The sequence below is a fragment of the Lactuca serriola genome, chromosome 1 (assembly GCF_051521515.1).
Source record: "Lactuca serriola cultivar US96UC23 chromosome 1, Lser_US96UC23_V15, whole genome shotgun sequence".
Lineage (NCBI taxonomy): Eukaryota > Viridiplantae > Streptophyta > Magnoliopsida > Asterales > Asteraceae > Lactuca > Lactuca serriola.
Genome location: NC_136408.1, coordinates 108,576,567 through 108,648,655, shown reverse-complemented (window position 1 = coordinate 108,648,655; position 72,089 = coordinate 108,576,567). Strand labels below are relative to the sequence as shown.

The window sequence follows — 72,089 nt, the reverse complement described above, 5'->3', positions numbered from 1 at the left end:
AGTCCCACATCCGAAGAGAAAGAGGACACGAAGACCTCGATGACTCCATTAACCGGTTGGGGATAAAAAAATGTACGAGGGGTCCCCGACCCGCCTCGCATGAAATGTAGACTTTACTAGCAATACCAAAGGACCCTTGGGGACCAGTAGTATACAAGCCATTGAAAGTCCTTTTACGTTGTGTTAGATCGGTAAAACCCAACACTTCGTAAGATAGAGGTCTTCGGGCCTTAAGATCAGGTCATTGGGCTAGCTAGGCCCAACAAACAAGATTTTACACTTTTGGGGCCCAAAGATGGTGCGTAGACGTCTGTGCACACTCGCATGTATATTGAATTCCCAAACGTTACTTGTATGAATCGTAGTGTCGTCGAGTTAGTAGTTTCGGATTTTCATTGGTTCGAGACCGAACCAATTCGTTTCACAACGATTTTGGTATTGTAGTGTATTGTATTTCGTCGATAGTCGCGGTACCATTGTTTGATCAAATTGCATGTATTGAATTAGCCTTGAAAGTTTTCCGTTTTCAGCCCCTCATTGTTTGTAAAATTTACTTTTTCAACCCTTTAGTTAAATACTTTCCGGTTTGGTCCTTAAATCAATTTTCTTGACATTTTAACACCAAAAATCATTGAAGTTGAGGTTTTTCAGCATATTTTTCAATGAAAACAGTTTAAGTCCCTGAAATTTCAGTTTTCTCGGTTATAACCCTTCTTTTTCGCAACTTTGACAATTTTGGCCCAAATTGTAAAATTTTTGCAACTTTGGTCCTTTTTAAATTTAAAAAGCATTTTAAACCTTTGAAAAGGACTTGGAACACTTATAGTCCACTGTTTTACAGAAAAATACAGTTTTGGCCCTTCAAAACAGAAAATCTCGCATAATGGGCCTCATTGGGCCGAAAATGTCATTTTTAGCCCATTAAGCTTGAAATTTATGTTTTTAATCCTCTAAATGAGTAAATTTCCAGAAATTGTTTTATTGAAACTGTTTTGGCATACCTCATCCATCAGAATTCGTGATATGTCAATTTGGGCCCTTAATTTTGTATTTTTCACATTTTAGGCCCAAAATTTGTGTTTTTAGCCCAAAGAAAATTGTTACTAAACCACTTAGCTATTTTTCTTGAAACACCTTGTATGTAGAAATATATTTAATGCTAAAATCATTCAACATAAGATATATCTCGGTTTTGAGGGGTTTTATGGCTAGATCCAACATTTTAGCACACAAAAGCATACATGTAAGCATGGAAATCATACAAGGCATACAAAACACATATAGATCTACACTTTCACTTGTATTCCCCCCCCCCCCACAAAACTCATAAAAACAGAAAATAGGGGGTATGAAGCTCACCTTGGTGTGTGATTTCGGTTTTTGAAGAAAAGATGGAAGAAAACTTGGTGATTTTTGGCCTTAGCACCCTTTTCTTGAAGATCTCGAGTTTGAGATGGTTCTAGGATGCAAGATCACGATTTTTACATAGATTAGGAAAGGATTTTGATAAAACAAAGAATTTAATTCATAGATCCAAGCATAGCCTTACCTTGGATGAAGAGTTGGTGGAAATATCCTCTTGAAAGCCTCCTAATTTTCGAGATTTTGAGTGGAGAGGGAGGGATGTTCTTGAGAGAGTTTGAGAGATTTTTGTGAGTGTGTGTGGGTGTATGGCCGAGAGTGAGAGAGATAGGAAGAAGAGATGTGATCTTTGAAGTGATATGCTCCTAGAAGTATGAGTTGTGCATGGAAACATGTTGGGTATTAATGAGGTGGCAAGCAAATAGTCAACTCTTCCATTTCTTCTTGGACTTGGGCCTTGGGCCGAGAATTTGAAAGGGAAAAGGAAGAATTTGGGCCTTTGCCCCTAAGCCCAATATTAGAGTTAATTTGGGTGAATTTTATCATAAAAGAATATAGTATGATTTTTCCATTTTTGTTGAACTAGTTTAGGGTATTCATGGATCAAAGCTTTTAATTCATTTCATTCTAGGCCCAATATGGCCCAAAATGTTGAAATAAATTAGTGTGGGTCCAATTAGAGTCCAATTAGGGTTCTAAGCCCATGATAGTCTAATTGGAAGCTTATTGGTCCATTTGGATCCAATAAGGGAGTCCTAGTCCAAAGTGGACTTAAACAAGGACTTCTAGGGTTTCCAATTGTTTGATGACTATTTGAAGTACTTGTATGATGTATTTGATTGAAGTTTTTGAAGTCACAATAATAGGTGTCAATCATGTTCTTAAGTTTTTGATTCACATTAGCTTGAATGTATATATTACATGACACAAAATTTCCAGTTGTGACATCATCCCCCCGTTAGAGGGAATTTCATCCCGAAATTCTGTTTGAAAGCTAGATTTGAGAATGCTAGAATAGGTGAGGGTACTTTTGCTTCATTTGATCTTCGCGTTCCCACGTGAATTCTGGCCCACGCTTTGCGTTCCACCGTACCTTCACGATCGGGATGCGACTTTGTTTAGTACGCTTCACCTCCCTGTCCATGATTTCGATTGGTTCTTCGACGAACAGGAGATTCTCATTGATTTCGATTTCGTCAAGAGGAATGACAAGGGTTTCATCTGATAGGAACTTCTTTAGATTAGAGACATGAAACACGGGGTGTACACCGTTTAGCTCCGCGGGTAGTTGTAGTCTGTATGCTACTGGGCCTATTCGGGCGACGATTTCGAAAGGTCCAATGTATCGCGGGTTTAGCTTTCCCCGTTTTCCGAAACATATAACCCCTTTCCAGGGTGAGACTTTCAACAGTACTCGATCACCGACCTGGAATTCTAAGAGCTTTCGCCGTTTATCGGCGTAGCTCTTTTGTCTGTCACGCGATGCTTGTAATCGGGCTCTGATCTGAACGATCTTTTCTGTGGTTTCGCGAATGGTCTCCGGTCCTGTTAGTGCCCTGTCTGACGTATGCGTTCTTGCTAGTTGGGTGTCACCTACTTCAGCCCAACATAACGGTGATCTACATTTACGCCCGTACAGTGCTTCGAAAGGAGCCACTTTGATGCTCGAATGGTAACTATTGTTATATGAGAATTCGATCAACGGTAGGTGGGTATCCCAAGACTTTCCAAAGTCTATCACACAAGCACGAAGCATGTCTTCAAGCGTTTGGATGGTTCGTTCACTTTGACCGTCCGTTTGTGGGTGATATGCGGTACTCATATCGAGATGAGTTCCCATTGCCTTGTGGAGTGATTGCCAAAAGCGCGATGTGAACCTACTGTCCCTATCCGAGATGATAGATTTTGGCACTCCATGGAGTCTTACGATTTCTCGTAGGTACAACCGCGTCAGTCTCTCCATCTTGTAGGATTCTTTGATTGACAGGAAATGGGCAGATTTCGTCAGTCGGTCGATTATTACCCATATGGTGTCCAGTCCGTCCGACGTCTTGGGCAGCTTGGTCACGAAATCCATAGAAATCCCCTCCCATTTCCACTCAGGGATTGCCGGTTGCTGTAACAATCCGGAAGGTTTCTGGTATTCCACCTTTACTTTGGCGCACGTAAGGCACTTACTAACATAGGTTGCGATTTCCGCCTTCATGTTAGGCCACCAATAGTGTTGTTTAATGTCCAAATACATCTTGTCCGAACCGGGATGAATGGAGTATCGTGTCTTGTGGGCTTCCTTCATAACGGTCTCCCTAAATCCTCCGATTTTTGGGACCCAAATACGGTTCATGAAGTAGTATACCCCATTCTCTTTTGCTTCTAGGTTCTTCTCCATCCCGCGCAATGCCTCGCTAGTTCTATTTTCCGCTTTCATAGCCTCTGACTGGGCTGATGCAATTTGAGTGGCCAGATGAGATTGAATGGTTATCGAGTGTGTTTTCGTACGGCAATTAGAGTACTCCTTCCGACTTAATGCATCAGCTACCACGTTGGCCTTGCCTGGATGGTACTTGATCTCGCATTCGTAGTCGTTTAGCAATTCCACCCATCTTCGTTGTCTCATGTTCAGCTCTTTCTGATTCAAGATGTGCTGGAGGCTCTTGTGGTCCGTGAAGATGGTGCACTTTGTACCGTACAGGTAGTGCCTCCAAATTTTCAGAGCGAAGACCACGGCTCCCAGTTCTAGGTCATGGGTCGTGTAATTTACTTCGTGTGTCTTTAGTTGGCAGGACGCATATGCTATCACTTTTCCACGTTGCATGAGAACGCAACCTAAACCCTGATTCGACGCGTCACAGTAGACTACAAAATCTTCCGTTCCTTCAGGTAGAGATAGTACAGGAGCGCTGCAGAGAGCTTGCTTCAAGGTTCGAAACGCAATCTCTTGTCGGTCTGTCCACTTGAATGGCATGCCCTTTTGCGTAAGCAAGGTAAGCGGCTTGGCGATCTTAGAGAAGTTTTGGATGAATCTCCTATAGTAGCCTGCTAGGCCTAAGAACTGACGAATTTCTGTGGGCGTAGTCGGAGTTGCCCATCCTTCCACAGCTTTGACCTTAGAGGGATCCACATGAATTCCATCTTGGCTAACTACGTGGCCTAGAAAATTCACGCTCCGTAGCCAGAACTCACACTTAGAGAGTTTGGCGTAAAGCTTTTCCGATCACAGCGTCTCTAGGACTTGTCGGAGATGTTGGCCATGCTCCTCTTTGCTTCGAGAATAGATGAGGATGTCATCGATAAACACAATGACGAAGTTGTCAAGGAACGGTCGACAGATTCGATTCATTAGGTCCATGAATGCGGCAGGCGCATTTGTTAGACCGAAGGGCATTACGACGAATTCATAATGTCCGTAGCGGGTTCAGAAAGCGGTTTTAGGAATATCCTCTTCTCGGACTTTGAGTTGGTGGTATCCGAACCTTAAATCTATTTTAGAAAAATAACTAGCTCCCTGGAGCTGGTCGAATAGATCATCGATTCGTGGGAGTGGGTAGCGGTTTTTAACAGTGAGTTTATTTAACTCTCTGTAATCGATGCACATTCTGAAAGATCCGTCCTTCTTTTTGACAAAGAGCACCGGAGCTCCCCATGGCGAGTAGCTAGGTCGGATAAATCCCTTGTCCAGAAGCTCACTGAGTTGGCTGGACAATTCCTGCATTTCAGCAGGAGCCAACCGATATGGTGATTTAGCGAGAGGAGTTGCTCCTGGAACGAGGTCGATTCGGAACTCAACCTGTCTCTCTGGGGGTACTCCTGGAAGATCTTCAGGAAACACGTCCGGAAATTCACACGCTACCGGAATATCTTGGATGTTAGTTTCTTCTTTGGTCTTGTCCACTATGTGAGCCAAGAACGCCAAATTGTTCTTTCGCAGATGTTTTTTTGCTTTGATGCACGAGATAAGACGAAGATTCGTGCTAGGTTTGTCTCCGTAAATTACTAGGGTTTCGTGATTCGGGAGACGAAGGCGAACGGCCTTCTCGTGGCACATAATCTCAGCATGGTGGGGGCTTAACCAATCCATGCCGATAATCACATCGAAACTCCTAATTGATACTGGCATTATGTTTATTCGAAAAACGTGTTGGTTGAGGGTTAGGGTACATCCGATGTAGATTTCCCTAGTGGATTCGGTTTTCCCATTGGCCATTTCCACCGTATAGGTTTCATTTAGCTTCTGGGGTTGTTGTTTCAATAAATGTTTAAACTTCTCGCTTACGAAACTTCGCTCCGCTCCGGTATCAAATAAGATGCATGCATAAGTGTGGTTTAGGAGAAACGTACCGGTCACAACTGCGGGGTCCTGAACTGCATCACTCTGACCCATAGTCAGCATTCTTCCTGCTCCCATGTTTCCTGGGTTGTTGTTAGGGCAATCTCGGCGGAAATGCCCCGTCCTTCCGCACCCGAAACAGGTGTGGCTAGGCCCTGCATTGTTGCCGCCGGCGTTGGTGTTGTTGGTATTGCGGTGGTTGTTGTTGTTGTTGTTCTGATTGTTTCCCTGACTCTGATTCTGGGGAGGATAAGTCCTGCAGGACCTTGCAGTGTGTCCCCTTCGGTTTCAACTGGTGCAATAGAACTCCCTACATTCTCCATGGTGATGGAAACCGCACTTGTTGCACTTGGGAAAATTACCGGAATAGGGTCTTGAAGCAGCTGAGGCTGGAGCATGTGGTGTGGCTGGAACCGGTGCGGTGACAGCGTTAACTGCCACTGTCTGCTGCTTTTTAGAGGCCTCGGGGCCCTGACGCCCCTTTCTCTTGTTGTTCCACCCTTTCTTACCATCACCCTCCTTTTTCTTCTCAGTCTCCACTGGCTTCTCGCCCTTTTTGTTGTTATGATCATATAGCCTCTTTGCCAATCTCTTCGCACTGTCAAACGTTTCAGGGTTCGCAGCTATCACATTCCCCTGAATGGGAGGTGTCAGTCCCCAGATGAATCGTTCGATCTTCTTTCCTTCTGATGTGATCATACCCGGGCACAACAGAGATAGTTCGCTAAATCTCGATATGTAGGCATCGATGTTCGCATTCTGCACAGTGAGGTTCCATAGCTCCTGCTCCATCTTTTGTATTTCGCCTCGGGGGCAGTACTCAGCCATTAACATTTCTTTCATTTCTGCCCAGGGGATAGAGTTGGCGACAGGGAGCGTCATAGCTTCCACGTGTCCGTTCCACCAAGTGAGTGCTTGGTCCACAAAAGTACAGGCCGCGAACTTCACCTTCATCTGCTCGGGGCAATCGCATATCTCGAATACCGACTCTACCTTCTCGATCCATCGCTTCAGAGTGATCACTCCTCCAGTGCCGTTGAAAGTTCATGGTTTAGCGTTTGTGAAGTCCTTGTAGGTGCACGTTTTAGTGGGTCCTTGATTCGTCCCGTTGTTCGAACTTCCGGATCCTTGCCCGTTACCTCCTCCGTTGTTCCCTCGGTGAAGTTGTGCCATAGCTGTCGTGACCGCAGCAGACACGGCTGCCTGGAAAGCAGTGGTGTCAACTTCGGGCGGGGTTGGTTCGGGATTTCCACGAGTAGCTCGGCGAGGCATCTTTCTGTCATGAAACGGAAAGATGTTGAGTGTACGTGGTTTCTGTGAGGTTGTGATCCTACTAACTAGGTGTATGGTACGAACCTAAACATTACTACCATCGAGCATACAATCATAACGTCTCAACACATAACAACTGGCAATATCATAGCAAAACACACAAAAGTTCATTAATATTATCCGCATGTAATACAAGAAAATTTGCTCGTAAGAGCATACATAAGTGACACTAATCCGACATCATAACGGCTCCATGAGTAGTGTAATCACTTAAACATAGAGTCGGAGTACATAACATAGTTCCTAATGACCTACTATGATAAGTCTATCCCTAACCGTGATGAGCTGCATCAGGAGGTGGTGCCGAAGATGTGGATGCTCCCTGAAGACGAGCCACCAAGCGTTCTGCGTCCTGAAGTCGAGACTCCCACCTTACCTGCCTCATGTGAAACTCCCGGAGGACGTCACGCGTCTCCTGTTCCGCACGCTCGACCCTAGTCCACAACTGGTGTACTTGATCAGCAGTGCCCTGAGCAAGGTCGCCGGTGTCCCGTAATCGTCTCACCATGACCGGTAGGGCTCGGTCGGCCGGTCCTCCGTCCCTCAAGTCAAAGAACTCACGTGACATGCCAAACGGGGGTCGCTGTCCCTGATGTCTGCTCCATCTCCAAAGATCAATGCCCCAAGGAGGGGTAGGTCCAGTGGGACCCACACGATAAGCAGGCACCCTGATCGGGTAAGGGGGGTTGATGACCTCGGACTCCGTGTCCGAATCACCCCCTTCGCTGTCATCGAGCCCTCTTCAAAATTCTCTTCGTCTTCTTCGGGGTCGGCAGGCTCGCCCTCGACTTCGGCCTTTGGTTCCCCGTCAGATTCCTCTTCGGGGTCTTCTTCAGGTTCCTCTTCAGGCTCTTCCTCCGGCTCCTCCTCCTCTAGCCACCCGTTGTTTCCCTGATTAGGGAAGTAGGGGTCTCCAGGGTGATGAAAGTCGGCCATGCTGTCTGCGCGAGTACGTAAATATGCTAACATTATTCCTAGGGTACTATGACTATCATACAGGCTAAGCGAACGTTCTCTTTTTGGTGATAAGGGTATAGTTTTAGGTTCCCTAGCTATCCCGATCTCATCAATACGTGTGTTAGTTTTACTTTGGAGGGAATGCAGTTGATCAGGCTACATTCACTCCTTGGTATCACTAAGAACAGTCCCGAATTAACCGAGATACCAGCATTATTGTGTTTGATTCGGCGTTAGGTCCTTATTTCTAATGCAAGCAAGTGTGTTTTATTTACTTGTTTTGTTCAGAGTTATGTTAGTCCCTCTTTTGGTTTATAGTTGCATATCAATGTGTGGCTCGACATGCTAGTTCACTATAAACAAGGCTCTGATACCAACCTGTCACACCCCCGAACCAGACGGCGGAAACGTCCGGGGGCTGTCGTGACTCAATTGAATACCATAACATTGAATATATATGAAACATAACAACATTCGTCACCATGCATTAATATAGTACAACCAGTAGCGTTTACATGAAATACATTGCTTAAACATTACATTCCCAAAAATAAATTGTTCGACTCGTACATAAATAAACTGCAGGCCACCACTGAATATTATTTCCTTTGTATCACTGGTTCCCTGAGAATACAAGTATTTTGAAAAACGTCAACATATAAAATGTTGGTGAGTTCATAAGCGGTATTTGAAGAAAAACAATGTTCGTATCGTTTGAAAACCACCAGAAAATCCGATATTTTCTGAAATGAAAAGCTTTCGAAAATGTTTGTGAAGATCCATAGGTATGCTTGTTTGTTTCTATACTTATAAAAATCATTCATTAAATTTGTGTGCGTTTCGAGTCCGTATGTATTGAAAAACCCTAGGAAAACCCGATGTTTTCCTAATCCTTTGAATTCCATGAAGTTACGTTGAAACCATTGCAAAAAGAGTAGTCTCATTCCCAGGCGACGTTGGATTATTTTTGAGCATGATTAATTGCTACAAACACGCATTACACAAACGACCAGTTTATAGCTATACTAACGATCCCGTAGGCGTCGTCCGTACTAATCACGTTATCCAACCGCCCTGACTACGTGTAGTCCCACATCCGAAGAGAAAGAGGACACGAAGACCTCGATGACTCCATTAACCGGTTGGGGATAAAAAAATGTACGAGGGGTCCCCGACCCGCCTCGCATGAAATGTAGACTTTACTAGCAATACCAAAGGACCCTTGGGGACCAGTAGTATACAAGCCATTGAAAGTCCTTTTACGTTGTGTTAGATCGGTAAAACCCAACACTTCGTAAGATAGAGGTCTTCGGGCCTTAAGATCAGGTCATTGGGCTAGCTAGGCCCAACAAACAAGATTTTACACTTTTGGGGCCCAAAGATGGTGCGTAGACGTCTGTGCACACTCGCATGTATATTGAATTCCCAAACGTTACTTGTATGAATCGTAGTGTCGTCGAGTTAGTAGTTTCGGATTTTCATTGGTTCGAGACCGAACCAATTCGTTTCACAACGATTTTGGTATTGTAGTGTATTGTATTTCGTCGATAGTCGCGGTACCATTGTTTGATCAAATTGCATGTATTGAATTAGCCTTGAAAGTTTTCCGTTTTCAGCCCCTCATTGTTTGTAAAATTTACTTTTTCAACCCTTTAGTTAAATACTTTCCGGTTTGGTCCTTAAATCAATTTTCTTGACATTTTAACACCAAAAATCATTGAAGTTGAGGTTTTTCAGCATATTTTTCAATGAAAACAGTTTAAGTCCCTGAAATTTCAGTTTTCTCGGTTATAACCCTTCTTTTTCGCAACTTTGACAATTTTGGCCCAAATTGTAAAATTTTTGCAACTTTGGTCCTTTTTAAATTTAAAAAGCATTTTAAACCTTTGAAAAGGACTTGGAACACTTATAGTCCACTTTTTTACAGAAAAATACAGTTTTGGCCCTTCAAAACAGAAAATCTCGCATAATGGGCCTCATTGGGCCGAAAATGTCATTTTTAGCCCATTAAGCTTGAAATTTATGTTTTTAATCCTCTAAATGAGTAAATTTCCAGAAATTGTTTTATTGAAACTGTTTTGGCATACCTCATCCATCAGAATTCGTGATATGTCAATTTGGGCCCTTAATTTTGTATTTTTCACATTTTAGGCCCAAAATTTGTGTTTTTAGCCCAAAGAAAATTGTTACTAAACCACTTAGCTATTTTTCTTGAAACACCTTGTATGTAGAAATATATTTAATGCTAAAATCATTCAACATAAGATATATCTCGGTTTTGAGGGGTTTTATGGCTAGATCCAACATTTTAGCACACAAAAGCATACATGTAAGCATGGAAATCATACAAGGCATACAAAACACATATAGATCTACACTTTCACTTGTATTCCCCCCCCCCCCCCACAAAACTCATAAAAATAGAAAATAGGGGGTATGAAGCTCACCTTGGTGTGTGATTTCGGTTTTTGAAGAAAAGATGGAAGAAAACTTGGTGATTTTTGGCCTTAGCACCCTTTTCTTGAAGATCTCGAGTTTGAGATGGTTCTAGGATGCAAGATCATGATTTTTACATAGATTAGGAAAGGATTTTGATAAAACAAAGAATTTAATTCATATATCCAAGCATAGCCTTACCTTGGATGAAGAGTTGGTGGAAATATCCTCTTGAAAGCCTCCTAATTTTCGAGATTTTGAGTGGAGAGGGAGGGATGTTCTTGAGAGAGTTTGAGAGATTTTTGTGAGTGTGTGTGGGTGTATGGCCGAGAGTGAGAGAGATAGGAAGAAGAGATGTGATCTTTGAAGTGATATGCTCCTAGAAGTATGAGTTGTGCATGGAAACATGTTGGGTATTAATGAGGTGGCAAGCAAATAGTCAACTCTTCCATTTCTTCTTGGACTTGGGCCTTGGGCCGAGAATTTGAAAGGGAAAAGGAAGACTTTGGGCCTTTGCCCCTAAGCCCAATATTAGAGTTAATTTGGGTGAATTTTATCATAAAAGAATATAATATGATTTTTCCATTTTTGTTGAACTAGTTTAGGGTATTCATGGATCAAAGCTTTTAATTCATTTCATTCTAGGCCCAATATGGCCCAAAATGTTGAAATAAATTAGTGTGGGTCCAATTAGAGCCCAATTAGGGTTCTAAGCCCATGATAGTCTAATTGGAAGCTTATTGGTCCATTTGGATCCAATAAGGGAGTCCTAGTCCAAAGTGGACTTAAACAAGGACTTCTAGGGTTTCCAATTGTTTGATGACTATTTGAAGTACTTGTATGATGTATTTGATTGAAGTTTTTGAAGTCCCAATCATAGGTGTCAATCATGTTCTTAAGTTTTTGATTCACATTAGCTTGAATGTATATATTACATGACACAAAATTTCCAGTTGTGACATCATCCCCCCGTTAGAGGGAATTTCATCCCGAAATTCTGTTTGAAAGCTAGATTTGAGAATGCTAGAATAGGTGAGGGTACTTTTGCTTCATTTGATCTTCGCGTTCCCACGTGAATTCTGGCCCACGCTTTGCGTTCCACCGTACCTTCACGATCGGGATGCGACTTTGTTTAGTACGCTTCACCTCCCTGTCCATGATTTCGATTGGTTCTTCGACGAACAGGAGATTCTCATTGATTTCGATTTCGTCAAGAGGAATGACAAGGGTTTCATCTGATAGGCACTTCTTTAGATTAGAGACATGAAACACGGGGTGTACACCGTTTAGCTCCGCGGGTAGTTGTAGTCTGTATGCTACTGGGCCTATTCGGGCAACGATTTCGAAAGGTCCAATGTATCGCGGGTTTAGCTTTCCCCGTTTTCCGAAACGTATAACCCCTTTCCAGGGTGAGACTTTCAACAGTACTCGATCACCGACCTGGAATTCTAAGAGCTTTCGCCGTTTATCGGCGTAGCTCTTTTGTCTGTCACGCGATGCTTGTAATCGGGCTCTGATCTGAACGATCTTTTCTGTGGTTTCGCGAATGGTCTCCGGTCCTGTTAGTGCCCTGTCTGACGTATGCGTTCTTGCTAGTTGGGTGTCACCTACTTCAGCCCAACATAACGGTGATCTACATTTACGCCCGTACAGTGCTTCGAAAGGAGCCACTTTGATGCTCGAATGGTAACTATTGTTATATGAGAATTCGATCAACGGTAGGTGGGTATCCCAAGACTTTCCAAAGTCTATCACACAAGCACGAAGCATGTCTTCAAGCGTTTGGATGGTTCGTTCACTTTGACCGTCCGTTTGTGGGTGATATGCGGTACTCATATCGAGATGAGTTCCCATTGCCTTGTGGAGTGATTGCCAAAAGCGCGATGTGAACCTACTGTCCCTATCCGAGATGATAGATTTTGGCACTCCATGGAGTCTTACGATTTCTCGTAGGTACAACCGCGTCAGTCTCTCCATCTTGTAGGATTCTTTGATTGACAGGAAATGGGCAGATTTCGTCAGTCGGTCGATTATTACCCATATGGTGTCCAGTCCGTCCGACGTCTTGGGCAGCTTGGTCACGAAATCCATAGAAATCCCCTCCCATTTCCACTCAGGGATTGCCGGTTGCTGTAACAATCCGGAAGGTTTCTGGTATTCCACCTTTACTTTGGCGCACGTAAGGCACTTACTAACATAGGTTGCGATTTCCGCCTTCATGTTAGGCCACCAATAGTGTTGTTTAATGTCCAAATACATCTTGTCCGAACCGGGATGAATGGAGTATCGTGTCTTGTGGGCTTCCTTCATAACGGTCTCCCTAAATCCTCCGATTTTTGGGACCCAAATACGGTTCATGAAGTAGTATACCCCATTCTCTTTTGCTTCTAGGTTCTTCTCCATCCCACGCAATGCCTCGCTAGTTCTATTTTCCGCTTTCATAGCCTCTGACTGGGCTGATGCAATTTGAGTGGCCAGATGAGATTGAATGGTTATCGAGTGTGTTTTCGTACGGCAATTAGAGTACTCCTTCCGACTTAATGCATCAGCTACCACGTTGGCCTTGCCTGGATGGTACTTGATCTCGCATTCGTAGTCGTTTAGCAATTCCACCCATCTTCGTTGTCTCATGTTCAGCTCTTTCTGATTCAAGATGTGCTGGAGGCTCTTGTGGTCCGTGAAGATGGTGCACTTTGTACCGTACAGGTAGTGCCTCCAAATTTTCAGAGCGAAGACCACGGCTCCCAGTTCTAGGTCATGGGTCGTGTAATTTACTTCGTGCGTCTTTAGTTGGCAGGACGCATATGCTATCACTTTTCCACGTTGCATGAGAACGCAACCTAAACCCTGATTCGACGCGTCACAGTAGACTACAAAATCTTCCGTTCCTTCAGGTAGAGATAGTACAGGAGCGCTGCAGAGAGCTTGCTTCAAGGTTCGAAACGCAATCTCTTGTCGGTCTGTCCACTTGAATGGCATGCCCTTTTGCGTAAGCAAGGTAAGCGGCTTGGCGATCTTAGAGAAGTTTTGGATGAATCTCCTATAGTAGCCTGCTAGGCCTAAGAACTGACGAATTTCTGTGGGCGTAGTCGGAGTTGCCCATCCTTCCACAGCTTTGACCTTAGAGGGATCCACATGAATTCCATCTTGGCTAACTACGTGGCCTAGAAAATTCACGCTCCGTAGCCAGAACTCACACTTAGAGAGTTTGGCGTAAAGCTTTTCCGATCACAGCGTCTCTAGGACTTGTCGGAGATGTTGGCCATGCTCCTCTTTGCTTCGAGAATAGATGAGGATGTCATCGATAAACACAATGACGAAGTTGTCAAGGAACGGTCGACAGATTCGATTCATTAGGTCCATGAATGCGGCAGGCGCATTTGTTAGACCGAAGGGCATTACGACGAATTCATAATGTCCGTAGCGGGTTCAGAAAGCGGTTTTAGGAATATCCTCTTCTCGGACTTTGAGTTGGTGGTATCCGAACCTTAAATCTATTTTAGAAAAATAACTAGCTCCCTGGAGCTGGTCGAATAGATCATCGATTCGTGGGAGTGGGTAGCGGTTTTTAACAGTGAGTTTATTTAACTCTCTGTAATCGATGCACATTCTGAAAGATCCGTCCTTCTTTTTGACAAAGAGAACCGGAGCTCCCCATGGCGAGTAGCTAGGTCGGATAAATCCCTTGTCCAGAAGCTCACTGAGTTGGCTGGACAATTCCTGCATTTCAGCAGGAGCCAACCGATATGGTGATTTAGCGAGAGGAGTTGCTCCTGGAACGAGGTCGATTCGGAACTCAACCTGTCTCTCTGGGGGTACTCCTGGAAGATCTTCAGGAAACACGTCCGGAAATTCACACGCTACCGGAATATCTTGGATGTTAGTTTCTTCTTTGGTCTTGTCCACTATGTGAGCCAAGAACGCCAAATTGTTCTTTCGCAGATGTTTTTTTGCTTTGATGCACGAGATAAGACGAAGATTCGTGCTAGGTTTGTCTCCGTAAATTACTAGGGTTTCGTGATTCGGGAGACGAAGGCGAACGGCCTTCTCGTGGCACATAATCTCAGCATGGTGGGGGCTTAACCAATCCATGCCGATAATCACATCGAAACTCCTAATTGATACTGGCATTATGTTTATTCGAAAAACGTGTTGGTTGAGGGTTAGGGTACATCCGATGTAGATTTCCCTAGTGGATTCGGTTTTCCCATTGGCCATTTCCACCGTATAGGTTTCATTTAGCTTCTGGGGTTGTTGTTTCAATAAATGTTTAAACTTCTCGCTTACGAAACTTCGCTCCGCTCCGGTATCAAATAAGATGCATGCATAAGTGTGGTTTAGGAGAAACGTACCGGTCACAACTGCGGGGTCCTGAACTGCATCACTCTGACCCATAGTCAGCATTCTTCCTGCTCCCATGTTTCCTGGGTTGTTGTTAGGGCAATCTCGGCGGAAATGCCCCGTCCTTCCGCACCCGAAACAGGTGTGGCTAGGCCCTGCATTGTTGCCGCCGGCGTTGGTGTTGTTGGTATTGCGGTGGTTGTTGTTGTTGTTGTTCTGATTGTTTCCCTGACTCTGATTCTGGGGAGGATAAGTCCTGCAGGACCTTGCAGTGTGTCCCCTTCGGTTTCAACTGGTGCAATAGAACTCCCTACATTCTCCATGGTGATGGAAACCGCACTTGTTGCACTTGGGAAAATTACCGGAATAGGGTCTTGAAGCAGTTGAAGCAGCTGAGGCTGGAGCATGTGGTGTGGCTGGAACCGGTGCGGTGACAGCGTTAACTGCCACTGTCTGCTGCTTTTTAGAGGCCTCGGGGCCCTGACGCCCCTTTCTCTTGTTGTTCCACCCTTTCTTACCATCACCCTCCTTTTTCTTCTCAGTCTCCACTGGCTTCTCGCCCTTTTTGTTGTTATGATCATATAGCCTCTTTGCCAATCTCTTCGCACTGTCAAACGTTTCAGGGTTCGCAGCTATCACATTCCCCTGAATGGGAGGTGTCAGTCCCCAGATGAATCGTTCGATCTTCTTTCCTTCTGATGTGATCATACCCGGGCACAACAGAGATAGTTCGCTAAATCTCGATATGTAGGCATCGATGTTCGCATTCTGCACAGTGAGGTTCCATAGCTCCTGCTCCATCTTTTGTATTTCGCCTCGGGGGCAGTACTCAGCCATTAACATTTCTTTCATTTCTGCCCAGGGGATAGAGTTGGCGACAGGGAGCGTCATAGCTTCCACGTGTCCGTTCCACCAAGTGAGTGCTTGGTCCACAAAAGTACAGGCCGCGAACTTCACCTTCATCTGCTCGGGGCAATCGCATATCTCGAATACCGACTCTACCTTCTCGATCCATCGCTTCAGAGTGATCACTCCTCCAGTGCCGTTGAAAGTTCATGGTTTAGCGTTTGTGAAGTCCTTGTAGGTGCACGTTTTAGTGGGTCCTTGATTCGTCCCGTTGTTCGAACTTCCGGATCCTTGCCCGTTACCTCCTCCGTTGTTCCCTCGGTGAAGTTGTGCCATAGCTGTCGTGACCGCAGCAGACACGGCTGCCTGGAAAGCAGTGGTGTCAACTTCGGGCGGGGTTGGTTCGGGATTTCCACGAGTAGCTCGGCGAGGCATCTTTCTGTCATGAAACGGAAAGATGTTGAGTGTACGTGGTTTCTGTGAGGTTGTGATCCTACTAACTAGGTGTATGGTACGAACCTAAACATTACTACCATCGAGCATACAATCATAACGTCTCAACACATAACAACTGGCAATATCATAGCAAAACACACAAAAGTTCATTAATATTATCCGCATGTAATACAAGAAAATTTGCTCGTAAGAGCATACATAAGTGACACTAATCCGACATCATAACGGCTCCATGAGTAGTGTAATCACTTAAACATAGAGCCGGAGTACATAACATAGTTCCTAATGACCTACTATGATAAGTCTATCCCTAACCGTGATGAGCTGCATCAGGAGGTGGTGCCGAAGATGTGGATGCTCCCTGAAGACGAGCCACCAAGCGTTCTGCGTCCTGAAGTCGAGACTCCCACCTTACCTGCCTCATGTGAAACTCCCGGAGGACGTCACGCGTCTCCTGTTCCGCACGCTCGACCCTAGTCCACAACTGGTGTACTTGATCAGCAGTGCCCTGAGCAAGGTCGCCGGTGTCCCGTAATCGTCTCACCATGACCGGTAGGGCTCGGTCGGCCGGTCCTCCGTCCCTCAAGTCAAAGAACTCACGTGACATGCCAAACGGGGGTCGCTGTCCCTGATGTCTGCTCCATCTCCAAAGATCAATGCCCCAAGGAGGGGTAGGTCCAGTGGGACCCACACGATAAGCAGGCACCCTGATCGGGTAAGGGGGGTTGATGACCTCGGACTCCGTGTCCGAATCACCCCCTTCGCTGTCATCGAGCCCTCTTCAAAATTCTCTTCGTCTTCTTCGGGGTCGGCAGGCTCGCCCTCGACTTCGGCCTTTGGTTCCCCGTCAGATTCCTCTTCGGGGTCTTCTTCAGGTTCCTCTTCAGGCTCTTCCTCCGGCTCCTCCTCCTCTAGCCACCCGTTGTTTCCCTGATTAGGGAAGTAGGGGTCTCCAGGGTGATGAAAGTCGGCCATGCTGTCTGCGCGAGTACGTAAATATGCTAACATTATTCCTAGGGTACTATGACTATCATACAGGCTAAGCGAACGTTCTCTTTTTGGTGATAAGGGTATAGTTTTAGGTTCCCTAGCTATCCCGATCTCATCAATACGTGTGTTAGTTTTACTTTGGAGGGAATGCAGTTGATCAGGCTACATTCACTCCTTGGTATCACTAAGAACAGTCCCGAATTAACCGAGATACCAGCATTATTGTGTTTGATTCGGCGTTAGGTCCTTATTTCTAATGCAAGCAAGTGTGTTTTATTTACTTGTTTTGTTCAGAGTTATGTTAGTCCCTCTTTTGGTTTATAGTTGCATATCAATGTGTGGCTCGACATGCTAGTTCACTATAAACAAGGCTCTGATACCAACCTGTCACACCCCCGAACCAGACGGCGGAAACGTCCGGGGGCTGTCGTGACTCAATTGAATACCATAACATTGAATATATATGAAACATAACAACATTCGTCACCATGCATTAATATAGTACAACCAGTAGCGTTTACATGAAATACATTGCTTAAACATTACATTCCCAAAAATAAATTGTTCGACTCGTACATAAATAAACTGCAGGCCACCACTGAATATTATTTCCTTTGTATCACTGGTTCCCTGAGAATACAAGTATTTTGAAAAACGTCAACATATAAAATGTTGGTGAGTTCATAAGCGGTATTTGAAGAAAAACAATGTTCGTATCGTTTGAAAACCACCAGAAAATCCGATATTTTCTGAAATGAAAAGCTTTCGAAAATGTTTGTGAAGATCCATAGGTATGCTTGTTTGTTTCTATACTTATAAAAATCATTCATTAAATTTGTGTGCGTTTCGAGTCCGTATGTATTGAAAAACCCTAGGAAAACCCGATGTTTTCCTAATCCTTTGAATTCCATGAAGTTACGTTGAAACCATTGCAAAAAGAGTAGTCTCATTCCCAGGCGACGTTGGATTATTTTTGAGCATGATTAATTGCTACAAACACGCATTACACAAACGACCAGTTTATAGCTATACTAACGATCCCGTAGGCGTCGTCCGTACTAATCACGTTATCCAACCGCCCTGACTACGTGTAGTCCCACATCCGAAGAGAAAGAGGACACGAAGACCTCGATGACTCCATTAACCGGTTGGGGATAAAAAAATGTACGAGGGGTCCCCGACCCGCCTCGCATGAAATGTAGACTTTACTAGCAATACCAAAGGACCCTTGGGGACCAGTAGTATACAAGCCATTGAAAGTCCTTTTACGTTGTGTTAGATCGGTAAAACCCAACACTTCGTAAGATAGAGGTCTTCGGGCCTTAAGATCAGGTCATTGGGCTAGCTAGGCCCAACAAACAAGATTTTACACTTTTGGGGCCCAAAGATGGTGCGTAGACGTCTGTGCACACTCGCATGTATATTGAATTCCCAAACGTTACTTGTATGAATCGTAGTGTCGTCGAGTTAGTAGTTTCGGATTTTCATTGGTTCGAGACCGAACCAATTCGTTTCACAACGATTTTGGTATTGTAGTGTATTGTATTTCGTCGATAGTCGCGGTACCATTGTTTGATCAAATTGCATGTATTGAATTAGCCTTGAAAGTTTTCCGTTTTCAGCCCCTCATTGTTTGTAAAATTTACTTTTTCAACCCTTTAGTTAAATACTTTCCGGTTTGGTCCTTAAATCAATTTTCTTGACATTTTAACACCAAAAATCATTGAAGTTGAGGTTTTTCAGCATATTTTTCAATGAAAACAGTTTAAGTCCCTGAAATTTCAGTTTTCTCGGTTATAACCCTTCTTTTTCGCAACTTTGACAATTTTGGCCCAAATTGTAAAATTTTTGCAACTTTGGTCCTTTTTAAATTTAAAAAGCATTTTAAACCTTTGAAAAGGACTTGGAACACTTATAGTCCACTTTTTTACAGAAAAATACAGTTTTGGCCCTTCAAAACAGAAAATCTCGCATAATGGGCCTCATTGGGCCGAAAATGTCATTTTTAGCCCATTAAGCTTGAAATTTATGTTTTTAATCCTCTAAATGAGTAAATTTCCAGAAATTGTTTTATTGAAACTGTTTTGGCATACCTCATCCATCAGAATTCGTGATATGTCAATTTGGGCCCTTAATTTTGTATTTTTCACATTTTAGGCCCAAAATTTGTGTTTTTAGCCCAAAGAAAATTGTTACTAAACCACTTAGCTATTTTTCTTGAAACACCTTGTATGTAGAAATATATTTAATGCTAAAATCATTCAACATAAGATATATCTCGGTTTTGAGGGGTTTTATGGCTAGATCCAACATTTTAGCACACAAAAGCATACATGTAAGCATGGAAATCATACAAGGCATACAAAACACATATAGATCTACACTTTCACTTGTATTCCCCCCCCCCCACAAAACTCATAAAAACAGAAAATAGGGGGTATGAAGCTCACCTTGGTGTGTGATTTCGGTTTTTGAAGAAAAGATGGAAGAAAACTTGGTGATTTTTGGCCTTAGCACCCTTTTCTTGAAGATCTCGAGTTTGAGATGGTTCTAGGATGCAAGATCATGATTTTTACATAGATTAGGAAAGGATTTTGATAAAACAAAGAATTTAATTCATATATCCAAGCATAGCCTTACCTTGGATGAAGAGTTGGTGGAAATATCCTCTTGAAAGCCTCCTAATTTTCGAGATTTTGAGTGGAGAGGGAGGGATGTTCTTGAGAGAGTTTGAGAGATTTTTGTGAGTGTGTGTGGGTGTATGGCCGAGAGTGAGAGAGATAGGAAGAAGAGATGTGATCTTTGAAGTGATATGCTCCTAGAAGTATGAGTTGTGCATGGAAACATGTTGGGTATTAATGAGGTGGCAAGCAAATAGTCAACTCTTCCATTTCTTCTTGGACTTGGGCCTTGGGCCGAGAATTTGAAAGGGAAAAGGAAGACTTTGGGCCTTTGCCCCTAAGCCCAATATTAGAGTTAATTTGGGTGAATTTTATCATAAAAGAATATAATATGATTTTTCCATTTTTGTTGAACTAGTTTAGGGTATTCATGGATCAAAGCTTTTAATTCATTTCATTCTAGGCCCAATATGGCCCAAAATGTTGAAATAAATTAGTGTGGGTCCAATTAGAGCCCAATTAGGGTTCTAAGCCCATGATAGTCTAATTGGAAGCTTATTGGTCCATTTGGATCCAATAAGGGAGTCCTAGTCCAAAGTGGACTTAAACAAGGACTTCTAGGGTTTCCAATTGTTTGATGACTATTTGAAGTACTTGTATGATGTATTTGATTGAAGTTTTTGAAGTCACAATCATAGGTGTCAATCATGTTCTTAAGTTTTTGATTCACATTAGCTTGAATGTATATATATTACATGACACAAAATTTCCAGTTGTGACAGTTATTGGCTCAGCAGCGGGTACCACAACCGGTATTTGCTCAATCACTGGGAGTTGGTTTCGGTTCCCATTTGCATTCACGTTTCCGCTATGGGTCCTTGCCATCTTGATCTATACACCGAATAAGGTGAATCTAAATCTTTATTTAGGATTGACGTTTAAATAATAATTATCACTCCGAAACGTTTATATGCTAGTTCTAATATCGTAGTTAAACGCTTAGAATCCTAAACACATAAGGTTTCCAGATCCGGTCGGCAACAGACCATAGATCCGATCAAACTATAACATAAAACATAACAAATCATTTAGCACGTAAAAGCAATTTAGGCATCATTCCTAAAATAAGCAAGCGCTTGTGTCTATTCGGGTGTATTACCTAAATCTATTAGACACACTCCTCACAATCATTGCTTATCATTCTAAGTTTAAGTCTAGAAATAAATCAATATTCCTAGTTCGCTTAAACTAATGCTCTGATACCAATTGTGACATTCCCATTTTCACGGCCAGAAAAGACCGATTATGTTTATGCTTTATAAAAATCAGAGTACCATTTTCATCGTCAATACAGAAGCATAATCATAAACAAAAATTACATTCATTATCACTAGTGATTTACATCTCCTTAATCTCTCAGTGTAATGTAACTTCATATAGACACCTGTGATACAAATAAGTTGGAGTGGGTCAGGTTGGGAAACCTAGTGAGTACATAGAGATTTCAATCCCACAGTGTTATATCATATATATATATATATATATATATATATATATATATATATATATATATATATATATATAATTTAGAATTTACAAAATATACAATTTCACCATATATACATAAACAACTCTTACCCTGCCCCGTTAATCCTTACAACGAGACTATCCATACTCTCGGACCTTAAATTTTACCTCTTACTTAACCCATAATCTCATATCTAATTCCTGCTCTCGGATTAATAATTGTGCCCATTCCATACTCTCGGATTAGGGACAAGTATCTATGCGTAAATCCATTCTCCCAGATTAACGACGAATGACTATGTCCTATCCATACTCCCGGACTGAGGACGATGACTATGTCTAATCCATGCTCCCAGATTAATGACATATACTAAAATTCTATTCTCTGAGTATAACTCACTCGTACTCGTAAGAAAATACTACCAAATATTCCTCATAATTAATTTGGGTTTACTCTTTATCCTAAATCATCATGTATAATCAAGTATGTTCTTTAACACGTATTTCAGGCAACATCAATTAACTCGCACATAAACATATAATTAATACTTCAATCAATACTTGTATTAAAATCATGTTCATGAAAGGGACTATGCACTCACTTGAAAATGTGGTGATTCCGAACTCCGACACCGTTTCGCTTCTTAAAAATAATTTCCTTCGACGAAACCTAGTATTATTACCACTAGAGTTTAGTCTATTATTTGTCGAGACTAATTAATAGTCTAGCTATTATTACTATTATATAAGCATTAAACAATACTTATATAACCCATAATAATAGCCCAAGTACTTATTATAAGTTCCTAATAACGTTTCTATAATTAAATAAACGATATATTAAAAATAGCGTAGACGTAGCTCACTTACAACGAGTTTTATAGAAAACAGGGCTTTGCTTGGAGAAGCGTTCCCGAGCTGAAAATCTTTCTTCTCGAAGCTGTCGAGCACTCCGGGGCTTCCGCCTCATGCTAGGGAGGTTCCCTAGGCTTTTTCGGGGGGGGGGGGGGGGGTCGGGGCTAGAGAGAGGTTCTAGAGAGAGAGAGAGAGAGAGTAAAGAGAAGAAAGAATGGGAAAGGTGTGAAGAAAATGAGTGTGGGAGAGGTTCTATTTATAGGGTGAAAATGGCTGAACTTGGTGCTACATGTCACCATCTTGTGGCAAGACTTGGGGAGAAAGCAATGGCCAAGATTGTGCCACATCACCCATTTTCGCAGAGCACACTTCCGACTTCTAAAATCCGTAACATTCACATACGACCTCCGTCTTTAACGTTCTTTATATCCACGCGTAGGTAAAAATAAGATCTACAACTTTCAATTTGACTCCGTCGGCTAATTCTCGACCGATCTTAATTTTAACTGTACGAGGAGATTATACTGTTAAATGTCCGCGTAAAATTCATAACTTCTACATACGGACTCTGTTTTCGTCTGTCTTTTTACCGATGAGTTCCTATTAATGAGATCTTCAATTCTAATTTAGGTCGCGTAGGCCAAAAACCGATCGAACTAAAATTCGAGTTTCGGGTCGTGCACTGCTATGCCAAATCTTATAAAATTCATAACTTCCTCATACGAAGTCAGATTTGGACGTTCTTTTTTTGTATGCTCTCGGTTTAACATATACTACAAATTTTATTTGGATTGATAATGCTAAAAGGTCCTTTATAAAAAATTCACTATTTACGTCTCACGACGCCGTGCCAGTTTTGCCGTAAAACTTCGACGGACCATAACTTCTTCGTTATAACTCGGATTTCAACGTTCTTTATATGTACGAAACCCTTGAGACGTATTCTACAACTTGGTTAAGATTATTTATTGTAAATAATATTTTGTCAAAAATTTGTTTTCGACCCTATTATCTCTAAATTGACTAGCTCTGATCTACGGGCGTTACATCATAATTCTAAACTAAACTAAAAGTTTGTAGAAAATACAAAATGAAATCTAAACTAGAACCCTAGAAGATTCTGACGATTGGGGGAAAAAATTAGTAGGGTGTCACAAGTTAACATGTTTCGGATTTGTTGTCGGATTCAACTTTATCAACTTTATCGAGGTTTCTGTCTAGATGACAGGCTTCAAGCTCCAAGATGTAAACCCACTGGCTCGAGAAGAATGAGGGGGGGGGGGGATGGAGGCAACGTGAGGTAAGAAACTTACTAGCGAAAAAGGTCGACGACTGTTATAAGGCTTATTAACAGTAAAGGAAGGTGATAATAATGGAGAGGAATTAATCATGGAAGTCTTTTTGATGAGAGAGAGAGAGAGAGAGAGAGAGAGAGAGAGATGTGAGGTGGGTATTATGTGGTCAGCTGGTCATGTTCGTTTATTTATTTATTTTTTATTTTAAAACAATCAAAATAAAAAAAACGTAAAAAAGAAATAATAAGAGCAAAATAGTCTTTTCATATTTATTTGGATCAAATTCATGGTAAAATTTTGATTTTTGACCTTTTATGCAAACTGAAATATTTTTAAATTCTATCCACAAGTTTTTGCAAACCACAGATACTAAATTTACAGCTTTGTCTAAAAACTTCAATAACCTAGACAAAATGGGACTAAAAGGGGACATGAGTAATAATTGGATGAAATACTTCAAAACATTTCACTTTTTTTTCCTGCAAAAACTAACGTTATCTATATATAACATGGAATCAAAATATGATATAATATTAGAGAGAATTACAAATTTAGCTAAATACATTAATTACTTTGTGGAAAATAGCAAAAAAAAAAAAAAAACTCAAATTACAAAAATAGCCCTTAAAATCGGAGATGAATTAAACCCATCTGCGATTTTGCCTTTCCATCTGCGAACGTACAAGCGCCTAAAGCACAAATGTGCTTTAAGCACTTGTACGTTCGCAAATGGAAAAATCCATCTGTGATTTTGGAGAATCTCTCTCTCTCTCTCTCTCTCTCTCTCTCTCTCTCTCTCTCTCTCTCTCTCTCTCTCTCTCTGTGTGATTTTCTTAGAGCTATCATAAATGATATCATGGACGATTTCCTTAGAGATGTTTTAAACAAATTTTCCAGAAAAATAATAACAGAAATGATAATTTATTGAAAAATTTTATATGTAATAAGGTTGTTTTGTAGTTAAACCTATCAATTTCATAGTTAAAATAAAAAGAAAAAAAAACGAAATTTTTTTTTTTCACAAAATCGCATTTCAAAAGGAGAGAAAATCGCAGATAGACATAGTTCATGTGCGATTTAGGCTAAAAAAGAGGTATATATACAACGAAAAGAAAAACAAACTGTGAACGTACAAATGGCTAAAACACGTCTGTGCTTTAGCCGCTTGTACGTTCACAGATGGCATGACAAAATCGCAGATGAAGTATACCCATCTGCGATTTTAGTGGCTAAAAATACAATTTTTGTTTTGTTTTTTTTTTTTTGGCTATTTTCAACAAATAATTAAAGTATTTGACTAAATTTGTAATTTTCTGATAATATTACTGATAACAATCGTAAATTTTAAATAAAACTTTGCTTATTTAGAAAGTTTTGTGAACATATATAAAAGTATTAAAGCATTGGTTGTGGCCTGTGGGTGTATGGTGATGATAGAATGATGTAATCCACCTTTTAAATAAATTGGGGGAATATTTTTAAATTTTGTATTTTGCTTCAAATTAGGGCATAGTTTCATTTAGATAAAAACAAGAAAACGACTCCCAAAAAGGAAGATCCTCAGCCGCCCAAGGCCCGGCTGCTCAGGCGGTGCGGTGGGCAGTGGACCGGCTCAACCACCCAATAGTAAAAACGGGCGGTGGTCACGTCATCTCAGCCCTCATCTTTCCTCCCCTTTTGTTTTTACTCATGGGTGCGTACTTTATGCACGGCGCAGGTTAGCCTCCCCCACCACCTCACCGCTAGATCCCCAAGTCAGCCGCTTCCCTCTCTCCTCCTCCACCCTACTTTTATCCATTCATACCTAATCGCCAATTCTTCATTATGCCTCCTCCTCCTCCTCCTCCTCCCACCACCACCACCCATCGCCTCTCTGTTTCTATTTCTCCCTCTTCCGTATCACCGCCATCGCTATGGCCAGCTCGAACTCGCCTTCTTCCCAACAAGAACCAACAAACCCACTCGCCGTTCAACAATCAAAATCAACCGCCGCTTCACGCCGCATACCTCCTCCCTGCTGGTCGCACGACGAGACCGTTGCGTTAATTGATGCGTATCGTGATAAGTGGTATTCTCTCCGGCGAGGAAACCTACGCGCCTCCCACTGGCAGGAGGTCGCCGACGGCGTCACCGCTCGGTGTCCGTTAGGTAACCCGCCGAAAACCTCGGTTCAGTGTCGTCATAAGATGGAGAAGCTTAGAAAACGTTATCGTGCGGAGATCCAACGAATCGGAAACAACCCAGGTGGCCATCGGTATCCGTCTTCGTGGGTTCACTTTAAACGAATGGATTCGATGGAATTAGGTTCGTCTCCTTCAGATCCGAGTAATCAAGACGAAGAGGAAGAAGATGGGGTAGGCGATGAAAACGAAGACGATTTGTTGTTGTATCCTAGAGGAATCAAACAAGCCATCGCTCTCCCTCTCAATCGACGTTACCAGAGCTCGATTGGTAACGGCGTTGCCGGAAACGGTGTTCGAATTAAAATCCCAAATCTCGCCGGCGTCCCACCACCACAACCGTTAAACGTATACAACAGTAATATATCAATGGATGATTACCCACCGCCTATGAACCCACATTACGGGTCAGGTAAGGGCTCGAGAGATGGATACATGAAGGAAGCTTTTGGAAGTGAGATGAACAGAAAACAGGGCGGCGGCGTTGGTGGAGGGATGAAGAGGAGGAAGGACATGGAGAACAGTGAGAGTCATCTGATGGATGAAATGGTGGCAGCGATTCAGAAGTTAGGAGATGGGTTTGCGAAGGTGGAGAGGATGAAGATGGACATGGCAAGAGAGCTTGAATCCATGCGAATGAAAATGGAGATGAAAAGAACTGAAATGATCCTGGAATCACAGCAGAAGCTTGTGGATTCATTTGCAAAAACAGTAATGGAGAAGAAGAACAAGAAGATCAAAAGAATGCCCACACCAGAATCATGAAACAAAAGCTTCGTTTTATATCTCTAGGTCAGTAAGAACATGTATTTTCATTGAATTTGTGTTCAGATCCTTCGAATTCTTAGTTTTTTTTTTTTTTTTTTGTTAATAATTTGTTCTAGCTTCTAGGAGTAGTGTAGTAGTAGCAGAAGTATCATGTTTTCTTATGCAATGGAAATGGTAGCTCTTTATCATGCAAACGACTTGTTTTGATCTCCATTTCCTTAATTCTTGTTGATTATGTGTTTTGACTCAAGTTGATAAATTTGATCCTACTTTGTTCACCTGCAATCCCCCCTTCTTCCCCAAATCTATAGATCTGTTGTTCTTTTTGTGTAATTTGAATCGTTTTTATGAGTTTCTTAAGAATAAGAATATTAAATTCAATGGAGGTTGACTAAAATCACGTTGACTTTCATAGTCAACCAGACCCTTTCTTATACTTAAATTTTTTTAAAACAATTTAGGGCATGTAGTGAATCTTAACATATTATAATATATTACATGAAACTCTATCAATTTGTTCCTCCTACAATGTAATTAACTTTACAAAGTTCATTGAAATATTCGAAAAGCTAATCTCTAATATATATTTAAGAAAATAGAATTTTTTTTTCCTAACTCCAAATTTATTGAATTGCCATGTCACTCAACTTTCTCATTGAACTCACAATTATGGATATTCTTATAACTAGTTCTTTTTTCCTGATACAAAGAAAGCATAAGTTCTATATGAATGTTAAAATTGCCCTTATTTTTTAAATGTAATATATTCTTGATTGGAATTTGGAAGTTGATTTGTGTCAAAAGGTTATTTTGAGTCATATTTAGGGTTGTTTGATAGTTGTTGATAGTTCAAAGCTCTGATCGCATTTGTCTCATTTGTCTATGATTGAAACCATGGTGTTTGATTATGTATATGACTGGTTGTGTTGAATATTAAAAATGACTATTTTATCCTTTTGTTTATATTTTGTGCTGAATAAAATGTATATGTTTGATAAAATATTTGAATAAAGTTTTTGAATAGTTATAAAAAATACAAAATGTCATGTAAAATCCAAATTAAACATAAATTTTTTTGATTTTCGGTAGCCTCACAATTTGGCAATCCATTCCTGATACAAATTACAAAAGGTAAATCAATTACTTATTACATATTACATAAACATTTTGCAAACGACTATTTTAATTAATAAGAAAACAATAACCATTAAAAAATGAAACTACCTACAAATGTAAGTAACTTGTTAGTTGTTCCTATGGCTAACATAAGTAGAATGCTTGAAATTGACTGCGGGAACTTTTTGGATTTAAAGTAAAAGTAGAATTCTATAAAAATGAAAGTTATTAAAAGAGGTTAATGTTGTAAAATGCTATAAATTGAAAGTAAAATACATTTTGACAACTTTTTGTAGTCTTTGATCCAATTCAACTACCTATACAAAAACCAAAATTTTGTAAAGCCTAGGAAATTAAAGTAGAATGCTAGAAAATTAAAGTAGACAACTCAACTTTTTGTAGTCTTTGATCTAAAATAAGTTGTTTTTAGATGAAATACAAAACACCCGAAAGTTCCATGTATTTTGCATTTTGAATGAAAGTGGAATGCTTGCTAATAAATGGAAAGCATAATGATACAAACTATGTCCATATATTACATTAAAATTACATCTACAGCTGATCAAAAGATGTCTACAATCACTTCAAATTGGTTATATTCACTCTAGTTAAGTTAATTTAATTTTAGTGCATCTCAAATAACGTATCTATATACCATTGATTTGGAAGTTCAATTTCAAAAAACTCACATTTCTTCTTTGGATCCTAGATAACGAAAAAAAAAATATGGTATTCTTCAATTTATTGGAAAAGAAAGTCTCAACACTTTTCTTATAAGGTTAATTATCATAAATTTGTTTTGTTATGAAATTCAATTTAATTCTTAACCAATGATCATCCATCTTAACATAACTGGACTGTTTAATTACAATATCATATGTTTAATTAAAGGGTAGAGATGGTATTTGGTTCTTTAGGACCAATGAACAGAGTCAGATGTGCAAATAACCCTAATCAAATAAGCTGATATGGACCGAATCAGAGCAAAATGAAACAACCCCTTAATTAGTTGTTGTAAACCATCTTTAGTGATAATGGTATTAGTTCATCTTCATATGATTGAAAAAAATAAGTTGGTTATATGTTGTGTGTTTCTTAAAAGCTCCGTTGGAAATGAAGTCCATATTTAATTAGGTTTGTATGATTAATGATTTTAATTAGTTTGTATTTATTTTAAAATAAAAAGGGGCAATTATTAATCAAGCCTAATTAAGGAAGTAATTAACCATTTTTAATCAAAAATTAGGAATTATTCCAAAATAGCCCACGAAACAGGAAGTAATTAGAGTGAGTTACTGTTTCGTCAAATTATCTACTGTTTCGTGATAAGTATAAAAAAAATCACTTTGAAGTTGTAAAACCGTAGGTTTTTTGAAAACCTACGGTTTCCTCTTAGCAACCAAAAAACCTACGGTTTCGTTAATTGCTTTTTAAGTTTTTTTAAAAAAATCATGAAATCATAACATATATATGATGACTTATGAGGTTATAACAAATTTAAAAGAAAAACGAAAATAAAAAAATAAAACTGTAGGCTTCATATGAAACCTACGGTGTACAAGTCCACACTGCACAAATCGTATGAAACCTACGATTTTAATATATTTTTTTTTCTTTTTTAAAAAAAATTTATCCTCATATACAAAAACTACTCCTAATCAACAATACGGTAAAATTTTAATAAAAAATGGACATACCTCGTTTTTCGGTCGGGTGCTCCATTGAGAAAAAAAAAATAGGTAAAACCAAGAAAACAATAGTCAAAATAACATAATCTAAAAAATTATACATTATATATTATGGGCCTATGGGTCATGAAAGAGTAGACGGATCAAGAAACAGTAACTCATTGCCATGAAAGAGTAGTTTTCTACCGTTGACCGTAGTCAACCCTGACCAATCTATTATTTTGTGGGCTACTTTTGGCTAATGTTTTTTTTTTTTGCTACTGTTGGATAATTAATTAGTATTTTAGACTTAGATTAGTAATTTTAGTGAAAAAAGATGTATAAAATAAAAAATGAGTTTTCATGTGTTTTGGATAAGTATTAAGTGGATTGGAAAATATATATAATAAAAATGAGTTTTCATGTATTGGAAGATGAATGGATTGAAGTGAAAGAAAAGATAAAATTTGATGTAGCAAATAAGTTAGAAGGGATGGGAAAAATGAATACCTTCATTTTAAAGAATAAAAGGAAGTGAAAGGAAATAAAAAAGTTTATATGTATTTTTATATCAATCATGTCAATCCTTAAAAAAAAGAGCCAAAGCAAAAAATTTATATGTTTAACAATACGTGGTTGTGGTCCTTTTCTTTTGAAAGAAAAAAAAAACCAAAATTTTCGTGGTTAAATCTTAAATCACAAAAAAATTCCATAAATGCTTAAATAGATTTTGTATATATTTTACCTTTATTTAAATTGTATTAAATCAAATTCAAAGGCATACACATCATTATGACATGCCATGCCATACTTCAATAAAACACATTACACATCATCGTCTGAACCAAAGTACAATAATATGATATCACACACATACTACAAAATTGCATGACAGACATGTAAAACATATTGTCATGTTACAAATAATCTTTTTCGTTAATATCTAAAATGATAATATATTGTTACTGCCCCTTGCCCATTTCTACCTTTATATCAGTCCAAAACAACAAATGAAATAAGAAAAATAAAACTTGCCCATTTCTACCTTTGTATTAGTCCAAAACAACAAATGAAATAATAAGAAAAATAAAAGGTAAATGATTTAAACGGGCAATAGCATTTTTTAAGTAAAAATATATCATTAATTAATTAATTAATTTATTTATTTTTGCATATATTACCATTAAACTTAATAAAATACAAAAAAAAAAACTATCATTATTACCTGTAATAAGAGGTTTACCTGCTAATATCACAAAAATAATAATAATAAATAATGATGAATGCCTAGGTTCACGAAACGGTTGAGATAAATAAATATGCCACGGATCTTCGCTTTGTCCTTCGTTCAGCCTAGACTCCAGTGATACCTGAAACAATCTCGGGTGGGGACCTGAGATGACACTTCGATGGTAAAGTCAGTTTTCAACGAGAAAAAACGATCAAAATTGAAAGTAGGGTATTAGGGTTTCTTACTTCCTTCTCGGACCGCAAACATTGACTATTTATAAGATATAATTACATGTCATCCGAACTAAATGGAGAATATGTTCATCAATTTGAATCGTGATCATCTTTTAGTTCAAGATATTCTGATTTGTTCAACCAACATGTTCTGATCAACAAGTAACAATATATATATATATATATATATATATATATATATATACAGAGAGAGAGAGAGAGAGAGAGAGAGAGAAAGAAAGAAAGAGAAAGAGTGTGTGTGTGTCACACCCTCAAACCGGGACAACGGAAACGTTCGGGGGTGGGTGACGTCATGTATAGTATCACAACAATTGTATCATATCAATCATAGTAAACACAACCAAACATCGAATAGATATATGAAAAAGGTTTACATCTGTTGATTTCATAGTTTATATATACATCAAAAGTATAACAAAAGTAAAAGACGTGGCCCTATACACTCCGTCTTCTCAAAAACTCCAGAAGGTACCTGTCTACTAATTTCCTGAGATTACAAATAGTTTTGAAAGAGTATCAGCATAAAACTGGTGAGTTCATAAACATGTTTTTGTAATAAAAATCCTGTCGTGGAATCTGTACAATGTTTGTATGCTTTCCAAAAAATCCAATATTTTCTAACATAAATGTTTGATACTGTGTTCTATAGTGGTGTAAAACATATTAGTTTACATATCTGATTATCACCAACTGTATTGTATAAGCATTGTTTTGAATGAAAATCCCTTTATGTGAAAACTCTGGCTACTACCAGTATGTATAGTACGTTCTGTTTGAAAACCCTAGCTACCACTAGTATGAATAGTATGTTTTCTTTCTCGTAAAGAACCCATGTAAGGTATATTACTACGTAAAAATGTTGTTATTATCTACATTGTGAGTTTTATGACCATACTAAACTTGATATGGTGCGAACCGGGGGCTAGTATCCTTTATGACTTTGTCACCCGTAGACCTGCCAGTCCTACTGTAGCTAGCAGCAAGGTGCGGGATAGTCAGTCCCGTATAGATCTATACACAAAAATCATGTTCTCCTTCAAGGAGACTCTGGTTCATAAGAGTAGTCCTCCACTTAGTTATGTTTGTAAGCGCCCAAGGACGTGTCTCCAACTACATTAACGACTTTACAAGTAATAATACAGGGAAAACCGTTTGTAAATGTATAACCTTGTATGAATTCCCAAACTATACCTATTATAGGTTGTGTGTCTGTATATGTATAACCTTGTATGAATTCCCAAACTATACCTATTATAGTTTGTGTGTTTGTATATGTATAACCTTGTATGAATTCCCAAACTATACCTATTATAGTTTGTGTGTTTGTATATGTATAACCTTGTATGAATCTGAAAACTATGTTGTTAAGCTTGTAAGTTGAAAACGTCCCTTATGCTCAGCATAATACAGAAGGGATAAAATATCTAAATATTTTATAAAAGTATAGAAACTGTATGTTTGTATTGTTTGCATCCGTTTTAAGTTTATTGAAATCCTTTTTGTATAAATTTCATAAAATCATTTATGTTGGGCTTGTATTCCTCCCCCCCTCGAAAACATTAAAAACTCGGAAAAAATGTAGAGGTATGAACTCACAGTTAGAAGTGTGCAAACGTCGACTGGAAACGAAGATCCTCGGGTCGTTGTTCGTGGTACTTAACGGAATCCTAATATCAATAAATACATATATGCATCTAAATTAGCGATTTCGTTAGGTAAAGTGTTAGAAAAACACTTGACTTTGGTTAAGGAATGTTATCGAGACTTGATTGAATCGAGGAAACGAGTTTTTCACTGCTTAAGAGGCGTGTACGACCGTGAACAAGGGGTGTACGGCCAGACAGGCAGTGTACGGCCGAACAGGCAGTGTACGGTCGTAAACGGGGTGTGCGGCCGTGAACTCTTCTTGAAGGGTGTACGACCCGATGCAGATTTGAAGGTGTACGACCCAATGCCGATTTGAAGGTGTATGGCCGTACACTCAAGAACAAGGGTGTTTGATTCCGAAGAAAATGTGTTCCAGATGTTCCCAATCGACTCCAAATGACGATTTTTGATGTTTTTCCGGAAAAAAGAGGTGTTTATAGGGTGTACAGTCAGAAGTTCTAGAGAGAGAATGAGAGAGATTTATGACAAAAGTGTTCAAATGAGGGTGGGGGGTCCTGTATTTATAGATTGGGGGTATGGTCGGTGGTGGGGTCCAGCTGGCACTAACCGTAAACGGGTATACGGCCGTACACCGGTGTGCGGTCATACACTCACTTAGGCCAAAAACTGATTTGTTTTTCAAGGACTTCGGGTTTTTTCACATGATTTGGTTCCGATTCACTTATATAAAACTAGATGATTTCCTAAACCATAAGTTTTGACGGAAAACTTTTATAAAATTCCAATTTTATTAACGGAAACAGAAAAAGATTCGGGTTGTCACAGAGAGATAGGTTCAAATGTTTCTAACAAATATTGTGTGCCTAAATGCACCAATGAGAATTCAAGAAATAATAAATAATTAAATAAATCATTAAAGGGTATTTTGGACCTTTTGTACTTTTAATTAAGGAAATCATTTAATTGAAATCCTACAGTTATGGAAATAAAGTAAATATATTTGACCTAGTCCTTCACCTTCGTTTCCTGCCATCATTTCCTTTTGTTGTCATCGATCTAAACCATTTCAATCAGCCTTCATCTTCCATATTTTCGTTTCAGTTTGAACACCGATGGATGTTTGATTAGAGATAGCTTCAACACGAATCTTGAAGAGGAAGGGGTTCGATTTGAAGACATGGGTATAACCGAATAATGTAAAACCAATTAAACACCAATCAGGGTGAGGTTTGATTCTTATCTCCTTCGTAGCTGACATTCTATTCACTACATCAGTTGAACAATTTGATTTTCAATTGCTTTTCAAGTTTCTATTAATTCTCAGGTTCAGTGTTTCTTGATTCTTTAGCTTGTACTCAATAATTAACTTGAACATGTTAGTCTTGATGTAATTTCCCAAATCAAGTTAACCCGATTCCAAATCTTTTATAATAAAATGTTTGTCAACTTATTTATGTTGCTGATCTTGTATATTGTAGGTATACCTTCAGAATTTGGTCTTCAAAATTCTGCCTTTAAAGTGTTTGTGAAAATTCCTCAATGAATGAGAGTGACAATGCAGACTTTTATACCTTTTTGTGAAAGGAGCAGAGAAAACTTGAAGTAAACCCACGATTGCATCCGAAAATGGGAAGATGTTGACATATCTTTTACTGATGCACATGTAAGTCTTTGTTATTATTTATTGATTCTTTTTCTACATAGAATGCTGTGAATGGAGTAGCATATGATTGATTTGTATGATATATATTTGTGAATAGCCTGTTAATAAACACGCCATGTAGGGGTGTTTTTCTTTCTCCATTGGAGAATAAGGCTGGAATATGTTTTTGAAGACTGTAAATATAGCTTGCTCAAGGCTTGTTTTCATGTTAGTATGAATGTCATTCAGTTTGGATTTAGAATGTAAAAAACAATAAACACGTGTAAAATAGTGATTCTGATAGAATATTCAAAACCATTATGCAAGAATAGTTTATTCTGTAAGAATATTTATTGTTGTATTCTGATATAATTGTAGTTAATTGTTTATATGTTTAATGTGCAGTTGTTACAAGTGTATCACTACAAAATATTTTGCAATAAATTTGTTATAGAAATGTCTTGAAGACCTGATGAGAAAGGCTTGAAGAATGAATTAAAGAATGATCACACTCATACAATGTAATTAAGAATGTTGTTATTTTTTAGGAATTACACTTGTTATTCTTTCAGAATGTTTGTTATTGTTCAATGAATCACAATCATACAATGTAATAATTTGGTATATTATTAGTTCAAGAATCGATTTTGTGTATTTTTTCAGAATGTATTTAGTAGTTTATGATTGACATTCTGTCATTCTGACAGAATAAAATCGAAAATATATTTACTAGTTCATGGTTGACATTCTATCATTCTGACAGAATAAAATCGAAAAATATATTTACTAGTTTATGGTTGGCATTCTATCATTCTGACAGAATAAAACCGAATTTTTAAATTTGAATTAATTTAAAATATTCATATTTTTTAAAATAAAAGAATTAATTATCCCTAAAAATCCAAAAATCTTCTTTTTTAATATAGGTTAATTGACTAAAATGCCTTTATGCTGAAATTAGTGTGATTATATGGTACATGTTATTCTATTCTAATATCATAGATCCTCAGATCATGACCTTTGATTCTATTCCATCCGGTGGTCTAGATCTGTGCATTTTGGCACACAATAGTTACTAGAAACAATATAACCTAACCATATATATATATATATATATATATATATATATATATATATATATATATATATATATTGTATGAGTGTGACGCAATTACATATAGACAGTAAAATGTGAGGTGCCATGTTTTGGGCCATATATTTTTGTCCATCATTTCTGTCCGTCAGACTCCTCCTTATGCCCGTTGTCAGCCCCCTGGTATGAAGTGATATGAGTAGTACACATTTCATTTCATACTTAATAATATGCCCGCATTGTTACTCAAACATCCATACATATTTGAGAAAAAACCATGTAAGTTTAATTTCAACAAGAAGCCCAATATACATATAACCTAGTTAAGTGTGCCATATAAAGCCAAGAGGTATATGTGATAAAGGAATATTGGCATGCACAAGTCAATGTCAATTGGAAGAAGTGGCATACATAGGTCGATGGGTTGATGTCAAATGGAAGACGGAATCTGTGTATGTATGTGTCTATATCAATAATATAGAGAATATTGTCATTCATGTGTGAAAATCAACTGCAGAGAATCACATACCACACATCTATAACATCTAAAAAAAGAGTCTGAATTAACAATCACATACCACACTTACCAAATATTTAGCAAAACATGAGTAATAAGAAGATGGCTCGTGAACTGGGTATAGAAGACATATTCTTAACTCTTTCGCAAGCAGGTTTAGAAATGGTGGCTAGCCAGTATGGACTGCGTCCATCGGATGGAGTTCTTATACCTGCTCCTGCTCAGCATATCAAGGATCCGCCCCATATAAGGTGGGTATTTATGTCACAACTATGGAGGCAGGCCTTTGCTTCCCAATCTCCAAGTTTCTTGAAGATTTAGTATCTCACTATTTTATACACATAAGCCAACTAAAGCCAAATGCAATGTTCAAAATAGTGGCATTTGAACTCCTGTGTAAGGTAAAAAAGGTTGAGCCTTCTGTTCCCTTATTTTGTATTTTCTACAAGTTATCTTCTAGCAAAGATTGGTATATTTTCTACAACCGCGATAAAGAGAGACAAATTGCAGCAAATCAAAAAATATCATCTAGGAAATGGAACACAAGAGTTCTTTTGGGTGAGCCAAAACCTCGTACCCCAAGGGATGGTCTTAGGTGACACATCAAGGATGGTCAATGACTCGACCATAAAAATTATCAACCGTCAACTTTGTAAGGACTTAAGAAAAATAGAAGGTTATTGTTTACCAGGAGATGAGATCGACGAACTCGTTCTTGCTGCTGGTGGAAAAAGGGTTGTGTGGGATCGACACAACAGACTCACGGTCCTTATGCTATTCATGAGGATTAATGGTAAGTGACTGTCACTTTTTAATAACTATTACCCATAATATGAAGTGTAATTTTCATATTATCCTTTCTTGTTGTATTTAGAAAAAAAAAGTATATTTGAATATGTTAAGGGCTCTTCTGCGTGATTACCTGAAGGAACGAGAACTAGGGGCATATGTTGTATCCCCATATTTCCACCAAGGTAATGAGTGGGTGATTACCCGAAGGAATGCGAGCTAGAGGCAGATGTTGTATCCCCAGATTTCTACCAGGGTAATGAGGGGGAAGAGCATGTGATGAAGACAACAAGAGCAAAATTGGATGTTAATGAGGATGATGCCAATGACCAGAGTGATAATGATGACACATTTCAATTTGTTAACCTTGTAAGACAGACCACTTTTATGTCAGGTTTCACCCACCTCCAGAAAGAAGAGAAAAGACTATGCTTAATTGGTGTCCATTACCAATATCACAGACGTGGAGCACCATCAAGGTTCTGGTGGTAAAAGCAGAGTTGTTTTTATGATTTCCATGCAAGGAGTAGCCATGGAGGTTCCCTTTGTTCAGAGCGGTGCCACCTTTGGTACAACAAGTTCACCTATTATTTTGGGGGATGGTTCAGGCTCTAATTTTAGGTTGTGGACACCTCAAAAATCCCACATGGCTGTTCCTACTGACATTTTTCATCCATCGTGGAATATTACTTGTGAAACCGATGTGTTGGAATCGACATAAAATTCTGATTTCATATCCAATGTCTTTCCATAAGTAATTTTATCCGAAATGGACAACATGAGCACCGATGAACTCACCAGGTGACGTCACGCCCACATGGTGTAGTCCATGGCCTAAAATGTGGGGTTTGATAGACAGTACAAAACTAAACTTGAAGAGGCTCGAGGTCTAGCAGTCGTGGCCTCCACTAAAGCATCCGAATATAAGACCAAATATGAGCTTACCAAGAAAAACCTACAACAATAATTGTTTGGTTCATCAGGTTTCCAACCTAGAACTAGAAGTAGCCAATCTTTGTGCTAGCGATAGCGAGTTAAATGGTCAACTTGCCTAATCAAGGAATGATATGTGTAGGATGCTTCAAGAAGGTATTTCCAAATCTTTTGATGAAGCCATGTGTTCCGAGAAATTTGTGAGCAATTCCAAAAGACTTTACAAAGCATATAATGATTATGGCATAAATCGTGGATGCAAATTAATGAAAGAAAAGTATGGATTCAAATCCCAGACCATGAGATGCCGAGTGGGCATTCCAAGAATTACAACATGCTATGGCATCCTTTTCAAACGATGATTTTATGGCATCATCTGTACTGGACCGATCTAGTTTTGAGGCTCTTAAGGCCTCTTTGATTGAAGAAGAAGAATTATTTACGCCTCTTCTAGGATGTCTTGTTGTGTACCCTTCAGCTATTCAAGTGTCTTTTTTCATTTTTGATGAATGTCTGTACTTTTTTCATTTGTAATGAATGTTATTTTTGCATTTGTAATGAATGTTTGTACTTTTAGTTTGGGTATTTGTAAGTTGGAAAAATTATGATGATTATATCATGTGTGTACTCTTCAACGCATGGGGAGAAAGTATAGGACATGTTTTCCTCTCGTAAGGGGTGAGTTGTGTAATAAATAATGTTCAAAATCTCTCATGTCGTCGAGAGTGACTTCTAGGTTATTTGGAAAACCCAAGGAAGTTAACTTTTCTAGGTGTGAAGCTCATCCATAATATGTCTCATGTGATCAACCATATGCAAGATAATTAGAGAAATTGCTAAATTTGATCACATTTGAAATTACTCAAGTTGAGATTCAAACTTGCGAAGTACCAAATGTAAATGTTGGACACAAGTACCAGAGTACAAATACCGAAACTTATGAATGAAGGAGAACACTCTTCATTCTAGCAGGTATATTTCCTTAGGTTTATGATGTTTAATGGGCGAGGCACTGGGGTGCCTTGGAGTGTTTCGAGCACATAAGACCCATTTTGGTGAGCTTCAACCACTTTGTAAGGGCCTTCCCAATTCTGGATCAGCTTCCATTGATCTGCAGCTCGACTCGCTTTGTTTTGTCTAAGCAAAAAGTCCCTTACCTTGCATTCCCTTTCCTTAACGCGACTGTTGTAGTAATTCTCTGTCTAGGACTTATAATTTTGCTTGTCTAAGAGCTGCCTCCTCCCGCTTTTCTTGAAGGAGATCTAGGTTTTCCCGTAAGTCTGTTTCTGATTATTCTATGTTGAAATTGAGCACTCGATCAGTTGGAAGTCCTATTTACAAGGGAAGAACGACTTCAGATCTGTAGACAAGGCTAAATGGTGTTTTATTAGTAGTGGTCCTAGCTGTCATTGGGTATGACCATAGAACACTAGGGAGCCTGTCAACCCACTATCCCTTAGCATTAGCTAGCCTTGTTTTTAGCCCTTTGACAATGGTTTTGTTAGTAACTTCAGTTTTACCATTAGCCTGTGGGTGTGTTACTGAGGTGGAATTATGTTCTATTTTCATATCAGTGTACCATTACTTGAAAGGATTTTCTGCAAACTGCTTACCATTATCTCTTAATATTGTATTTGGCATGCCGAACCTACTAATTATATTTTTCTAGAAGAACTTGATAACATTTTTCCCCACTATTACTGCTAATGGCTCTGCTTTTACCCACTTCGTGAAGTAGTCAACTGTTACTATTAGAAATTTCACCTTTCCAGGCATTTTTGGGAAAGGTCCAAGCAAGTCCACTCCCCATTGATGAAATGGCCGACCATTATTGTTGCGGGAAGGTGGGGTATTAGAGCATGTTGTTGACATTCCAAACATTTGCTAACTAGAGCCTCAACATCTTTGTATATTGTGGGCCAAAAATAACCAAGTCACATTATTTGCTTAGCAAGTGTCCTTGCCCCATGAATGAGATCCACATATCCCTTCATGATTTTCTCTTAGGACATAGTTGGCTTCATCAGGGTCAACACATCGTAAACATGACATTAAATATCCCTTCTTGTAAAGCACTCTTTGCCTCATGACAAAGCTTTGGGATTTGATATGATCTTCCTGGCTTCTCCATTGTCGTTAGGTAGGATTCTATGGACTAAGTAATTATGGATAGAAGTCATTCGAAAGTCTTTCTGAGTGGTGGAGTCGATGTCGTTGAATTCTTTTTCTTATGTGCCACTTTCTCACAATAGTTCTATGAGCACTTCCTTTGTGAGATGGGGGAAAGTTGTAGCTGCCATTTTAATCAACGCATCTGCTTGCTTGTTTTTTTTATAGGGGAACCTGCTCAATCATAAATGCTTTAAACCGACTAATAAGTTTGTTTACCTTATTCAAATAATTTCGTAGATGTGGATTGCATACTTCGTATGATCCGTTTACCTAGTTTGCCACCAACATGGAATCACCAAATGCCTTTAAGTGTTCTGCTCCAAGGTGTTGTGCCAACTTAAGTCCCAAAATAAGGGCTTCGTACTCAGCCTCATTGTTGGAAGCTTCGAATTCGAAACGTAACACGTACATATGTAACATTCAGTTTTAAGGTACATGATTTCAAGAATTTTTTTAGCCTTTGGAAGAAGTCACGACATGAGAGATGCTACCCACGTCGTGAGCCAGGGTTGACTTGTTGACCGGTATTCCTTGAGTCTCATGAAGTGAGCCCTTGTTGCTCATGACATGAGAGTAGCCTGGTGATCAAAACCCTAATTTTTCGGTATTTAATGGAATAAGAGGGATAGGATTGTCCACCCTCAGCCTCCCTTACTATCTAAGCCTCCAGAAACCCTAATCACAACCCTCCTTGAGATCCTTAACCATTTTGGTGCATTTTGTGACAACCCAAAGTTATTCCGTTACATTACCCCGTTACCGGTAACGGAATATTCCATTTTATAAAAGTTCCGTTAATTAGAGGTCGCCAAAACAAATAAATGTTTTATTTATTTATATTATATGTCGTTAACGTCGTGATAAAAGAAATAAAGACACTTAAATTACATTTCCATAGTAATTTGGAAAAAGTTAAAATTTTATTACGACCACTAAATCGGGTGCGACCAAAAGCCCCGTATAACGATAGTATCGGGTTGATTCCCACTGAGCTTCAACTCCGACCCCTATATAAGGGAGAGTAAACTCCATTTCCACCTTTTTACTCTCTCTCTACAAATTTTTCCCGCGCCAAAAATCGTCCGTTTCGAGCCCCAAACGAGTAGGTAAACTATCCTAACTTGTTGTATAACCTATCTAGTATGCAAATTCGTGTTTAAATCATAAAATAGGGACAAAATGATGTGTTTACGGCCCAAGAACACTCTTGGACTGTGAACACCATTTTATGGGGTTTTTAAGCCCCCAAACCCCTCCAAACCAATTTTGGGACTTAGATACGACTATATGGCTTTCAAATCCGGACTTAGAACACCCTAAACATGAATTTTGAGGAGCAAATAAGAGTTTACGGCCAAGGAATATGCTTGGGCCGTAAACCCCTCAAACATGGGGAGTAAACTCATTTAAACATGTTTAAAAGCCATATAACTACACCAATAGCCTTGGAATAAATCCTAGAATCATCCAAAAATAGTTTGGGGACCTTAAACATGTCAAACACCCTCCATTTAGGAGTTTACAACCAAAGCTTCCCAAGAAATATTTCCAGGGCCGTAAACTCATAAAAACATGTTAAAAGGTGCCCTAATTTCATACCAAGGCTAGTAAAAATTGTTTGGGGGCTTTAAGCATATCAAACACTCTCCAAATGAGAGTTTACAGTCATGACACCCCAAGGACAAGTCCCAGGGCCGTAAACTCCTCTATAGGTGTCAAATGATGCCCAAAACTCATACCAAGGCTTGGAAAATTAGTTAGAATCACATGTGATTGTCCTAGCCTTCCAAAATAATTATGGTTTGAGCTTGGGGGGAGTTTACGGCCGTAAACTCCAAGTTTACTGCCGTGAACTCCCATAAATAATATATATGCTAGTACAATCCATTCCAAGGCTTTAGAAAAATCCATTCCAACATTGACCATGTGCAATTACACCATTTAGCACCCCAAAACACCCAATCATGAGTTCATGGCCGTGAACTCATGTGTGTATGGGGTATGTGGCCGAAAACTCCCTAAGGAGTTTACTCTTGAAGAGTAAACTCAATTCCCAAGTCCCACGCATCATTACACACCCTTAGATGTTATCCGGGACACCCCTAACGCTTAATTAAAAGTGTTTTCGCACTTAGGAAGCGTATACTTGTTTAATTAGTATTGAATGTACTAACTGTATGTAAACATATGTTATCATATGTTAAATAGGTCACTAAGTGTGTTCAAGCTTTTACTTGACACCGAGCACCCAACCGGCACCTTCGTCGGATCCACTTACACCAGGCGAGTTCATACCCCTGAATGAACCTTTCAAATGTTTTTACATGTTTTATAGGGGAGGGAATACAAGTTAAACATGCCAGTTATCATATCAATCACATGTGATTGATAACCCACATGCACAAGGATTTACCACACTGTAAACTGTTTTACCAAGTAGAATACTATAAATGGTTTTCCAAAAAGGTTTTCACTTGTTCAAAACTCTTACTCATACTGTTTTATCAAAGTTCGTTTTAAACTAGTTTATGAAAAGTTTCCAAAGAATTTCTAAAGGTTTTCACACTTATTTTACCAAAGAGCACCAAGTTGTGATTTTCTCAAGTATAAAGGTTTTCTTCCATGTTTTGATACTCCTTCTTAGTTTAAACTCCTACTTGATAACGCTTTCACTTCGTGATGCGTTTATACTAGTTATTGCCTCTATTTCGCTTATACTTGTAGTCGCTTATGCCTATTAGACGCTCTTACTTCACTTGTTGTTGCTTCTACTTCGTGATACACTTATATTTGGTAACACTTATACTTCACAATTCGATTATTCCACACTATACGCCTATACTTCACAATTCGGTTATTCCACACTTTACACTTATACTTCACGATTCGGTTAATCCACACTATATGCTTATACTTCACGATTCAGTTATTCCACACGATTTGGTTATACTTCACGATATGTTTCCACTTGTTACACACTCAAACGTAGTTAGATGTATGTCTGTGCTTGTATAGATGCATATAAATAATGATTGAAGGACTTAGGAAGGTTTGTCCGCCCTATTTCCTTTTCTTCGTTGAGATGTGGTCTGGTGGGATCAGATGTCCATCCGAAGCTCGTTTGATTCATTAGTTATATATTATGTATACGAGCATAGCCATATAGGTTCACTCTAGTCAGTTCAGTTATGAGTCTCTACCTCTAGTTCAACACTTATATTGGAAACCCACTACCCACTATTTGGGATGCATCTTCGGGACACGGCCTCTCCGTCGTCTAGTTGGTAACTAGAGTCTCCTGTAGGGAGAGCAGACATTGTGTGTATAGATCTATACGGGATTGACACCCCCGCACCCTGACTGCTAGCTACAGTCCACGGCCTACCAAGCCAAGGGGTGACAAATGTCATATTCTATAGACGCTTGCAGGGCGTCAGGTACTCTAGTATCGGTTAGTATGATTACGAGTATCCCATGTTACCTTATAATTCATGGCCTTAAGGTAACGGTATATCACCAGCAATTTACACTGTATGTTGGAACCCACTCTCAGAGTCACACTGTTTTTTTAGACCTTGCTAGCTGTATCTTTCATTTGATACTGTCTGGGGTATGTATTCACTGTTTTAGACCTTGCTAGCTGTATCTTTCATTTGATACTGTCTGGGGTCTGTATCCTCTGTTTTTAGACCTTGCTGGCCGTACCTTTCATTTGGTACCGTCTAGGGTCTGTGTCTCTCTTTGTTAGACTGAGCCAGACGTGTCGTTCGTTCGATACTCTCCTGGAGTCTATGATTCCTTTGCCTTAGTCAGTAGTCTTCACTGCTGAGGCATATCTTATTTCCCTAATTTCTCTTGCTTTCTTTAATAATCAAATTCTGTATTTTGATAATGATAGCGATTAAGGGAAAAACTACCTTTTTACCACATAACTCCGTCCAGTCTTGGTAGAAGACTGCTTTTATTAAAGAAAATATAGGATTTTCTGGAAAAGACACTAATGTACTGGATACTCTAAAACTACCACTTTTATTAAAGTTATTTGGATAAAATGCCACTAAATACTTATGAACTCACCAACATTTGTAAAAATGCTAATACTCGCTTTTCAAATAACTTGTATTCTCAGGTCAGCATTAGACATGTACATCCCCGGAGCTTCTGACGAAGACAGTTTAGTACCAAACTGTACCTATATTAATACTTGTATTACTTTGTTGTATTGTAATGTAAACCATGTAAAACTATTACTATTAATGCAATGGTTGTTGTACTTTGATTACTATAATGCATGTGTTGTGATACTTGACATGACGTCATCCACCCCAGAACGTTTCCGCCGTTCCGATTTTGGGGTGTGGCACATTTTCTAGCTTGAATAAAATGAGAAGAATAAGAAAAGAAGTGTCATAGTGGCGACGTTTGAAAAGTAGCATCATCATCATCATCATCTATTCTTGTTGTTGGACCTTTGTAAGTGATAAAGGTTCAAACTTTATTGCATATTATGGATAGATCTAAGTTTTTATCCCTTTTCTTCATGTTTAAGTAAGCTTGAGTGAAGTAAACCCATAAAGTTAGCAACTTTATGGATCTTAAGGGTTCCTTGGACATCATATTGTCTAGATCTGGAAGTTGGTAAAGTATAAGATTCATGCATGAGAGTTTGATGCATGTTTTTCCACTTTTTGACCTAGAATGGATTGAGACATGCATGGTGCATGCATACCCATAAGCAAACATTTTTATAGACCTTTAGGGTCCCCTTAAGCTTCTAGAAAAGTTGGGTTTGATGGCTTAATGGATTAAGGACTTAAAACCATGATTTTGGCTTTAGACTAAAGTCATGACGTGAGACATAAGGTCTCACGACGTGACAAAGAAAAATCTCATAGATCGTTGAGTATTTGAGACCCACAACATGACATCGTGATGCCCACATCGTGAGGTCAGTCTAGTAGAAAACTTGCGACCGAGTTGACTGAATCTGGAGTGAGTTACTTTAATCGGACTTGTTGGACTCTCACGACATGACCAAGGGCTGGTCACGATGTGAGACCTGATATTATGGTTTTTTTCGATGGATTTGACTTTGTGGGTTGAGTTTTTGACCTACTTTGAATTTGGTGGTGGGTCCTAGTGATGAAGGGGTAATATGGTCATTTACCCCAAGGAGAGTATGGTTAGGACCCTTAATTATGGAATGTTACCTTAATTGATAATTAGGATTGTTTGGATATGTTTAATGTGAGGAGATTTTATAGTAGCATGGTGAGTGTTTGTTTTATCCAGACCTCGATTGAGGTAAGTCTTCTCACTGTACTGGTGGGTCGAAGGCACCAATGCCGGCCCACTATTTTATTATGTAGGATGTTATATGTTATGTGATTCTTATATGCTTGTATGATCAGGGTGAAATAGACCCCACTGTTGGTCCCATTATTGCATGATCGGGTTGAAATAGACCCCATGGGTGGGCCATTATTGTATGATCGGGTTGAAATAAACCCCAGGGTTGGACCCATTATTTTATGACCAGGTTGAAATAAACCCCAGGGTTGGACCCATTATTTTATGACCAGGTTGAAATAAACCCCAGGGTTAGGCCCGTATTTGTGTATTGGGCTGGAATACGCTCCGGGGCTAGGCCCAAATATATGTTTGGCATGTGTTACTTTGGGGAACTCACTAAGCCTCATGGTTATAGTTTATGTTTATGGTTTCAGGTACTTCCGGCACGAAAGGGAAGGGCCCGACTTGATGGCACATCATCCTCCCCTCATGATTTCCGCATCTTTTGGATACTTTTACTAAGATATTTTGGATATTGTACCTTGTGATTGGCTTGGAACTATTTGGTGATTGAAATTAATGATTTTTAAAATGAAAATTTTTATTACCATTTTGGGGTTTTTTACAAGTTGATATCAGATCCTCGGTTTGAGGGATCTGGGCACACTTTTAGGTGTGTTAGAACTCAAACTGAGGAAATGATAATCTTTACAAAAGAAAAAAAATTAAATTTCTAAAAAGATTTTTACTAAGTAAAAAGGGGTGTGATGCGTGCAATCAGCCGAGCTCAAGTAAGTGGTTCCCAAGTTACCCATACCTATGTATTATGATTTGTATGCTTGATATGTGAATTTCATGCTAGATTGGGGCTAAGGATACCTTCAAGAATCATATGATAGAATTACCTGATTTTTGTGATGGCCTATAGCCTAATAGTCTTGGATGTTATGTATTACTTGGAATTGATACCGGTTTAGATAATTGTTAAGTGTATGCTTTTTAAGTTGTATACGATCAGTATCATATAACCCTAGAATGATTGATCTAGCCTTATTTCATGTTCCTTGTTTGGTTGTGGACTTAGGGTAGAATCATCATTTGATAGTTTATGTGATTCCAATTTTGTGTGTAACTTGCATGCACAACACAACCAACTATGTTGATTAATTTTCATGGTATTGCGGGTGTGGGATTCAGAATTCCTAGGAAAATCTAGGATATGTATGTTGTTTAACATAAGATTGGTATATAGACTTCGTGTGGCGGCTTAGAGGAATCAGGAAGGCTCTTGAGGAAGGTACATATAGGTGTGAAAGGTAGTATTGGTCCCATACTACTGGAATCATATGATCTATACTCGAGACAAGGACAGACCTGAGGACTCTAAGGAGACCTGTGTATTGTGAGTTCCCTTGTAACGCCCGCAAATCCGGGCTAGTCAGTTAGAGGCAATAGGGGTCGAAAACGACTTTTCGAAAAAAGATTATTTAGAACAAATAATCTTAACCAAGTTGTAGAAGATGTCACAAGGTTTCCGTACATATAAAGAACGCCGAAATCCGAGTTATAACGAAGAAGTTATGACCCGTTGAAGTTTCGCGACGGAACCGACACGATACCGGGAAGCGTAAATAGTGAATTTATGATAGAGCAAGATTTAGCCTTAGCGATCTAAACGAAAGTCGTAGAATATGTTAAAATAAGAACATCGATAAAAAGAACGCCCAAATCTGACTTCGTATGAAGAAGTTATGATTTTTCGAAGTTTCGGACTAGCAGTGTACTGCCCGAAATTCGAATATTAGATCGAACGATTTTTAGCCGACACGACCTAAACGAGAATCGAAGATCTCGTTAAAAGTAGCGTAACGAGAAAAAGATGGGCGAAAACGGACGTCGGATGAAGAAGTTATGAGGATTTGACGGACCAATCCTGTCCCGGCCCGTTAATAATATAAAATTTAAAATCGAGTCAAAATTAGCCGACAAAGTCTAAACGAAAGTTGTATAGTACGTTCCCAACTTCGCGTGGATATAAAGAACGTTGAAAACGGAGGTCGTACGCGAAAGTTACGAATTTTTAAAGTTTATGATCAAATTTGCGAAGGCTGATAAGGACTAGATGACGTGGCCTCATCGCAGCCGTCCATCGTCGATCAACAGAGCGCCCTTCAGATCACGCCACGTCGCCTCGCTTCGCATTACGCCCCGCATCGGACTTCGGTACGCCCAGCGTACCCTTCGGTCTTATCCCTTCCGAGTGCGAGACAACTTGAATCGATGTGGCAGCCCCATCTGAAGTTACGCCCCGCGTAACCAAGGATTACGCCCAGCGTACTCCGAGGCCTCGCAGGGTATAAAAAGGGGCGAAGGTCTCCGCAAATTTCACACCAATTCTTCTTCTTTCTCTCACTACTTTCTCTCTCAAGCTCCCCTAAACCCCCCTAATCCCTAGTTAAACCCCTAGCACCCTAAGGAAGCCCCGAGGCTCCTGGAGTCCCGAGATAAAGGAGTTTTTCGGTTTCGAAACGCTGCTCCAATTAAGTTCCGGTTTTCGATAAAATTCGCTATAAGTGTGCTACGCTTACGCAATTTTTAATATAGCTTTCAAATAATTATAGGAATGTTATTAGGTCCTTAAAATAATTATTTGGGCTATTATTATGAGTTATATTGAGTGTTATTTAACGCTTATATAATAATAATAATAGTCAGACTATTAATTTGTCGCGGTTATCGTTAGAATAAACCCTAGTGGTATTGATACTAGGTTTTATCGAAGGAAATTGTTTTGAGAGTATCAAAGCGTTGTCCGAGTACTGAGTCACCACCTTTCAGGTGAGTGCATGATCCCCTTCAACTTACGCATAGATATGAAGTATTTACTGCGTGCTATGTGTGCATATTGTGTGTTTGCTTGTTGTCTATGCTCGGTGAAAGATTTTATACATGTTTTAAATGATTTAAACTATATATCTATTTTATATCTACGAAAATGTTGGGGTAAAACATGGGTAAATATAATAGATGAAATATGATTTGGACGAGGAGTTGAGAGGTGATATAGACTATGAGGTATGGGTGAGAGGTGTACGATGTGAGAAGCCTTTTTCCCAAACGATGTCCCCGTCATTCAGCAGAGTATGGATGACAACCACGGACTATTCTAGATAGTCCAGTGGAACACTAGCAGGCTCGCAACCTGTAGGTGTTGTGAACGATGTGTTCACTCGGTGTACTCTAAACCTTGGTGATCATGCAGACTTGATACCTAGACCCTGGTGATCATGCAGACTTGGTGCCAAAACCCTGGCGACTATGCAGACTTAGTGCCTATTGTATAAATTCTGCTGACTATGCGGACTTAGTGCCTAAACCCCGGTGACGATGGACTTCGTGCCGATTCCTTAGGATGATCCTTAGGAATGTATGAACGAGGAATGGTTGATTCTTAGGGTAGATCCTTAAGAATAAAGAAGATAATGGGGATGGGTAATTGGGTTGATTGTTTGATTATTTAAACATAATAATTATATTATTGTGGGTTGAAAACCCTGTGTACTCACCAGGTTTCCCAACCTGACCCACTCAGTTTATTTATATCACAGGTGTTGATATGAAGTCACATTACACTGAGAGATTTAAAGAGATGTAGATCACTAGTGTAAATAATTGTAAGTTCTGTTTATGCTTATGTTTCTGTATTGACGATGACATCCCAAACGTTTTAAAAATGAAATAAATACGTTTCTTCGAAAATGTTTTAATAACGTATTTACCATGTTTTTCTGGGAACAAATTCCGCAACATTTTTATAAAATGAAGTACTCTAATTTTTATAAAGCATAAACAAAATCGGTCTTTTCTGGCCGTGAAAAATGGGGATGTCAGATCCCTCAAGTCTATGCTGATCGTTTATATGTTTGTATTTTAGTTTGAGTATGGTGGTGATCAATCGAGGAGGTTCTGGCTCAGGCATAAAACCGACTGATGAGAGGCTTCTCGAGTTTATTGCGGTTGAGGTTACTCATGGTATCTTGGATGCTACTCCTGTGATGTTTGGTACCATCACGAAGGGGATTATGGAGCTTATAGATGAGCGGTTTAGGTCCTTTTGATTCGAGATTTCCTAGGGTCAGTTAGTAGCGCGAACTCCCTCGTTTCTTGAGTTCAAGGAATGTGGAGCTCCCGAGTTCTTCGGGGCTAAGGACCCCATCACTAGCCAACGCTGGATTGCCGACATGGAGAATGCTCAACATAATAGTTTTTGCCTGGAGGGGGAAAATGTAGGGTTTGCATCTTTCCTGCTGAGGGACCGATCATGCAACTGGTGGGATGAGGTTGGCCGAGTTGTGGGGACTGTGGCAATATCATTCATGTCTAGGGAAGAGTTTGTTACGAGATTCCAGAGGGATTTTGCACCAGCTTTCGATTTGCAACAACTATCGAGGGAGTTCCAGGACCTTCACCAAACTATTGAAACTATGGTGGAGATCACCACTAAGTTCCGTTAGAGGGTTCTGTTGGTTCCGCAATATGTTGCAGATGAGGAGATGAAAAAGACAAGATACCATGACATGTTGAGGGATGATATCAGGGAGTTTGTGAGATTTTATGGGTGCATGACCATGGATGATATGATTGAGAAGGCCCATGAGCTGGAGCTTCGGACGAAGCGCCAGCCGAAGCAGGCGCAAATAGTAGTAGGCCAGACAAAAAGGCCCAAGAATTTTGATTCACACACTAAAGGCCATCAGCGCCGAAGCCGTTACAGCAAGCTGCACAGTGGGTTATTTCAGGAGGTGAGTTCAGGATGTTTCTGATGTGGCCAGAGTAGGGACTGCCCCCAGGGTGCTATGATTTGCTTTCATTGCAATCCGAACGGACATAAGGAGGCTGATTATCTGAGATCGGTAGGAGGGGCAGTGGCGGCGCCTACGCCATCCACCTTGAGGATTACCGATGGCCGCCAGGCAAGGCAAAGACATTTGTGGTGAAGAGCAGGGCATTTCAGTTGACCACTGATGAGGCTCGTGCAACATCGGATTTGGTTAATGGTATGTGACGTATTCATATATTTTATTTATTTCCTTATTTATGCTCATGTTATATCTGCTCTTATATAGAGACTTTCATAGTCAATGGTATGTCTGCTCATGTTCTGTTTGATTCGGGTGCTACCCGATCCTTTATTTCTCTTGCGCTTAGCTTGAAGTTCGATGATGCTCCCAGGATTCCGGATTACCCATTAGAAGTTGAGATTGCGGATGACTGTTCTGTTAGTGCTTCGAGAGTTCATCGCGGGTGTGTCCTGAACTTGTTTAGCAAAAGGTATTCTATCAATTTGGTGCCGATTCCTATGCGAGGGTTGAAGGTTATTATCGGGATGGACTGGTTGGACCCCAATGGGGCCATGATTGACTGTGAGCGCCAGCTAGTGAGAGTTCGATAACCAAATGGGGGAGAACTAAATATTCAGGGCGAGGGTGCTCAGCATGGACTGAGTCTCTGCTCAGCTGCGAGGGCATCAAGATATCTTCTGCAGGGTTGTTCTAGTTTTTTGGCTTATGTGATGAATACTCGGGATGAGGGCACGACGACGTTGAGTGAGATGCCAATTGTTTGGGATTTCCTCGATGTGTTTCCTGATGACCTGCCAAGTGTGCCTCCCGAGAGGCAGGTTGAGTTTCAGATTGATATGGTTCCTGGTGGGGCCCCTATAGCCAAGGCACCATATCACTTGGCATCACCGGAGATGCATGAGTTGTCTACGCGACTTCAGGAGCTGCTAGATAAGGGGTTTATTCAGCCATGTAGCTCACCTTAGGGAGCACCGATCTTGTTCATGAAAAAGGACAATTCGTATAGGATGTGAATTGACTACTGAGAGTTGAATAAGTTAATAGTGAAAAACCGTTACCCACTTCCAAGGATTGATGACTTATTTGACCAGCTCCAAGGTGCATCCTGGTTTTCTAAGATTGATTTGTGGTCAGGTTACCACCAGATGACTAGATGAGGGTTAGAGATGAGGATGTACAGAAGACATCCTTCTAGACTTTTTATTGTCATTACGAGTTTGTGGTGATTCCATTCGGACTCACCAACACGCCAACAACATTCATGGATCTCATGAGTCGGGTATGCAAACCGATGTTGTATCATTTGGTAATTGTGTTTATTGATGATGTTCTGGTATACTCCAAGACCAAGGAGAAACACGAGGATCATATACGGGAGGTTCTGGAGATTCTGAGGAGGGAGAGGTTGTATGCCAAATTCTCCAAATGTGAGTTTTGGTTCTGATAAGCTTGGGCCTCCGAGGATCATTTGCGGGAGGTTCTGGAGACTTTGATGATGTTCAACTTTGTTTTCTGGTTCTGATGAGCTCGGGCCTCCATATATTTTCCCACTTCTTAAGGAAATAACACTAACATTGTGCTTTGGATTATTTTCTGTGTGCCCCGGTAACTTTCCTTGAGATTCCAGATGACCCACAGAAGTGACAAGTTGAGATACTTGTTGTTCCAGATTCTTGATACTAGCTCTGGTTTCTTTCTGGAATGCTTGGGTGCTCATGGCAAGAATCTTCACAATATCTTCTAAGGCCATGTGGGAACTACTGGGTTGCTGATGTGAGTTATAATTTTGAAAATTTTGTTATTGAAAGTTCTGCTGAAAGCCCGTCTGCAGATAACTTCGTTGCTGATGGAATCCGGGTGGCATCTGATATTGCTGTTTCTGCTGAAAATTTATGATAGCCTTCGACAACTTTTACTACAGCTTTATCCTCTTGCAATAACGAACAAATATATGTTGGATGTTCCGTCTTCAAGCAGATTCCACATGGTTTGTTTGTAACTATTTTTTTCCTTTGTCAAGAGCAAAACAACTTTTGTCAGTTCAGATATCTGAGACTCCAGATGGACATTGTTGATTTCTTTGACACCCCTTGGTTGATTTGGATACCACTCGTCTTCATTACTAGAATGTTTCGACTCTATCGCCAGCTTTTCGATCAGCTCCCTGATTTCAGTTGGTGTCATATCTCCTAAGGAACCACCATTGGAAGCATTTATCAGGCGCCTCTCCATGGGTGTCATGCCTTCACAAAAGTAATTGTAAAATTGATAATCGTTGATCCCATGTTGGGGGCACCGAACCAGAAGCTTCTTGAACCTTTCCCACTAAGTATGTAAAGCTTCTCTTTTTCCTTGTTTGATACCAATGATTTCTTTTCGGATACTAGAAACTCGCGTTTCTGGAAAATATTTCTCTAAAAATAGCTTTGCGAGTTCGTCCAAGTGGTGATGGAAATAGATAGGTGTTCATATAGCCATTCTCTTGCTAAATCTTGAAGTGAAAATAGGAATACCCGTTACTTTATCTGATCTTTTGTAACAACATGCGACTTCATTCTAGAACAAACCACATGAAATTACTTGAGGAATTTATGTGGTTCTTTGTTTTCTAGACCTCTGAATGTGGGAAGAAGATGAATCAACCCATATTTGAGTTCGAAGTTCTGGGCTTTTGGAAAAGTAATACAGAGGGGCTGCTGATTGACTTCTTGAGTGACCCACTCTCTGAGTGTCTTTTATGCTTCGTCTCCACTCATGAATGATTCTTTACATTCGATTTTTGAAGAATCTGTGGCTTTAGATTTAACTGATGGTGGTAGGGAGTAAGTTTTATAAGGCCTGTTAGAAGGTGAAGATGGGGGTACTTTCGAAAAAGACAAAAAAGTTGGGTCTCGTTCGTTCCACAAGGGACTGCCTTGTGGTGTGGAGGTTTATGGTGGTAGGGAGGATGATGATGAACCAAAGAAACTAGCTGATTGTTTTTTCATTGTTGCTTCTTTCTTCAGTTTCCTTGCAGTTCTTTTGATTTATGGATCAAAAGCTAAAGGTGTACCTGGACGAAAATTTATGGGTGTAAAACTGTTAGAAAGCACCGTGTCCCCGACAACGTCGCTAATTTTTTAGACTGGTTGTCGCACCCGATTTAAACAAATAAAATAATCACTATTGGTTGCACTAAAAATATAGCACAGGGAAGTAGGGTCGAATCCTTAGGGACACAACCTAATGGTCAATGCCTTTTTACATCAGGCACATTCTAGTCATTTAAGTAGAAAATAAAAGGGGGAAATTTTTCTTTATAACTAAAAACTAAAAGGTGCTGTGAAAATAAACTAAACTAAAATCAATAATAAAACAATTTCAGTTCTACTGTGACTTTTCTATTCATGCAATCAGTTTAGATCTGATTATTCAGAATGCGTTCTATCTAAGCTGGTACTCAAAAAAACTAACAGGCTCTAGTATAATCTCTTTTACCTAAATTAGTTAACCAAAACAAGCTCTTTGAATTAACCCTAACTCTTTACTGTTCAATTAAACAAACTCTTAATTAAATCAGAAAATTACATTAAGTTCTGTGTAAAATTCCCACCAATACCCAATACTTTTCACAAGTTCAGAAGCGTAAAGATATGATTTTTCATTTTATACTAGAGTTAAATACCAAACACGAAACCAATCTGATACTTGTTACTTATTACCAGTTGACAAGAACAATTACGGATTCTATAAACTGATTAATTGGAATAATAAAACCCTAGCTAGGTGATAAAAAAAAAAAACAAGAATTCAAAACCAAATGTTCATCAAGCTCAAAACTGAAAAATCTAGATAAAAACACAAAACGAAAATTAGATCTGAAAACTAATCACATGAAAAGTACTAGTCTATGTAGAACTAAAAACTAAGGTTTAGCCAGACATGGCTAAAAACAAAACAAAACTAGATAGCAAAAAGATTTACTAATAAATCTAGATATACTCAGTGTGTGAGATGATTCGCAGTCTTCAGATCTCTAGAAGTCGTTGAAAGGTATCAGAAATCATTTTCAGAAGGGTATTCTGCCATCTGGAATCGTCTCTCCTTTGCATCTGATAATGAGGGTTGTATTTATACTCAAGGCAGAAACTTCTGGAGAAAGAAACTGATAACATGCGATCGTAGGTTTCCTAAAAATGTGTATTAGGCTGATTTAATGATGTACATTGCTGTTCTGGGCTTTTTGGACAAACATGCGATCGCAGGTTCTTGAAATTTCTCCAGGAATGTGTCTGAATGAAGCCCGAAGCCAAATTTGAAGGTTCTGGACTTGTGGCCCAAGAATGCGATCGCAGGTTCCCTTTTTATCTTTCCATCTGAATTATCGGCACAAAAAATCCTTGAAGCTCATATACGAACATACATGCAATCGCATGTTTGGATTTTTGGCTCGTTTTGGATGCAATTCTTCAGTTTAAGCACTCCTTGTTATTCCTTAGCATCCTTCTTCATTTCCAGCTCAACTTAAGCTCCAAACGTGCATCCAGCTACTCCCAAAGTACCGATCCACTCGACTTATCTGAAAATGACACAAAAAATGCTAGTAGTATGGGAGTTCTGATAAAATACATGAGCTAAACATTATCTAAACTAATAACATGAAAATGTACAAAATATGATACTAAATGATAATAAAAGCTACCATAAAAGATGCATATAATGACATTTATTAGCCACGAAGATGTATAGGGATCTGAAGTTGAATTAATGGTGGCTTTGTATAAAAAGAGAGATAACATGGTTTGTGGAGCGGTGCTTGACTTGCCGAAAAGTCAAGGCCGAGCATTAAAGACCCCACGAGAAGATGCAGTCGTTACCCTTCCCCATGTGGAAATAGGAGGATATCACCATGGATTTTATCATAAAGTTGTCGAGAATGGCACATGGGGTGGATTCTATCTGGGTCATTGTTGATAGACTGACCAAGAGTGCCCATTTCATACCCATTATTGAGAGCATTTCCATCGAGAAATTATCTGACATTTACATTTGGGAGGTGGTAGTTAGGCATGGGGTGCTAGTTTCAATAGTTTCGCATCAAGATGTTTGATTCACCTCCAAGTTTTGGAGGAAGTTCCATGAAGAGTTGGGTACTTAGTTGCTTTTCAGTACAACATACCACACTCAGACCGATGGTTAGAGTGAGTGGATGATTCAGATGCTCAAAGACATGCTCAAGGCGTATGTGATGGACTTTGGAGGGAGTTAGGATACTTATCTTCCATTGGCCGAGTTCTCCTACAACAACAGTTACCACGCCAGTATTGATCGAACCCCTTTCGAGATGTTGTAAGGGAGGAGGTGTAGGACCCCGGTTTTTTGGGGTGAGGTCGGGCATCGGGTCATGAGGAGTATCGAAGTAGTGCTTGAGATCATAGTGATGATTCAGCAGGTGCGTGACAGGTTGCGGGTCACACAAAGTTGACAAAAGAGATATGCCGATTGACATCGTTCGGATCTCGAGTTTTAGGTGGGGGATTTTGTTCTTTTGAAGGTGTCACAATGGAAAGGTGTCATCCGGTTTAAGAAACATAACAAGATAGGCCCCCGGTTTATTGGTCCCTTCAAGACTATCACTCGAGTGGGCAAGGTAGCGTACCGACTGGATTTGCCTGATGAGCTCAGTCAAGTCCACAACACTTTCTACGTCTCTCAATTACGGAAGAGTTTAGCCAATGAATATGCGGTGATTCCCTTGGATGATATTCAAGTCGACGAGCGCTTGAATTATTTAGAGAGACCAATTTTGATTCTCTACCGAAAGAAAAAGACCTTTCACAACAAGGACGTGAATCTAGTGAAGGTGGGGCAATACCAGAAAGGTTCTGAATGGACTTAGGAACCTAAGACCAAGAAGAGGGAGCATTACGCAGATCTGTTTGAGGCATAGGACTTCGATGGCGAAGTCAGATTCAACTGGGGGAGAATTGTAACATTCAGTTGTAAAATACATGATTTAAAAAAAAATTAGCCTTTGGAAGAAGTCAGGATGTGAACGATACCTCTCTCGTCGTGATCCAAGGTTGACTTATTGACCCATATTCCTTGAGTCTCACGACGTGAGCCCTTGTTGCTCACGAAGTGAGAGTGGCCTGATGACCAAAACTTTGTATTTTGGTATTTAATTGAAGGATAGGCTAAGGTTGTCCAACCTCAACCTCCCTCACTCTCTAAGCCTCCAAAAACCCTAATCACAACCCTCTTTGAGGTCCTTAGCCATTTGGTGCATTTTCTAGCTTGAAGAAGAAGAGAATAAGAGGAAAAGAATTGTCCCAGTGGAGGAGTTTAAAAAATATCATCATCATCATCATCATCATTATCATGTATTCTTGTTGTTGGACCCTTGTAAGTGCTAAAGAAGTGTCCTAGTGCCTTTAACCCATGGATATGGTAAGGATACTCACCTCGCACTGCAGAAGCTTACTGAAAGAATCCCCAACTGCTACCCTGAAGGCTTCCAGAACTCAAAGGAACTACAACAAATGGATGTGGGGTCTTGACCAGCCTCCTTGTCTAGAAAACCCTAATTTTGTGTGTTATCTTTCAAGGTTGAGTGTGTGAGCTAGTTGTGAACTTGGAGAGTGGGTTTTTGGTGTTCTTTGGAAGGGGCTTGAATATTAAAGGTGCTTGGTTTGGAAGGAAGGCTTTGGATCCAGAAACTATCCATTTGTTGTAGTTCCTTTGCATTTAGGAAGTCGTCAAGGCAGTAGTTGGGGATGCCTTCAATAAGCTTCTGTAGTGCGAGGTGAGTCTCCTCACAATATCCATGGGTTGAAGGCACCAATATCGGCCCATTATGTGTTATGTGGTATGCTAGTTGTCTTTGTGATATGTGGTTTGCTAGTTGTCTCTGTGATACTTGCATGGAAGACCCCAGGGGGTTCCTGAGGCAATTAGATATCAAACCATGGGGGAGCCCATGGCATTCCTAGCTAAGACCATGTGGGGGTTCCCATGGCAGTTCGTTAAGACCATGTGGGGGTTCCCATGGCACTGGAGTAAGACCATGGAGGGTTTCCATGGCATCCTTATATGTTTGTATGCATAACTTATGTGGTTTCATGTGTGGTATGTTTTGGGGAACTCACTAAGCTTTGTGTTTACAGTTTTCAGTTTTGTTTCAGGTATTTCAGTTTTCAAATGAAAGAGCTCGGGACGATCGCAACACATACACTCGTGGTTTCCACAATATGTGATCTTTGGGATTGTACTCTGATAATTGTTTTATTTGAAATGCTTTTCAATGTTTTTAACAAAGTTATAATAGTTTTTTGAATATAATAAAAATGAAAATTTTACCTTGGATTTTTGGGCTGTTACAAATACCTATCGAATGGGTTGATCAGTGAGTACCTTTATGGGATGTGCATGAAAATAACGTCTAAGTAGTCTTTTCGCATGAACAAGAGCCAACGTCAGCTTCTCCATTGGAGGGTAGTTTATCTCTGGGCCCTGCAATGTTCGACTGACGATGCAGATAGGGACCTACTTTTTGTTTCATTCGGCGACCAACACTATGATAATGGGTTTTGATGTGGCGGAGAGATAAATCATTAGTGTATCCAACATAAATCTTTTTTATCTATGCATCCCTTGAGGGTCTTGAAGAAAGGTAACAACTTCTCAGCCGACATAGCAAGGAACCGACCTAGTGATGCCAATTTTCCGTTGAGACCTTGTATCTCTTTCAAAGTTATCGGGGGTTTCATGGTGGCTGGGGCCTCCACTTTTTCGGGATTTTCTTGGATTCCCTTGTTAGAAACTATGTACCCCAAAAAATTTCCGTCTTCCACACCAAACGTGCATTTAGCTGGGCTTAGATTCATGTTTACTTCCCTTATCTTACAAAATGTTTCATTGATGTCGCTAATAAAGGTTTCCTCCCTCTCTCTTTTTATAACCATGTCATGTACGTAAATTTCCACATTTCATTCTATTTGATCTTTGAAAACATTATCCACCATGCATTGGTAAGTGGATCTTGCATTCTTTATACTGAATAGCATTTTGGTGTAACAAAAGGTTCCTCAATCTATATAGAAATATGTTTTATCTTTCATCGTATTTTGCCATGTAAATTTCATGATAGCAACTAGGAAACTCTTCCATCAGAAGCATTCTAGAGATTCAACTTTTTGGTCAATTTCGGGGAGGGGTAGCAATCCTTAGGACAATATTTATTGAGACTTGTATAGTCCACACACATACGCCATGATCCGTCTCCTCGGGTTGGATATCCACACAAGGAATAGGGATTCTCTAAAAATCTTTGCTTTGACCAATTTATCAACCTCTTCATTAACTACCTTGCTCCTTTCACCTGCCAACGTACGTTTCTTTTTCCTGATGGGACGAGCCTCTGGGATAAGGCTAAGTTTGTGTTCAACCAAGCTACGAGATATTACTTCCATATCAAAAGGTGTCTAAGCAAAAATATCCATGTTGTCTTGAAGGATTTTTCGAAGTTCCTTCTTAAGTGACGGGGGAAGTTAAACTCCTATATTTATCTGTTGATCCAGGTACTGCTTATATATGAATTCTTTGTCCTCATGATCTCGTTTTTGTTTATGTCTGAGGTTAAACTGTTCAGAGTCCATTGTTTGGTTGCAGCATGGTGTGATCAACAGGACGCAGACCATGATCCTAACCTCTTTAAGGGTGGAAAATTTAACTAACCCATTCAACATAGAGGCACCAACTTTGAGTTTCCTTAAACCTACTCAACCGAGGAGGATGTTGTATGTGGAAGGTGCCCGAACCACAACAAATTCAACATCAATTGTTTTACTTACACTTCCATTATAGTCATCCACTGTGAGGGGAGAGTAATGGTGCCTAGAGGCCAAAGTAAGTGTTCGTCGAAGATAATGAGAGGGGATGATGGATCTTTGAGTTTTGCTTTTGTACTTGCTGGAAAATGTTGGAAACAATGTTCGAATATCACCTCCGACAATCTGCCTCGATCGACATATATCTTGTGGACCCGAACTCCGTCTACTACCCGTTGGATAAGGAGGGGATTGTCTCCCCAATGGTCTTTAGGGATAGGGTCATTTTTGGTAAACATAATGTTGGCATTGTTGGGATGACTATGGTCATCTCTTCCTTTAAAATGTCTTGCTTTGATTATTAAAATATCCTTCTCATTATTCTTGGTAGTTTCTTCTTTGTCTCTTGGTCGTTTATCTTTATAACTTTTCTTTTTCATATCCCTGATGTAACTATTTATTTGCTCGGACTTCTAGCAACATTCAATCTCTTTCTTCAATACGTAGCACTATGTTGTATCATGACCACGACTCGAGTGATACGCATAATATTTTTTATTTTCTTTAAGAGGATGTTTCTTTGGCACCTTCTCTTCTGATGTGTCTTTCCCATCGGTGATCGCTAACAATTCTTTCTTTGATTCCCCATGTTTAACCCTATTGAAGGGTTGGAATTTGTGATTGCGTACACGACCCTGTGGAGGTGATTCCCCCTGCTATCACTTTGTGACCTCTCCATCATGTTGGGTCTAGTGTTCTTGATCCCACTTTTTATCCTGTATTTTTCGACCACCGCTTCTTCTTGTATTAAATATCTACTTACTCTTTCCATCAACTCTTTCTGTGTACTCGTCGGTTTTCCAACTAGTTTTCGAAATAAAGGACCCTCTTTGAGATCGCATGCAAACATCGCCTCGATCATGATGTCGACCCTACCAGGGGCTTGCGAAGTAGCTTTGTTAAACCTTTCAAATTATTCCTCCGTTGTTTCATCTGCATGTTGTTGACACACGAGAAGAGCCTGGGGGTCGTAAGTGAGCTTTCGTTGTTGAATAAATTTGGCCATAAATTCTTCTTCCATGTGCTCAAAATCTCTAATATTCCTCGGGGACAAACTTTTGAACCAAGATTTCACGGGCCCGGATAATGTGGTGACGAAGTATGTGCACCAAAAGCGTGGGTAAAGGTAATGGGCTTTCATCATCCATCTATAGTTCTCGATATGGTCATCCGGGTCCATAGAACCATCGTATGGTTTCATTCTTGGCAAACGGTTACAAGCGGGTAATTTATATTGCTCGATCTCTGCTATAAATGGGGAAGTTGAGTCTCTTTTGTATTGATATTGGTAGTAATGTTGGTTGGTGTCATCCATGTCTAGGAAGGGAGGATGGACGGGTTGGTACAAGTGTCCTGATTGAGATTGAGGAAGTGGAGGCATAGCCTAATACTGGTATTGAGGGTGATTCAGGTAGGAAAACCTAAAAACTTGGCTTGAATGGGGAAAGCAGTTGTCACTGATTGTCCGATTTGACCTAAGGTTATGTTTTGGAACGGGAGGTTGTTAAGATATGGCACCCCCTCCAAAGTGATTGGCATGGGATGGATAACACATGTGCGGTGGTTGGATCGTTACCATATTAGGTCTTGCCATATGAAAATTCATTCCTGGTGACGTGAAGTTTATACTATACATAGGAGGTTGGTTTGGGATTTGGATTGCACTTCCATTCATTGAGAAAGGTATAGTTACCGGAGCAAACATGTCTGATGTGAAGAACATCATTAGAGTTGATGTGCCATATGAATGGATCGTAGTTGGTGTGTTCATATCTTGAATCATGTTTTTTTATGTTTGAGGATACATCATGGTGTGCTCCAGGGGTCATCATATCTTGAGTTGTTCCAATATCTAGTTTGGTTCTACTTCTAGGGATCATTGTCGTGGGTGCGAGTGTTACTAGTCGTAACACCCTGTTTCAGATCATTTTGGGATTCATGATTGTAGGCCATAATTTGTTGATGTGTAGACCTCGAGGATTTTAGGAGGTAAGATTTGGGGCCTTATTGAAGGATGTTAATGTTGGTAATAGGATCGAGGCCCTTGAATCATGTTTTGAACCAAGGGTAAGCTGGGGGAAGGGTTAGGTGCCTGACTGATTGCAAGGATTATGATTTTAAATTCAACTTGGGGTAAGCCAAAAGTAAATAGATAGAAGTGTAAAGCTCTTCTATACCTTTATGTGGATATAAAGAGCTTCGAAAATGGAGTTGTAATGAAGAAGTTATGATTGTTTAAAGATTTAGCTGGAAATGGAAACCTTATTCTATGATGGGCATACTCCAGGTGTTCACGTGGCGTAGATCATTTAAGTGGGATGGGGACCCAAGTACGTATGCTAGGCGTACGACCGCCAGACTTAAACCCTAATTTTTTTGGTTTAGTCCATATTTAAGCACCTTAACTCTTGGAAAACCTCCCCATATTCAACCTCCATCCCTCCAACATGTGATTTCAAAACCATAGCCCATTTGAGAGCTCTTGAGCATTTTTATGATGATTTGGTGCATACTGAAGAAGAAGAATCTTGGAGAAGGAGCATTGGTTGGATAGAAGCCTGTGGATCTAGAATCTATTCACCTTCACCATCTTCTAAATGGTATAAAGTTCCTAACTTGGTGATTGTTTTCTTAGATGTAGGAATAGTTGGGGTTTTGTGCATAATTGGTCCCATGAGTTGATTCTTGTGAGAAATGCTACTCCATAGGTTTTGAGTTTTTCATTTTGATGTTTTTGAGGTCCCATGTTCATAAAGTTTGCATATTGATGGTTGTGGACCAACCATGCATGAGTTGTTGACCTCTTGGTGAAGCTAGTATGGTAGATTTGGATTTTGGGTTTCTTGGAACCATGCAAAGGCATCAAGTTGATGACTTTATTGATTAAGGCACACATCAGAATTAGATATGAGCCTTGGACGTAAAGTCTTAAGGGATTAAGCACTTTTAAGTGAGTTCTTGGTCATTTTGTTATGTTAGAAGGCTTAAGATTGGTGTTAGGCTCTATTAAGCCATGTTAGGTCATAAACTCAGGAACTTTATGACTCTAGATGACCATTAGGCTTAGACTTGAGGTTTTGGACATTTGGTATTAAAGGAATAAGACCTAAAATGAAGTTTGTTGACTAATCCGTATGTTGGGCGTATGTGTAGGTACGTTAGGCGTACTCGACCATGGCATCGTTTTCTGTTATGATTAGTACGCACGAGATAATGGGTGGGTATGCATGACGTACTCATCAAAAAGCTATTTGGGCCATTTTGTGCCTTAGGTCATTATGGGTGTGGGCCATGGTTTGGTTGGGCCAAGTAGGGAAGGCTAAAATGGTCTTTTACCCTTAGTAAGGAAAAAGATTATGATTTGGACCTTTGATCATGGATTATGACCTTAATTATTAATTATAGTTTGGTTTTGGATATGATTAGTGCGTGGAGCTTTTGAGTTGGTAGCTCGAGTGTTTGATTATTTTCTTCGGTTAGAGTTGAGTCTCCTCATTATACCTGTCGGTCGAACGCACCAATGCCGGTCCACTAGGATATTTCTTGTAGGAAGACCAGGCGGTGGCACATGGCAATTACATGAAAGACCAGGACACAACTCCTGGCAATTATAGGACACGACTCCTAGCGATTATATGCAAGACCAGGGTCTGGACCTTGGTAGTTATATGTAGTATGTTAGTTGTCTTTGTGATATTTGAATGGAAGACTAGGAGGTGGCTCTTGGCACTTGTGTGTAAGACCCAGAGTTTTGGCCCCTGGCCTGGCGAGTAAAGACCATGATACGACTCATGGCATAATGGAAATTAGAAGACTATGGATGGCAGATATCAATCTCTATACTATGTATGGTACGCGATATATTGGGGAACTCAATAAGCTTTGTGCTTATGGTTTTATGTTTATGGTTTCAGGTACTTCTGGTACAAAAGGGAAGGGTCCGACATGACTGGATAACATCCCTCAGAGTTTTTTTGCATTGACATATTATAATCTTAACTTTCATGTTTAAATAATATATTCACTTTGATTGGTTTTGGAACAATTCATTTGTATGGTTTACTGTTTTTAAAAAATTACTATGAATTTTTGGGACGTTACACTATTGGCATCATCGTGGATGTGGGCGTTATGGGCATTACTATCGACATCATTGTGGGTGTGGGCGTTACGATCGGTACTATGGAGGTCATGATGGGTGTAGTAGGTGTTATGATTGATGCTTTAGTTATCGACGAGAATAAGTTGATCTCCCCAAAAGTGATCTTGATTACAACCTATCGTTCTCCCAAGTTAGGAAACGATGAGATATGACTGTGAGAGGAATACCCTTATCCAAAGTCCATGTTTGCTTTTGTGGTTTTTATTCAGGATTCCATAAATGGCACTAATGATGAATACCTGGGTTCACGAGACGGTTGAGATAAAGAAACGTGTCGCGAATCTTTGCTTTTTCCTTCGTTCAACCTTGACTCCATTGATACCTGAAACGATATCAGGTTGAGACCCGATATGACACTCCGATGTTAAAGTCAGTTTTCAACGAGAGAAAACGATCAAAGCAGAAAGTATGGTATTAGGGTTTCTTACTTCCTTCTCGGACTGCAAACCTTGGCTATTTATAAGATATAATTACCAATAATCTTTTAGCTCAAGATATTCTGATATGTTCATCAATTTGAATCGTGATCATCTTTTAACTCAAGATATTCTGATATGTTCAAACAACACGTTCCGATCAACAAGTAACAATAATATATATATATATATATATATATATATATATATATATATATATATATATATATATATATATACACACACACACATTCATATTGTGTGGGTGTGATGTAATTAGATATAGACAATAAAATGTGAGGGCCATGCATTTTGGGATGACATGCATGTTGGGCCATGTTTTGGGACATGCACTTTGGGCCATGCATTTTTGTCTGTCATTTTTGTCCGTCAGACTCCTCCTTATGCCCATCGTTAAATAAAAAGCCTACATGGTTAGGCAACATGTCTTAGAACGATAATAAACTTGCTATTTGTATAAAAACTCTCATTAAAATTAATTTTGTGCATATATTACCATTAAACCCAATAAATTATCCAATAAAAAAATACTAATTTTGCACAAATTACCATTTTTTGAGTTAGGCATCTCTCCTAAACATTATCACAACATTAATTAATGCCAAAGGTACAAAAAAATCCTTCATTTATTTATGCATTGTATGCATCTTACTTCATTTGTTTAAAATTTGTAGTTTTATCATTTGTGTTTAAGTGTTTATAGATATATGTTATATCACTCCAAAATGAGTAGCAAAAAGGAAATTAAACATTAGTTTGTTACAAGAACTAACCAAAAGGAATTACATATTCTTTTACATAACAACATAAGCTCTTATTGCTTCCTCAAATCTACAAAGCTTACATGAACACCTTCAATGGACTTCACTACACTATGTCACTTTCGTTATCTTCAATAAAATATATCATTGCTAAAGCCCTACTTTGACTAGGTGGTGCACCTTTCATTGCATTTTATTGAGTTGGACAAATATAAGTGATGTGCACAAAAGTACCTATTTAGTTTTAAATTTATAACCTAACTTTTAGTATCAATGCACCTATAGGCAGTGTACCTAGTCAGCTCAAAGCATAGCTCAGGTAAATCGGGTGTCAATCACAGGGAACAAAATTTAATTAATTAAATTAAGTACTTCTAATTAAACTATTTAACAAACTATGTTTGGGGATTTTTTACTAATTTTTCAAGATCATAACAACTTACTATCAGCTAGCAAACAAGCAAGTAATAAAAACAACTAAACTTCAAGAATTAAAAGAATACTTCTGCCTAGATCCGATTTCACTTTCTCCTATGGTTGATTTCTTATGGATAGATTATATTGATTACCAATTATATAGATATTATGATCAAATATCTAGGTCTACCTATTTTTGAATGACAAAGAAACGATCATGCATAAGTTAAACACCAAATTGATAATAACATAATTGGACTATGAATGATATGAGTTACTCTCTTATGATCAATTCAACTAAACAAGCAAAAATTAGTAGTGATTATGTTCTCTAACACAGTTAAAGTTACTAGCTTCAATTACTTAAACTAAGATGTGATTAATCCTTGCTCTAATTATCTAATGATCATAAACAATTATGAGGTAGATTCATGTAATTAATATGATCAATTAACACACAAAATTAGATTTATAAGCAATATAAAATAGAACCAAAACATGCTAGGTTTTATATATCAAACACAAGTAAATTCAATAATCATCTCATATTGAAATCAACACATACGTATCAAGCTCATCTTCACCAAACAGAAGTAAAAGGTGATTAGCCTCTCATTATAGCAGGAAAAACAATTAGATCTAAGTAAAATAAGCTAGACATAATTTTAATAAGCAAACCAACTAGATCAATGATGAATATCTTTTAAATCTTCTTTAATCCTTGAGCTTTACATTAATTTCGACTTCCTTTGGGTTTCTAAGGGTTTATTAGTCGTAATTAACCTTAGAGAACCGAATGCATGCCTCAGTTTCGAACTAATCCCCGGGTTTTTATAATTGAGGAATCCTGGCCACCATGTCGTGGTTGACCGCCACCTGGTCTTCTATTTTTTTTCCCGTGTCTTCCACGTCAACATAGGGCCGTGATTCTTCAAATCACCTCGTCGCGGTTAAGGCACCACGACGTGGTCTTCAAACATCTTCTTTTCTTCTTTTGTTTTAGCTCCCGATCCTTGCTTCCAGCTCCTTGTATTCTTTCTTTTTTTTGTCCCGAGCAAGTATTTGCAGCTACCAAACACAATTAAAGCATATTAAGTATCTTTTGTTCTATATTAAGCATAATCGTACCTAAAAGTATTAGAAATATGCATTAAATATGTAGTTAATTATGCATATACCAGCAAACTCTCTTAACTTTAAGTTCTAAGGTCTCTTAACTTTAAGCTCTATGGCATAGAGGTTAAATTTGGCTTGTTGAAGGAGAAGCACAATAATATCAATGATGAAGAAGCCACGTTTAAGGAGTTTCTTGATGATGAAAAAAGGAAGGCTAAAGATGAGAAAATTGATACTAAGGAGGAGCCGGATGATGAACATGTACAAAATGTGTGTATATAAATAATAAACAAAATAACATTAAATGTAAACATAAAGGCGGTTGTAGAAGCCACAATAATATCTTCTCTTCAATGCATTTAAAGTATGAGAAGCCATCAAATCGTCTTCTCTTCAATGAATTTACAAAATCCTACTCTTAGACCCTCGTAAAACAAAAAGGCACAAAAATGTCCTATCGACATCTTCTTGTTATCGCACAAACATCTTCTTGATATCATGTAAACATCTTATCAATATATAAGGAAAAACGAGGCATTGAACTTCCATTTCTTTATAAAAAAAGCAAAATTAACAATAGTATTCATAGATACTAACCCATATATAAATGCTGATGGCAAAATATTCCTCTTAAAATAAAATGATGAGGTCATCTTTATATGGGAAGTACCAACTTATTCTTGAAATCAAGCAATATTTAGGGAGAGATAGTTAAAGAATGAAAAAAGTTACAAGTAAGTGGGAACCGGGAATAAATTACTTCATTATTTGAACATAAGAAATTAATGTCTAAACACCTTCATGCCTTTCCTTACTATGCCAAAAGATGTTTAACACAACTCTACATAAGTGACTTAGGAAAAGATATATATATATATATATATATATATATATATATATATATATATATATATATATATATATATATATATATATATATATATATATATATATATATATATATATATATATATATATATATGATATGTGATTTTTTTGAACTTTAACTGGTTTTCTTTTTGACGTTTCCCACACAAGTGTAAGTATATGTTTGAAGTTTTATCTTCTTTTCCTTATTTTACTATATACATTTCATGTTCGTGTTTCACCTTACATGCATGATGTGTATATATATATATATATATATATATATATATATATATATATATATATATATATATATATATATATATATATATATAAGTGTTGTAATTTAAACTACAATGTTGTAATATAAAGAAACTAAAGTAGGATGTTATAATTGTGTATACTTTTTAAAGGCTGTATGCTATAAGGAAAAAAATGTTTCACCTTTCAATGTTGTAATATATATATATATATATATATATATATATATATATATATATATATATATATATATATATATATATATATATGTGTGTGTGTGTGTGTATGTATGTATATTATGTCTAATTTATCGTGACACAGACTACCTTAATACATAGTAATACCCTTAAACATACCATCACAATAAAAATTTGACCAATACATGTTACCAAATACAAGCCAAACAAGTTAAACATAACACCCTTTAATCGGTAGTAATATCCTCATGAAAATCTAAAGGATATTTTTCCTATTTTACAATTATCAATTTAATCTTTGAATTGATCTGTTTGGGGGTATTCTTCAATTCTTTCTCATATATATTAGCGCCATCTTGTGTACTTCGAACCCAAGCAGTTGCTTCTTTTATTTTGAATTGCTTTCTTTTAACCAACTTGTGTTTAAAGCAAATTTGTTTTCCTATTTCCTATTGACATTTTTTTTATCATACGACAACTTTATTCTCTATTTCCATATCTTCTTCTTTCACTAATACTTATTTTTTCATATCCTCTGGCATCAACCACCAATTTCCTTGGCCATCGGAGGGAGAAGCAGACATATTTGAAGATGGAGAATATACTGAATGATTGTATGTTATTAGGTGAGTATTTGTAATTCGCAAAAGCCTATATATATAGTACAAGTTCGTACCCTTTTGGCACTTTGACTGATTTGGAGAGTTTGACTATAAAATCATACCATTGGACTATGAAATATAGATAATTATCATGTCTAGTCTTTTCAACAATGATTTTTTGACACTAGTTATATATAAATTTTATTTTATGAGCTGTCAATTCAAGAGTCTCATCCTCTTTTATTTATGACTTGTTATATAGTATGGATACATAACCTTTTGGCACTTAGAATAGGAAGTTGGAGAGTTTGACTGCGAAATCATACCATTGGACTTTGAAATGAAAACAATTATCATGGTTTTCCTTTTCGACAATGATTTTTTGACACTGTTTTTATATAAATATTATTATATGAGTTCTCATTTCAAGAATTTGATTCTCTTTTATTTATGACTTGTTATATAGTACGAGTACATACCTTTTAACCCTATATAAACATCATTCTACATTATAGTTTTCAAATCAAAAATAGCATTCATTCTTGTATTTTCAACAAAAATGCTTGAAATATCTGAGGAGTTAAAACGAATTTTGTCCAACTTAAAAAGACCATCAACATCTGTTAATTTGTCTCCCGCTGTTGAGAAGATGCCTGAAGCAATGAAGAAACTGCTTTTAGAAACTGAGGTTGAAGTGCATAAGGAGTATAGGGATTTTGGTATGCATAAAAGAACATTAGAGGAGTATTGGGCAGGAATTGATCGTAAAAAGAGCTTTAATGGATGAAAAGAAAAAAAAAAACAATACCCTTACGGGTTTCCAGAGTGATAATTTGAAAACTAGTAATAAGATTTTCCTTGTGTTATGTATTTCCGTTATTAGAGTAAGCGTTTAGTTATTTAATTATTTATGCCCATTATAATAGTAATCTTTTAGTAGTAGTCATTATATTATGTATTTAAATATTTGTCTTAAACACTGTTTCCTAAATTTAGTAAATTTAGTAAGTGTTTGAAATAATTTAATTTAATGTTACAAATTTGTATCTCCTTATCTTTTTTTAGTTATTATCTATCTACTAATTTACATTTAATGTAAAGATGCATGGTTTCCTTACCATAATATTACAATAAGTATCCACTAATTATTATTACACTTACTACCAACTATATAGATAATCAATACAACTTAAAACACAACCAGTAAACATAAAACTTACAACTTGTAGATAATAATTGCTAAGAACAAAACCCAACTACAAACTAAGCATATCTTCAAGTTCCTATTTTCATATTCAAGTTCTTAATTTGACTTAGCCAAGTGAGATATTATCAAAGAAGATTGGTCATTCTCTTCGTCAACCCAATAGATAAACACACATTGTGGTCCCTGTAAAATTAAGATGCATTAGATCATAATTTTCGTTTGAAACATGAAAGCGCAAAAAATAAATAAATGAAAACCATGTTACCATTTTCTGGAAAGCATAAAATAGTTTTCCATGGTTGTTGGCGGTCCCCGATTGTGAAATGAACTATCACGTTACATTGAAACTATGTATTATCATATAAACGACCTTGCAAAATATTATAATATATATAAGCAAAATGCTACATAGAAACTAGGTTAAACTACCTTGAAAACAACATATATTAAAGGTAAAAAAACGCACATATTGAAAATAAACAACATTCTACATAGAGACTAGGTTAAGTAACATACATATTAAAAATCAGCGACATTCTTGAAAACATTCCAAGCATCACCATGGGTAAAATTTCTACCGTTAGCTTCCAAAACGATATAGCTCCATAGCCGCTTGTAAAATAATTACTTCATCCTCATCCGAACATGCATTTTCCTGCTCATTATGAATACATTAAAAATACTTCACATTTTGTTTTAAATCAAAAAACTTGGATTTTACATCTTCTGTGTGGTATTGACTGTGAGCCATTTCATAGTGAAAAAATTGAAGACGCACGTCCAAAAAGTTCCAACATGACATTGCGGGTGACCAGGTGGAAAATCATCTTTTACATTGAAAATCCGATCACGTACCAAAGTGGCTTCCTCTTAGGTGTTTCATGTGTGTGGTCTACTTGGTTTCATTTGGGTTGAAAGAAAAAAAAATAATTTCACATAATTTTTTTGTAGAGAAAAGTTTTTCTATTTATAGGGGATCAAATTTATTTCTTTTTACCATAACTACAATACAATCACTTCATGTGTCAAATCATCACTTTATAGATAAAAGTGTAACTAAAAGTAACTTTTTATTACAAATTTTTTATTTTAAAATCATTTTAAGTCTAGTGTGGAGCTAATTAAAAGTACATTTCTGATATCTTATTTGCAAAAACGACATATCTATAGAAAGAAATGGTTACAAACATAGAATTTTGAAAAATTGTGGTAATCGGATTTAAAACAAATAATTTTAAGTGTTTTGAAAATGGCACTTTAAGGGCGTGTTTGGCAAAAGTAGCTGTTAGCTGGAAGCGGATAGCGGTTAGCTGGTAGCGGGTAACTGGTAGCGTATAGCTGGTAGCGGGAAGTTGTAGCTTTTATTTGTTATATGAATGTTTGGCAAAAATAGCCGGAAGCTTTTGAAATATATAAAATTATATAAAAGGACAATTGATTAAAAATAAAAAAATATTTAAATATATTTTTAAGGGTAATTATGGAAATTGATTTCAAAAGTTCCGGAGCGTTTTGTTAAAAGCAACATGAAGTAGCTTTTAGAATCGGAGCGTTTTGTTAAAACTAAAAGCTAAACGCTCATACTGCCAAACGAAACTTTTTGTTTAAACTAGAGCGTTTTGTCAAAAGCTAAAAGCTAGAAGCTCCCAAACGCTTCCAAAAGCTCTGTGCCAAACACGCCCTAAGCGTTTTTTTCATAATTTGTTTTAGCATGAAGCCTAATCTAGAGATAATTAAGTATACATTCCCAACATCTGATTTGCATGTATGATATTTTCAAACAACGAATTTAGAAGAAAAACGTGGTAATCAGCATTTCAAATGGATAATTTTCAGTGGTGTGAAGTTTTTTAGAGTTTTTTTAACATGAGGCTTACTTTCACACTACTGTATATTCCCATGTTACTCACTTGCAAAAAAGTGAACATATTCATTTTGAAAAGGCAAAAATCTGATAAACAACAAATTTAAAAACATTACTAGACATCGTAAATATAAAATAAAATCATTGCAATACTGGCACAAATACTAGAGTCTCTTAAATTTAAAGGAGGTTTAAATAAAAGCTAGCACAAAAATACATGCGCTCTGTGATCGACTCAAGGAAGCCCCTTTATTATTAACCATCTCCTGCTTGATCGGATTTCTCATACGCCTTGATCTGCTCCCAGAGGCCCTTCCAAAATGATTCTTTCTCCTGTGTCATTCTTGACCGCATGTATAACAATCTTTTCTTATTGGATTCTCACTTTGGGATGAAATACGGTCCGTTTTTCTTGGCCTCCCGGACTGACGTTTGTCCATTATTGAAGGTCTGACAGTTATCAAACCATCTAACCATCTGGGATCTCCTATTCAGATGGGGTTGGCAAAGGGTTCACAATTTCCTCATAAGTTTTCCTTAATGTCTCGGTATAGTAAGCTTTTAAAGCCTACCTCGAATCGTCTGAATAATTGTTGACCGTTAGCAATCTTATGGCATGGACACTAGGTATACCTTCAAGTTGCCACTGCCTATAAGTACATGTATTTTCTTGAAAATAATCAATGACTTTTTAGTCATTTTTAACCTCGAATCTAATTCTTGAGATCGGACATACACTCTAATTAGTAAAGTAATTGATATTTTTCTTACAATGTCATTGGCTCATAGGGTCAGTGTTGTTATTGTTGCCTTTACAAACAATAAGCTTTGACAAAGTTAACATCAATATAACATTTGACACTAACATTAATATAACATTATCATACCTCAATTGCGCATTTGAAAACTCCGTTGCTGCTTTTGTTTCACGAAAAAAGTTTAGCAACATCACTATTGGAACCTTCCTTGTTGGTCATGATAATTAATTTATAGACTCTGCACTGTTGGACATAATAAGATCGTATTGATTGCCTCAAAAATGTGCCATTTCCAAAAAATTTGGATTTATATATTTTGTAAGTATTCCCATACTTCTCTTTTTGTCTCTTGTTTTTTCCATGGCAAAATTAAAACCTTCAATTGTATAGGGGTTGCAAGCCTCCTAAAACAATCATTTAACTATCTTACTCCTCTCAGATTTAGATACTTTGTTGAATACAAGTGGACAGCACATTCCGTGATGGATGGGAGGAAAAATGTTGGCAATGGATGTCGCAATAGATGGAGCGCTATCATATATGAATGTAAGATCCTCCACCTTGCCTATTCAATTATGTAATTTTTAAAGAAACCATGACCAAGAATCTGTACACTCACTTTTGCATATCACATATGCAACTAATAATATTTGGTTTTGTCTATCTTTCATAACTATAATTAACATGGAACCTTTGAACTCGCCCTTTAGATGGTTTCCATCTACTCCAAGGCTCAGATTAAAACAATTAATGAAAGAGCATACCTGCAAAACATTGGTAGGTAAATGAGTCCTTTTTGGTACCCCTTAACAACACAGCAACCAAGTGCAATTTATAGGAACTCAAACCAATCATTATCATCTGTTTTAATATTTGTCACTTTGTTGGGATTACGTTTGACCAAGTTGTGGAAATCAGCTTGAAGTTTAGTAAATGGATCCTCTTTGGTACCCCTTAACAACATGAGTTCATATTGTTTCGACAACCATGCTTGTTAGTATGTGATAGTAGTTTTCAATCTTGAATTAATATCATTAACAATGTCACCTCCCCTGTACTGCTATAATATTTGGCCAAAACCTCAACAGTATATTGGCCCAATGC

At 38.5% G+C, this 72,089-nt stretch overlaps 1 protein-coding gene across 1 annotated transcript; it reads left to right on the top strand.

Moving 5' to 3' along the window:
- Window positions 1–24,838: 24,838 nt before the first annotated feature.
- On the top strand, window positions 24,839–26,571 carry LOC145097159 (uncharacterized). Its single transcript, XM_079034678.1, has one exon. It carries the CDS (start codon window positions 25,259–25,261, stop codon window positions 26,288–26,290), a length of 1,032 nt encoding a protein of 343 aa, XP_078890804.1. The 5' UTR covers window positions 24,839–25,258; the 3' UTR covers window positions 26,291–26,571.
- Window positions 26,572–72,089: the final 45,518 nt, after the last annotated feature.

Excerpts from the sequence above, each read along its gene's own strand:
- LOC145097159 (XM_079034678.1), top strand. The coding sequence starts at position 25,259 with ATGGCCAGCTCGAACTCGCCTTCTTCCCAACAAGAACCAACAAACCCA.